The following is a 55,401-nucleotide window of genomic DNA, read 5'->3' as shown; positions in this document are numbered from 1 at the left end:
CCACACTGTGGACCAGCGTGTCTGTTAATCGCTTGCTGTGATACAAGATGATAATCATGTCTGAGTCTAGTTAGAGTAGATAGTGGCTCTGAGGATCACAGAGGTGATCAAGGGTAGAGGACATGTAACCATGACCTGCTGCATGGGCTGAGAGTCTGAGAGCTCAGCTCCTGGAGCAGGAACAGGGTGTTAAAATTAACTTCAGGATGGGACAGACTGTGTGAGCACCTGGTGGGAAGGATTCCTTTAGGTTCATTCACTGATGTGTTTTTAATGTAGCACATGTTTTATTTTGGCTTTATTAAGAACAGCAGATGAAGATAAAATCATTTTTATTTGAGAAATGTCCTAAAACCATTTTGTCCCCCGTCTGGATCTGTTCTTTGTGGGGTTTCTATCAAAAACAGTTTCATGGTTCTCACAGAGCGTTTCAGACGTGTTTCAGAGACACGTTCAGCTGATTCAGGTCTCTCAGGTCTGAGACGTTTCCTGTGTCTGATCCAGCAGCATCACTTCATTCATGTCTTCATGTCTTCAGGTCCTCCTGAGGTCACTTATTGTCAGGTGGCCATCAAACCTCAGAGGAAGGCTGGCAGGAGGACAGGTAACACAACAACCACACACATACACAGTAATGGATGTTTTCATCTACAGGCTCAGAGTTGTATTAATATCCTTCCTCTCGCTCTGACCCTGTAAACCAGTATATTACTGCTCTGATGTGGCCTCTGTAGAAAAGAGTGTCAGGCCCTTGAAGTGCACACAGGTGGGTAGGAAAACCTTTCATATCTGTGATGTAGATACATATATGAACGTTGGTACCCTGAACTTTTGAATCCACCTTCACAAAGTGCATTTTGGGTCAAATTTAAGGCTGATATTAGCATGTGATTAAAAAAAGCCTCCTTTAGATAAAAGAGATCCTTTTTGCCAAACTGCTTAAAGAAGTTGTTGAAATGTTTTACACTGAGCTGATGTCATGAGTCATGATGTCAGAGCTCTGTGTGTATGTGAGCTTCCTCTGGCATGTTGAACAGGTGAGTCAGCACTTAGATCTGTGGGAGCTCTGTAAAGTGTTCACAGTGACTGTGGGTCACTAACAGCTGCTCACTGAGTCACTGACATACACTTCAACATTGTGTGACATCCCACTGACTCACAGCTCTGCAGCAGTTTCTACTGCCGTCTGTAGAGGGCGCCAGAGGCATGGATGTGAAAATGTGTTAAAGGCAGATGACGTCTGTGAAGGTTCTCAGTCATCCAGGTCATCGTAGTCAAAAGAGCTTGCAAAGAAAAGCATCTGGACTTCTTTAAGGCAGATGACAGTGTGCTCTGTGTGAAGCTTAGAATAACCCCGCTCTGCTTTCTAATCTAATGTTTCCTGTAAAGTCTTCTCTGTATGGACCTTTGTCTGATTTTAAAGTGTTACATGAAGAAACTTGAAGCTTTTTATGACTTTATGAATAAAACTCACCTGAAAGCTTCCTGTCTTTACGAGTGCTGCATTCAGATGCTGATATTCAGCAGCTGGTGAGCCTCACAGCTCAGATATAACAGGACATAATCATTTAAAGTAAAAGCTGAACATACACACTCAGAGCCAAAGACCTTTAACAAAAGCCACGTGAACACAGTAAAAATGAACATGTCACAGGAAATCTATCACGAGGTGTGTTTGAGTGTTTATGAAACACAGTTTTATGCACTAACCAGCAACCAGCAGAAGGCGTCTGTGAGCCAGTCCTGTCTGCTCCTGTTTCATTGTATTGATTCTGTTCTTCTTTCAGTCTCCTGGACATAGGTCGTGTCCAAATTCATGGGCTGCATCCTCCTGAGGACCCGGCCTTCGCGGTCTACATCTGCCGGGTCCTCAGAAGGTCGGGTAGGCTGGAAGTAAACAGCTGGGGAAATTGGACGGTCTAGCCTTCTGATTAACGTCACCGCTCTCTCAGTGGAGTTTAATAAACTCGTCCGTCTGCTCCTTGCTATATAAAATATAAGAGGACACTGACGTAAGTTCTCAACCGTCTCACACGAACAAACAAAACACTGAAAAAGCCCAACAATAACATTTTTAGGTTGTCTAAGTGACTTATATACTACGTTTAACCCGAGTAGCGAAAGTCTGCGGGGATCTGAAAATGATGTGCTGGGAGTTGTGCCGTTCTTCAGTGACCCTCGAGCTCCCGGCTCGCTATCGAGCTGGTGGGTAACAGACGTCTCCGAAAATGTCGGAGCACTTTTGCAAATATGCGATGCCTTGATAAACTGAGCAGATATTTGATGTTTACACAGCTACTTTCTCGCCTGAAAATATGTTAAAAGTTTATTTTGTGACTCAGAAAGATTAGTATGAGTAATTTTAAAATTTAGTAGCGTCCGCCATTGCCGGAAACTGGAGTTTGGCTGGGCCGTGCTATGAATTCTGGGATATGGTAGGCCACAAAGGACACACCTGACCCATCCTTCAAATTCGGGGAAAAGGAGGACACATTTGTCGGCTGCATTCGGAGGAGTCCACGAATTTGGACAGCCTTCGGCTTTGCAACTATAAATAAGTTGTTAATCCTAAATTCTATTTTCTTATTTTCTGTTTGTAGGCCAAATCTAATTACTTGAAAGGTTAGAGAGGGGCAGTCAATATTTTTAGAGGTTAACCAGTACTGAAAATCATCCCAAAAGATCTGCAACTTTCACATGAATAAAAAAGGTGCTCTGTAGTCTCAATATCACTGTTGCAAAAAGTGCATGCATTCGTATCTATATTGAATTTCTTGTGCAGATAGTCCTTGGACGGGTATATGGCAGTTAAGATTTTAAAGTGATTTTCTTTTGCTTTTGGTGGAATTGGGAAAGAAAGATACTTAGTCAAAAACCTCGAATTATAATCTTTAAACAAATATTTTCTTTTTAATTGAGAAGGAAAAAAGTTGTTTGGTTAGAAGTGTCCTTAAAAATTTATTATTGCATGTCTTTCCTTCAAATTGGATATATCAATAATTAAGGACGGTTCACGAATTATAGAGGAAGAATAGGTTAAACTGGCTTTAGCCATCTGAATCATTGCAGGGGGAATGGCTTTCACAACTTGAGTGAATTTACTTTGAGTACATGATAAGCCATAATTATCTATGAATTTATTATACGATAATAAATTGCCGTCATTGTCTAAAAGGTGTAAAACGGTCCAAATTCCATGATCCATCCAATCCTTATAAAAGATGATTTTCTTTTTATCAATATACATCTGTTGTTCCAAATCGAATTTGTATGTGGAGAAAAATTGTGCTTGTAAATTTTCCAGTACTGGAGAACCTGTTTTTGAAAATTGGATAATTTAATTGATAATTTGGAAATTTCAAAGTCACACTTTAAGAGAGATTCAATGCCACCAAGCTTCTCGAAAATTACTTTGGGGAAATAAAACCAAATACTGTTTGAGTTATTTATGAAAGACTGCAACCATTTAAGTTTGATGGAACCATCCATTGCTTCAAAATCAATCGCATTCAAACCTCCTTCTTTAAATGACTTCACTACATCATTCTTCCTAATTTAATGTTGCTTGTTTCTCCAAATGTAATTAAAGTTAATTTGATTTATATTATTGATTAGTCTATTGGAAACATATAAGCACTGTGATGGATAAATCAGTCGAGAGATACCTTCGGTTTTAGTAAGCAAGACGCGTCCAAAGATGGAGAGGTCTCTTTGTAACCAGCTGATTAGGATCTTTTTAGATTTCTGGGTAATATGCTCAACATGTAGATTTTCTCAATATTTGTATTCTTTGAGATTATAATACCCAAATATTTAATGTCAGTTTTAATGGCTATGTTAAGAGAGATACTGGGTTTACAATCATGAATAGTTAATAATTCGCATTTTCTAATATTCAGGTACAAACTAGAGGCCTTTGAAAATAGTGAAATTTCATTTAGTGCGAGAGGAACCTGTGACATGTTCTTTAAAAATAGTGTAGTATCATCTGCTAATTGACTTATGATCAGTGGAGCTCCCATCAAATTCAGTGGTTGAATGTTTGGATTGTGTTTCATGAAAATAGCTAAAAGTTCTGTTACAATAATGAAAAGTAACGGAGAAGCTGGACACCCCTGACGGATTCCTCGACTGATGTTAAATCGTTTAGACGTTCCAAAAGGTAAAGAAATAGAACTATTGATATCAGAGTATAAGAAAGAAATTAAATCTATGAATTTTTTACCAAAACCAAAATACTGTAAAGCTTTTAAAATAAAAGGATGTTCGACCGTATCAAATGCTTTATAAAAGTCTAAAAAAAGAATCACACCATCATCTTCAATTAAGTGATTTTAATCCAGTAGATCTAAAACCAATCTAATATTATTGTGGATAGAACGATTTTTAAGGAACCCAGATTGTGTTTCAGTAATAATCTGATCTAAGCCGTCCTTTAATATGTTTGCAATAACATGAGCAAGAATTTTATAATCTGCATTCAATAGAGTAATTGGTCGTAGATTATCGATTAATCTTTTATCTTTACCATGTTTGGGAATAAGGGAGATAAGACCCTGTTTCATTGTTGTTGCTAATGTTTCATTACTAATGATTTCCCTGATAGTTTTGAAGAAAAATTATTTTATTTCTTTCCAGAAGAATTTATAAAAGATGGCAGTCAAGCCGTCCTGACCAGGAGCTTTGTCCATTTTCAGTTTAAGGCTTGACCTAAGTCACCCAGTAATATGTCAGAATCACAAATTTCTCTGAATATAAGGTTCAATTTGATCAAAAAAGGTAAATGAATCAGTAGTTAAATATTTAGATGAGTATAAATTTGAATAAAATGTATGTATTTCTTCTGCTATAGTCTTATGATTTGTGCATTCTTCCCCGTTTACAATTAATGTATTAATAGATTTCTTCTCTTGCCTCCGTTTCTCCAGATTGTAGAAATATGAAGTACTTTTTTCACCTTCTTCTATCCATTTTGCACGAGCGCTAATGTATGCTCCACGAGCCTTTTTCTTGTATAAATCATCTAACTGAGCCTGTAAAGACAAAAGGGATTTCTTATCAGCCTCTGACATAAACTGTCTATTACAATAGTTATTCATATTGTAAAGTAATTTACTTTCAAATTCCTTTTGTTGTCTACTTTTCATTTTACTAAACGTAATTGAAAATTCTCAATTGTTCCATCATTGCAAATTTTATGGAGGTCTTTAACCATCTTAACATGCCCATCATCAATTAACAAATCTGCATTGAATTTCCAGTAATCTTTTTTTAAATTGTGTTTTATTTTCAGGGTTAAGTTTGAGTGGTTAAACACTGCTGCTAATAAATACAACTACGCACCTCTGTGAGGCTCATTAATGAAGATATGATGGGAAAGACTCAGTCACACAGTCATTTGTTTTGTTTCTTTGTGTGCAGCTGTGATCAGCTGACGTCACGTCACAGTCACCTCTCAGTTCAACAACATCTAAACAGATGTTACATGAGCTCTGTGGCTGAAATCCAAAGCCTGCACTCTGTAACACCAGCTTTCAAAAGAGAACTTAAGGATCCGCATAAATCGACGTTGGCGTCTGCTAACCTTGGTGCACTCAAACACTGACCACGCTCTGCACCGAGCTCCTCTGTAACCTTCACCACAGCCCTGCAAATGAACCAGTTTAACCTGAACTCATCTGATACGTTTATGCAACCGTTGGAAAACACAGAATTATCAGCAGCACATCCACTGATCCAAGATCTGATTTTTTGAAACTCTAAAATGAATCATAAAGATGTAAGTTACATATCTGTTGGAAAATGTTCCTGCTTTAAAAAAAAGTGCTCTGAGAAAGTTGAAACTTTCTCAGGTGAAAAAGGTCGACCTCTAAGAGTTACACATCTGTCCTGATAAAATTTCATCACTGTCTTTCCACAGGATACTCTTGGAGTGCCACTCATGACTCAGAGTAATTCAGTCTGGCTCCAGAGTGGAGTTTTCAGTTTGCCTGGATGCACTTCATCTCCTTCAGCCTACTGTCCTGTGTCCCAGTACCAGAAATGGATCAGCGACACCAGCAGGCTTTGTTACCTTCCCCTCCCCACACAGTTCATTACAAACCACTGCTCCTCCCACTGCTCCTCCCACTGCTCCCCTCACTGTCCCTTCCACCACTCCTACTGCCCCTCCCACTTCCCTGACATATGTGGATGTGTTCTGCAGTGGTGAAAACCCGATCCACTTCACTCACTTCACTTGAGTTTCTCTTAAATATTCTCTTTGACGGCTTCAGTTAGTTCAAAATGCAGCTGCGCGTCTTTTAACAGGTACGAGAATCCATGAACACATAACTCCAATTTTAGCCAAATTACACTGGCTCCCTGTTAAATATCGCATAGATTATAAAATTCTTTTGTTCACTTTTAATATTCTGAATAATGTAGCACCCACATGTCTTTCTGAACTACTCCACTTATACAATCCCAACAGAGCACTTAGATTGTCCAATCACAGGCTCCTAGCACAACCTAGGTCTCGAATGAAGTCGAGAGGTGACTGGGCCTTTGCATCCGTGGCACCTAGACTCTGGAATAACCTCCCTGTTCATATTCGTACTGCCAAGTCTATCCAGTCTTTTAAATCACGTCTTAAAACTTATCTGTTTACTTTGGCTTTTGATTCTGTCTAGTTGGCTGGTCTAGCTTGTTGTGTTGTTACCTATTGTTTGTTGTCCTCTTTTATTGTTTGTTTTAATTGTCTCATGCTTTTACTGACTGTAAAGCACTATGGTCAACACTGTTGTTTTAATATGTGCTATATAAATAAATTTTGAATTGAATTGAATAACTGTACGGCACACGAGACCACCGGCTTTGCGCCATTCGACCTGATGTTTGGAAGGGTCCCAAGGTTGACCTCATGTTTCCGGATGTCCTTCATGAGGACACCATTTGTGACTATGATACCTATGTCAAGTCACTGATGGACGACCTGCGCTCTGCCCTGCTCCAAGCCCAGGAACACAGCACAATGGAGCAAAGACAGCAGTCTGGCCAGTACAACAGAAAGGTGAAGGGTCTGCCTCTTTCACTGGGAGACCAGGTGTCGTTGGCAAACAAGGGAGTCAGAGGGAAAAGGACGCTCTCTGACAAATGGCAACCTGTTGTGTACACGGTAGTCGACTTGGATCCTGCTCTTCACATCTGCCGTATCAGATACAAAGAAGGACATGAGTGTGTGGTGCATCACAACCTGCTCCTTCAAGTTAACTTTTTGCCCTTGGACACAACATTGAATGACGATACTGCACATCCTGCTGTGAGCGTTGTCAGTGGCCCCCTTGAGTCTGACCTGGATGGCTCCGTGACATCTCTTGGGGACACAGGAGCTGTACCTCCTGTCACCCTTGCTATGGATTCTGTCTCCAGCATTGGCAAGTGTGATGACCGCACACTATCATGGATCCATCAGCAATCTGCCGCTGACCCAGTCAAAGATGGCGTTTATGAGACCCCTCACATGATGGGTGCTCCTGATCTTAGTGGGCTGCCAGGTAATGAAGCCTCTCCAGACTCCCCTGCTGACTCCCATAGTTTTCATGCTCTTGAACCCAAAGATGTGGACGTGGATCAGGGACTTACCAGACGTTTTGGTAGAAAATGTTCGTCAGTTGATTGAATCAACGGCGGTTATTGATATTGATGTGTGAATTTGTCTATTGCTGTATGTTGTCCATTGCTATTGTTTTTGGAAAAGAATAATAGAGGCACAGAGTGTTTTTTTCCTTTTCCTTTGCGGTCTGATTGCCAATAGATATAATGGCCTCCAAAAAGTTGATTCTGCTCATCTGGACGTAGTGTAGTATGTGTGTGTGCCACAAATGTATTTTAGGTGCCATTAATGCTAGCATGAATATATAATTCTGGCTAGCTTGGAAGTTGTGATGGGTTGAGCTAACCCTCTTCCCCACTGTTTGTATTTGGTTGTAGAAGCTGGAGTGAGCAAGTTATTTAGTTTGAGGTTTTTCTTTCTTTTACCTTTGTTTGTCAGGTATGTCAAATTTTGTGTTGGTGTTTTTTGTCAAATATGTTACATTTAAGTTTGTACTTTATGTTTAATGTAAAAATAAATGTAGCCCTTTTCTATAATTCCCCTGTGGGAGAGGAGCTGGAGCAAGCAAGTTATTTACCTGGAGGTTTTTCTTTCTTTTACCTGTCTCTGTCAGACACAATGCAGAAACACATCGGTCACACTAACTCATGTTAATGCTGTTCAGGAAAATGTATATAAAAACATTAAAGAGTACGAAGTAAAGCATGGAGCCACAGGATGACACTAATATAAGTAACGATAGCACACTTAGTTTTTCATGGTTGTTACAGTTCCTTTGTTTTTAAGCCAAATCTATTTATTTGCAAGACAAAATGTAGCTTAGTTTGTGGAAAGCTGCATGAAGCTGGCAGCGTGAAATTTGTCTCAAAACTGCACGTGGACATGTGGAGCAAGATGCTTTAGATTTTGATTCGTGAAACTGAACTGAGTACAAATGATGAGTATAGCAGCAGTGCACTACTGACATCAGTGTGCGCAGCTGCAGGAGGGAGTTTCTTGCTGTTTTCCCAATTAACTTAGTGACGTAATGATGCTTGGACTGTGGAGGAATGCACGTGTTTCTGATGTTACCTCATCCCAGATACACGATGACAAAAATCAGGGAGGGGCTTGTGGGACAGAGGGTCCACAATTACACAGCCACAAACATTTTGACCAGCACTCCGTTTCACTCAGCTTTTGTTACGTTCCCCCCGCTTTTCCACAGCAGTAAACAGTAACAGTCAGAGAGGGTGGAGTCAGTGTAAGCAGCAATAAAATAAATAAATAAAGATGAATAAAGTTTTTGTAAAAATGACTACTGGGTCCGGTGCATCTCTGGAGACCTGAGGAATAAAAAGGAACCGGGGTAAAACTGATTTCTCAACAAAGTACAGATACTAGTATTGAAAAATACTTTAATAAAAAGTAAAAGTTCTGAAATGTACTGAAAGTAAAAAGTAGCTCATTGTAGGACAATTGTAACCTATTGTAATTGCATGCAAACTGAACCTTAACATTAATAATATAATATAATAAGATGAGAATCCTTTCGAAAGGAGCCAGTTGAGGTGGTTCGGTATTCTGACAAGGATCGGCGCCTCCTGGGTGAGGTGTTCCGGGCATGTCGCACCAGGAGGAGGCCCAGGGGCAGACCCAGGACACGCTGGAGAGATTATATCTCTCAGCTGGCCTGGGAATGCCTTGGTGTTCCCCCAGATAAGCTGGAGGAGGTGGCTGGGGAGAGGGAGGTCTGGGTTTCTCTGCTTAGGCTGCTGCCTCCGCGACCCGGCCTCGGATAAAGCGGATGAAGATGGATGGATGAATGATAGATGAGAATCCAAATGTTGTTCTAATGTAAATCCTAGTTGTTCCCTTGAATCTGTTCTATATGACACAAGCAGTGACAGAGAATTTAAACAGAACTCTTTCCTGTTGCTTCCATGGTAAAGGGTTTGGAAGCTGGGGGAAACCATCAGAGCTTTTGCAGTGGCTCAGCATAGAGAACAGAATCACAGCTCACAATGATTTCTAATGTGAGCTTCAGTACAGGCTGTGATCAGCTGACCTGCTGAGGTCACATGTTCGCCTTGAAAGAAAAAACATGGAGTCTTTTATTTATTTAGATATTTATCGATGAATGCAAACAAACCCTGACACTGAACCATCATCTAGCTTTCACAGTGTAGAACAAACCTGATCACATGACCTGTGAAGCTGACACAGACCCAAACAGTGAAAAGCTCCATGGCAACAACAACAAACAGCCTCACATATGTTAACAGAGGCTGTTAGAAGCACAGAGTCTTTACAGTCTTTCTCCTGTTTGTACACAGATCTCTGCACATCTTCATCACAGTTACTCACAGACGTGCAGACTGTGTGGATATCAAAGTTTCCACCATGTTTGTAGTCTGTACTGGGACTCATGGAGCATCTCTCTATGAGCACTCAGTGCTTTAAACAGTGAGTCCCAGTTTAAGTCATGGAAACTTCAAACCTTCAGACTGAAGACACCATAATAAATAAATAGATTGTGATGAAGATGAATAACTGGAACAGTTTGCTGTGGTTTCTTCTGTTCCTGTCAGAAATAAGAGTGGCAGCAATAAGAGTGGCAGCACTTTGCTCTCCTTCCACATGTTTAAGGACGAAGTGAAGAAGAGTGAGGGTCTAAAACCTACATAATGCACAATACATATATTCATATAGGTTATAGTATGTTATATATAAATGTAGCTGAAGCAGTTTGTTTTAATTTGTAGCTTCACGCTGCACTTCATATGTTTGTCCACTAGATGGCACCACAGAGGCCTGTGTTGAAAAGCTTTGAGAAAGCGTTTTCAATCCAAGCTTCAGAAAGCTTGATGTGGTTATCAAGGAACCAACCAGGAAATATCTGCCGTGTGTAAAAACACCAACACAAGAATCCAGAATGAAGACAAGAAACTCAAAGCTCACACACAAAACAGGTGGTGCTAATTTTGTGACATGTTTCTGTAAAAACACCACAGAAGTGAATCATCAAAGTTTCCATGTGAGCTGATGATGCTGCTGCAGAGTTTCTGTTAACCTCCTGTGACCCCGCCTCCTCATACAGAGACATCTTATTGGCTTTATTCATTCTGCTCAGCACAGACGTGCTGCACCCTGGATACCAACAAGAGCTCCAGTTGGATCCAGTTGGATCCAGTTTGTGCAGTAAATCTAATGACGGGCGGCCACGAGGAAGATGGCGGCGGCCACTGAGCAGGTCCGGTGGTCGATGACCCCGGCGGCGAGGTCCAGTCAGCGGCCTGGAAGGGGGTCGCTGACGCCAAATCCGACGAGGACGAGGGGACTGCGGAGGAGCAGCTGCAGGGCCAGCAGGTGCGGCCACCTCTGGCTGGAGACAGGCAGGGCCAGCAGGTGCGGGGACCTCTGGCTGGAGACAGGCAGGGCCAGCGGGTGTGGAAACCCCTGGCTGAGTAGCGGCCGGGCCAGCGGGTACGGAAACCCCTGGCTGAGTAGCGGCCGGGCCAGCGGGTGCGGAAACCCCTGGCTGAGAAGCGGCCGGGTCAGCGGATGCGGAAACCCCTGGCTGAGAAGCGGCCGAGCTCACAGCTACCTCTGGATGCTGTGGCTGCAGGTCAGGAAACTGAACAGGATGGAGAATGAATGACTGGACCAGAGACTGAATAGATTGGGCAACAGGCGACTGAACTACAGGATACTGAATGACAGACTGAACTGACTGGACTACAGAAGACTGGACAACAGACTGGACAGGCTGGAGGACAGGAGACTGAGCTACAGGGGCCTGGAGGACAGGAGGAGACTGAACTACAGGGAACTGGAGGACAGGAGGAGACTGAACTACAGGGAACTGGAGGAAAGGAGGAGACTGAACTACAGGGAACTGGAGGACAGGAGGAGACTGGAGGACAGGAGGAGACTGAACCACAGGGGACTGGAGGACAGGAGGAGACTGACCTACAGGGGACTGGATTGACTGGGCTGGAAGCTGAAAAGCAGGCGTGTAAACTGACTGGACTGGGGAAGCTAAGGGATGAACCGAGGTTGGCAAGGCTAACGACTGAGCTGAGGTTGGTGTGACTAATGGCTGAGATACAGCCTGGGATAGTAAAGCTGGTGCCTGAGCAGCGGACAGGTCAGCTAGCACCCCCACCCGAGAAACAGGAGCGGGTGTGGAGGTGGACTGGGTCACAGCTGCCCTCGTCCTGGGAGCTGGCACAGGAGAGGTTGCTGGCTGGGCCCTAGCCATCTGAGGTGGTGCTGTAGGGACAGGCTGAGCCGTAGCTGTCTTCACCTGAGAAGGTGAAACAGTCGAAGAAGAAGGCCGAATCCAGGCCGCCGTGCTGGCAGGAAATGGCTGAGTGATGGGTGTAGGCTGACTGACAGGGGTGGAAATAGTGACTGGGTGTGTGATACTGACAGGTTTATCAGGGATTATTCTGGTCCTTCTGCCACCACTATTTACAGTCTTTAACTGAACAGTCTTTGGGGGAGCAGAGCAGAAAAATACTTCCCAGTCCACATCATCGTCTAGAAGGGAAACTCCCCATGAATCAGAAATGAGTCTATTATTTATTTTAGGTGAAAAATTAAATGGAGAGGGTGGAAAACAGTCACTGGAACTCACCACTGGGAGTTGCTGAAAATGGTCCATGTTATGGCGGCGTGTGCGATGCTTTCTCCGGGAAGAGACAGTGGGCGGGGTACACAGCCGAGCCTCTGGCACGGGAGCCTCCGTTGAGCTGAGGTGGGAGGCGGAGCCGCTGTGCCATGGCGAGGTTGAAGGTCTGGTGAATGAGGCAGGTGGCGTGTGAGCGAGGAGCGGACCCGTGGGAGAGGGAGCCGCCGAAGTGCGGCGCGAAACGCCCACTCTTCCCGGCAGATGCTCTGGTGCAGGGAAGTTAGAAGGTGGGTGAACGCGGCGTCTCCAAGGCCCGTCCAGAGCCAAGCGAGTACCCTCGAAGACGTGCTCTCGCTCCGCGAAGAGCCGCTGTCTCTCCTTAAGCTTTTCCGCCCACAAGTAGAGCGCTGCCTCCTGCCGCTCAAAAAGGTCCGAGTCCACTGGGTCAAAAGCGTGTCTTCTTGGCACGGGTCGTGTCATTCTGTCAGGCATGTCGTGTGTGGATGCGAGGAAGAGATGACCCAAACGCTGGACTCACGGTGCAGGATAATGGTGTTAATGGTGTTTTATTATAGGTAGGCCGGATGAACAGAACATGAACTGAAATGACTGACTGGGTGACTGAACTAACTGGCTGACTGGACTGGACCGGCTGACTGACTGACTGAATTGAACATACATGCGGAGAGACGACATCAACATCAATGACACAACAAAGAACTGGAGGAAACTGAGGACTTAAATACACAGACTGATGCGGATGATAATGAGAGACCAGTGAGTACACAGCTGAACATAATCTGGCTAACGACATGAGAGACGAGCTGATACAGGAAAAACAGGAAGTGAGAACAACATTGATGTGGCAAAAATAAACTGAACATGAACAAACTGAAATCACTGGGTCAATGACCCAGCAACACTGACAGCTGCATTGCTGGCTGATCCCAAAAGGTTGACTCTGCTCATCTGGACGTTTTCAGTGGGAGAAACGTTTGGTCACTGATCCAGGTGACTTCTTCAGTCTCAGCTGACTGCAGGTTTCCAACCTTATAAACAGCACATTTGCACAATGATTGAAACTAGCAGCAGTGGTACCTAATATATATTATAGTAATAAATACATAGACATATATAATACATACTAATGATGAAGGAACTGAGCTCACAGTCCATTTTTCATTTAGTGAACTACTACTCAATTTTTGGGGGTCTCAGAAATGCTCACTCTGTTTGTACATCACTTATTGTCAGCAATAGACTCATTCTGCTTTGTGGACATAAACATGTGACATTATTTCCTCTGTGTTTTATGAAACTAGAGCTGCATGATAAACAATGAAACAGCTTCTAAAAGTTTGACGTCAAAGCAAATCTAATGTCTGTCACCAAATTTCAGCATATTCTTCATTAGGACCCTTTGTGATATTTTTCATGTTTCATACAAACTAAAGTGATACACAACATATGCAGTGCTATACACAGATATTTACATGTTTCTAAGAGTTTGATAATGAAGCTGTTACCAACATCCTGCACCATGTTCTTGTTCTTGTTCAATTTGGGAAAAACACAAGACTAGTTACAAATAATCAGAGTCTGTTGTTTATTAAATAAGCCGCATGCATTATGATCCCTCAGTACAATCATATTCTGCTTGAACTGCATTCAAAACAATTGAGCCAATATTTTCAGCTTATATGGCTGAAACATTTTGAAATGATGAGCTTCCAACAATGAGTAAGAGATGTGGAGAGTTTGGAAACATCCCATTAAGAAAGATAAATCAAACATTCGTAGTCATTTTAATGAGTGCAGACTTGTTGAAAATGCAGAGGAGATAGTTGTGAACTGAGCTTCAGAGAAAAACAACATATTGATATTCACTCTGAAGCTTTGAGTGTAAAAAGACAGAAAAACAACATGTGGATCCTGGAATAATGGGAGCTTCCATCTTTAAAGGACTGAAGAGAAAAAAGTTTACAAGGAATCATTTAGAACAGCTTCAAACATCAATTGATTGAATCCATGAATCTGAAAACGTGTTTCTGAGTGAAAGAGAGACATGTACAGACTGAACTATATGTTCAACAGTCAAGAGTGTTTCTCTAACAGGAGGACACTCGTTAAACTCAACTCAGCACAGGGACACTGAGGAACCAAGATACCTGAATCTAAACCCAGGATAAAGAGTTTCAGTGAATGTGGTGCTGAAGGTGTGAATATGAATCAGAGTGTCAGAGGAGACTCTGTAGAAGGACAGAGTGCCAGCAGGAACGTCCACATACACCGCTACTCTGTTAGAGACAGAGGAGGAGGAGGAGGAGATGGATGTTCCTCTGTTATTGTGCCAGACAGAATGAGGACCATCATCGTAGCAGATCAGGCTCCAGGACTGATCATTGTATCCAAACCAACAATCTTTACTGTCTCCTTTCCTTCTGATTCTTCTGTAACTAACTGACATATAAACCCCTCCTTTCCACTCGACCTCCCAGTAACAGCGACCAGTCAGACCATTTTCACACAGCAGCTGAGGCCAGTAATCAAATCTGTCTGGATGATCAGGAAATGACTGAACCTCCTCCACATGTGCCACCATCCTGTTGTTCTCAGACAGTTGGAGTTTTGTGTGTACTGTGTTTGTGTCGACTGTGAGTTGACAGGAATCTGATGGAGAGAACAAACACAATCCAGCTGCAGGTATTAATCATCTGTTCATTGATTGACTCCTGACATCAGAGATGTGAATGAGTGATGTGACAGTTTGAAGATGGTTGAATGTGTGCTTCTTTATTTTCATGAATCACATTAAAAACCCACTTACATTTCCTCAGACCTGGTCTCAACCATCGGACTCCAGCAGGCTCCACCCTGAAAGGAGGAGGGGGGGAGAGGTCAGACCGGCACAGTCTCTTTCAGCATACACAACTGGACATTACATGGCTCTCATTTACATACTGTTAGACACTGATAAAGTAACAGTGCAACATTTTCATGAATACACTTATGAGGAAAGCATTGAGAGAACAGTTTACCCTGCCCGGGATAGGGTTACCGGGGCCCCGCCCTGGAGCCAGGCTGGGGAGGGTGCCCGGGGGTGAGCGTCTGGTGGTCGGGCCTTATTCCATGGGCCCCGACCAGGCACAGCCAGAAAAGGGGACATGGGCCCATCCTGCTGCAGGCCCACCACCCGCATGAGGTGCCGTAGGGGTCGGGTGCATTGTGTGCCGGGAGAAGGCCAGGAGCAGATGCCCTGGCGGACCGATCCCCGGCTACCAAGACTGGCAATAGGGACATGGAATGTCACCTCTCTCGTGGGGAATGAGCCTGAGTTAATGCGTGAGGTTGAGAGGTACCGGCTAGATATAGTCGGGCTCACCTCTACGCATGGCTTGGGCTCTGGAACCAGTCTCCCGGAGAGGGGGTGGACTCTGTCTCAGTCTGGCGGGCTGGGGTGGGTATGCTACTATCCCCTCGGCTTGCTGCCTGTACATTGGGGTTCTTCGCGGTGGATGAAAGTGTTTGTTCTCTGCGCCTTAGGTTCAGGGAACGAGTCCTGACTGTCATCTGCACTTATGCGCCGAGTTGCAGTTCAGAGTACCCAGCCTTCTTGGGTGGGGTGCTAGAAGGTGCTCCACCTGGAGACTCTGTTGTCCTACTGGGAGACTTTAATGCTCTTATGAGTAACAACAGCGATACCTGGAGGGGCGTGATTGGGAGGAACGGCTTCCCTGATCTGAACCCAAGTGGTGTTTGGTTATTGGACTTCTGTGCAAATCACAGTTTGGCCATAGCAAACTCCTTGTTCGAACATAAAAGTGTCCATAAGCGCACATGGCACCAGGACCCTCCAGGCCACAGGTCGATGATCAATTTTGTAATCGCATCACCTGCGACCATATGTTCTGGACAATCAGGTAAAGAGAGGGGCTGATCTGGGGATGACGCTGGACAGACCCAGTGCGCCTAAACATGTAGTGAGGGTGTGCTGGGAACACCTCGCAGAGGCCCCAGTCCATGAAATCTTCAACACACACCTCTGGCAGAGCTTCAACAGCATCCAGAGGGAGACTGGGGACATTGAGTCCTAATGGACCATGTTCAGCATCTCCATTGCCAAAGCTGCAGCATTGAGTTGGGGCCGCAAGGTGGTTGGTGCCTGTCGTGGTGGTATTCCCCAAAACCAAATGGTGGACACCAGAGGTGAAGGGAGCCACAAGGCTGAAGAAGGTATCTTGTCAGGCTTGGCTAGCCTGTGGGACTTCGGAGGCAGCTGACAGGTACCGACAGTCAAAGTGGAATGTGGCTGAGGCAGTGGCTGAAGCAAAAACTCGGGTGTGGGAGGAGTTTGGAAAGGCCATGGAAAAAGACTTTTGGACTGCCTCAAAGAGATTCTGGTAAACCGTCAGGCGTCTCAGGAGTGGAAAGCGGTGCTCTACGAGTATTGTGGATAATGTTGGTGGAGTGCTGCTGACTTTGACTGAGAAAATAGTCGGGCGGTGGAAGGAATACTTGGACGACCTCCCTAATCCCACTGACATGTCTTCCAAGGAGGGAGCAGAGTCTGGGGATGAGGGGGATGACCTGCCAATTTACAAGGGCGAGGTCACTGAGGCAGTTAAACAACTCCTTGGTGGCAGAGCCCCTGGTGTGGATGAGGTCCTCCCCGAGTTCGTGAAGGCTCGGGATGTTGTAGGGCTGTCCTGGTTGACAAGCCTCTACAATGTTGCGTGGAGATCAGGGGCAGTATCCCTGGACTGGCAGACCAGGTTGGTGGTCCCCATTTTTAAAAAGGGGGACTGGAGGGTGTGTTCCAACTACAGGGGGATCACACTCCTCAGCCTCCCTGTGAAATTCTATACCAGGGTGCTGCAAAGGAGAGTTTGGCTGCTAGTCGAACCTCGGAAACAGGAGGAACAATGTGGTTTTCATCCTGGTTGCGGAACACTGGACCAGCTCTTTATCCTCTCAAGGATACTTGAGGGCGCACGGGAGTTTGCCCAACCAGTCTATATGTGTTTTGTGGACTTGGAGAAGGCATTCGACCGTGTCCCTTGGGGTGTCCTGTGGGAGGTGCTATGGGAGTATGGGGTGTCTGGCACATTGCTACGGGCTATTTGATCCCTATACAACCATTAAGAGCTCGGTTCACATTGCCGGCAATAATTCGGACTTGTTCCCTGTGGGTGATGGGCTCCACCAGAGCTGTTCTGTGTCACCAATTCTGTTCTTAATTTTTATGAACAGGATTTATAGGCGCAGCCAAGTGGCGGAGGTCTTTCACGTAGGTGGTCTCAGAATCTCATCTCTGCTTTTTGTGGATGATGTGGTTCTGTTGGCTTCATCGGTTGCTGGCCTCCAGCTCACTCTGGAACGGTTCACAGACGTGTGTGAAGCAGTGGGACTGAGGATCAGCACCTCCAAATCCGAGGCCATGGTTCTCAGCCGGAAAAGGATGGAGTGCCCACTCTGGGTCCGGGACGAGTTCCTACCCCAAATGGAGGAGTTTAAGTATCTCGGGGTCTTGTTTGTGAGTAATGGGAGAAGGGAGCCGGAGATCGACAGACGGATTGGTGCTGCAGCTGCTGCACCAGTCCTTCGTGGTGAAGAGAGAGATGAGCGCAAAAGCGAAGCTCTCAATTTACCTGTCTGATCTACGTCCCTACCCTCACCTATGGTCACAAGCTGTGGGTAGTGACCAAAAGAACAAGATCACAGATACAAGCAGTGGAAATGAGCTTCCCCCGAACAGTGGCTGGTCTCTCCCTTAGAGATAGGAGAGGGTAGGGAAGTTCAGCCATCTGGGAGGGGCTCAGAGTAGAGCTGCTTCTCCTCCACATTGAAAGGAGCCAGCTGAGGTGGTTTGGGCATCTGACAAGGATGCATCCTGGGTGCTTCCTGGGTGAGGTGTTCCGGGCATGTTCTGGAACACCTCACTCAGTGACTTTGATGACTGGTGCCAGCAGAACTACCTCCAGATCAACACAAGAAAAAACAAGGAGCTGGTGGTAGACTTCCACAAGCAAAAACATCATCTACTACAACCACTAAACATCCAAGGTATGGACATTGAGGCTGTGGTACCTTGGTGTACATCTGAGCAGTAAACTTGACTGGACTCGCAATTTAAACACCCTCTACAGAAGAGGGCAGATCAGGCTGTACCTGCTGTGGAGACTGAGGTCTTTTGGAGTGAAGCGCTCACTACTGAAGACATATGACTCTGTGGTGGCCTCAGCCATCTTTTACGGTGTGGTCTGCTAGGGCGGCACCATCTCTACTGGTGACAGGAAGAGACTGAACAGGCTGATCCAGAGGGCCAGCTTTTTTCTAGGATGCCCTCTAGACCCAGTGGAGGTGGTGAGTAAGAATGGAGAAAGGAGAATGGTTGCTAAGATGTCATCCCTGTTGGACAACATAGCCCAACCCATACATGGGACCCTGACAGCACAGAGCAGTGCTACCCAAGATGTGGGACAGAGATGGCAGCTACCTTTACAGGGTAAGACTCAGCTGAACATTTCTATCTATTTCACACCTTGGCTCATGTGATGAGGCACATAATTAATAACGGTTCAACGACCATTTTTAGAGATAACCAAATTTTAAATTAAATTAAATACCTAAGTCTCTCCAAAATTTGATTTTAGAACTGAAGAAGCTTCTCATATGAAATGTCTGCAAGAAAAATTTATAAGTCCAGTTGCTCTTTTCAAGCTCCTTAGATTGTCTGTAATGAGCAAGAAAAAAATCTTCCCTTCATTTGTGACATCTGCATGAAACAATCAGGAACTGAATGTTGGACACAGCTGATGTTTTCAGCTCTTCCTCCTCTATCAGACATTCTCTCCATACCTGAGAGTGTCTAGTCTCCAATGTGGATCCTTCAGTCCAGCCAACAAACTCTGGACTGAGTCTCCTGGATGATTGTAGCTCAGGTCCAGCTCTCTCAGATGGGAGGGGTTGGAGCTCAAAGCTGAAGCCAGAGAAGTACAGCCTTCCTCTGTGATCAGACAGCCTGATAGACTATATAAACACACACACACACACAAAAAACAATACATTTGTTAACACTTCACTAAAGGCTTATTTTCAATAATTTTTATGGATAAAATATCCATTCAAATTCAAATTTTATTTGTCACAAACAAATGAATGATAGTCAAATGCCAAGTCCAAGATACATGTAGACTTGTTGGTTAAATTCCATGCACCCTCAAACACCTGAAGAAGACTTTGTAAGATTTCTTGTTTAATTTGTTTAAGAAGAAATAGACAATTTCATCAAATTCGGATATGTAATATTGTAATATTTTTTTCGATAGGCCAAGGAAAACCAGTTATAATGTGAGTGTGCAGGTGTGCCTCCAGGAGTGGTGGATCCCGAAGATGGTACACCAGGACTGAATGCTGCTCTGGAGGCGGAGTATAAGGCGGCGCGGTTGAGGACGGCAATCATCCATCCTCGGTTTTACTCCAACCAGCTGGGGTGCGACATGCTCTGTGTTGCTTTGCAAGTCCAGGAGGAAGAAGGAGTGGATCGCCTTTTCAGTTGGGTACAGTTTTCTCATGTTTAGTTAGTCAGTGAGGTGAGTGATTGTTGTTTGGTTATGTTTTTTGGGGGCTAGGTAAGCAATCGCTCCTCTGAGTTAGCTTCCCTTATTGTTGTTTGCCATTCGAGAAGCCAAGCAGGAATCCCTTGGTTTCAGCCCAGCTGATCTTGTTTTTGGACACACGGTATGTGGGCCATTGCGATTACTTAAGGAGAAATGGTTGTCCGAATCACATCGGGTGGAGGATAATGCGTTGGATTATGTGTGTGCTTTTAAGGAACATCTCTCTTGTGCAGTTGGCCCGCGACCACTTGAGGCGAGCCCAGGGCAGTATGAAAGCACATTTTGACAAGAAATCTGTGGTTCGGAATTTTGCCCCGGGGGAGAAGGTGCTGGTTTTGCTTCCAGTGACTGACTACCGTAGGCATCATCAGCAACATCTGTCCTGTGTCATGACATCACGGTGGAAAGGCCGATAAAAACAGCACGCTTATCGTGTAAACTACACAAAGCGGAGCTTGATGCAGTAGGAAGTTGAATATCTCATTGAGCATGGTCTTGCCATTTTCAGTCATGACGTGTGGAGCTCGCCTTGTATTCTGGTAGCGAAAGCGGACAATATGGCCCGCTTCTGCACAGATTTCCAGAAAGTGAATGCGGTTACCAAACCAGACTCGTTTCCGGTCCCGCGGATGGAAGATTGCCTCGATCGTGTTGGTTCTGCTCAGTATGTTACAAAGCTGGACCTATTAAAGGGGTACTGGCAGGTTCCATTAACACCTACCGCTTCGGAGATCTCTGCATTCGTAATGCCCGATCACTTCCTCCAATACACAGTGATGCCTTTCAGGTTACATAATGTGCCCGCAACATTTCAACGCCTTGTGTGGCAGGTGCTGTGTGGAGCATCTAAGTGCAAGGCATACTTGGTTGACGAAGTTGTCTATTTTACCTCGTGGCCTGAACATCTCGCAACACTTTCTGAGGTGTTTGGGCTGTTCAACGATGCCTCCCTCACGCTCAACCTTTCTAAATGTGAGTTCGGGAAGGCTACTATTACCTATGTGGGCAAGCAAGTGGGACAAGGGCAGGTATGGCCTGTGACTGAAAAAGTTCAGGTTGTTGTGGACTTTCCAGTGTCACAAACTCGGCGCACGTTGCGTCGGTTTCTGGGATGGCAGGGTTCTATCGGGGGTTCTGTAAAAACTTTTGTTTTGATTCAGAGGAGCACGTTTTTTTCCCTTGTTGTTCTGGCATTGGCTACGGCCCACAGTAGCCTGTGTTACTGTTCTTAAAAAACACATGGTAACCAGATCACCGATCGTCTCTGTCTTCTGTCGGAGGGATGTTACAATATGTTATATAGTTTCGTCTGGCTTGATCGCAAATGGTGTTCTATGACTTTTGATGGTTATAGCCCTTTATACTTTTCAATATATGAAATTTCTGCACAAATGTTGGTCCTATTGAAATGAATATGAAACTACAGTCCATCTAGTGGTATGAATGGCAAACTACAGTGATGGTGCGTTTGGCTTCCTCTAGTGAAAGAAAGGTAAACTATACTCAATAGCAGTAAATTTTTGCTCTAGTTAATATTAGCGGTTGAAATTTTAAATGATTTCTTAAACACGTTGGTGATTTAACGCTAAAAAAATAAAAAAAAACCATTTTTTTAAATGTTTTTTGTGAGATTTTAGGTTGTGTTAAGGCAGTAAGTCAAAATGGAAAAAACAAACAAACAAAGAAACTGCCAATTTAAACGTGAGGTTGTGTTGAATAGAATGCCAACAAAGCAGACATTTTCTTTTAATATAAAAGAATAGAAAGGTCACATTACAGTTAGTGAAAAACACTGTCTGAATTCTAACCTGAGAGTTTCCAGTGTACAATATGGACTCTCCAGTCCTGCAGACAGAAGTTTCGCTCCTAAATCTCGCAGATCATTGTTACTCAGGTCCAGCTCCATCAGACTAGAGGACGGGGAGGTCAGAATTGAGGACAGAGCCTTACAGCTTCTGTCTGAGAGGTTGCAGCCACTTAGTCTGAAACAATTATTATTGAAAATAGTTTTATTGTTTCATGCAGACAAGACAAATACACTTTATATCATTTTGTTACAAAAATCTTTAAAATGAGTACATATTTACTTACAGAGCTTTGTTGGAGACGTTGACCACTGGCAGCAGCCTCAGAAAAGCCTCCTCTGAAGCAGAGTATTTCTTCAGGTCAAACACATCCAGATCTTTTTCTGATGACAGTAAGACGAAGACCAGAGCTGACCACTGAGCAGGAGACAGTTTGTCTGCGGAGAGACTTCCTGAACTCATGGACTGTTGGATCTCCTCCACTAGAGAACGATCATTCAGTTCATTCAGACAGTGAAACAGACTGATACTTTGCTCTACAGACAGACTGTCATTGATCTTCTTCTTAATGTACTGGACAGTTTCCTGGTTGTTCTGTGAACTATTTCCTGTCTTTGTCAGTAAACCTTGTAGGAGAGTCTGATTGGTCTGCAGTGAAAGACCAAGGAGGAATCGGACGAGCAAGTCCAGGTGTCCACTTGGACTCTGTAAGGCCTTGTCCACAGAACTCTGGTAGAAGTGTGTCTCTGCAGATTCTCTTGTTTCACGTGTCTGGGAGGTTGTTTGCTGTTCTTCCAGCAGATTGACTCCAGAGTTGATGAAGGTCAGATGGACATGAAGAGCAGCCAGAAACTCTTGAACACTCAGATGGATGAAGGAGAACAGTCTTTTCTGGTACAGTCGTCTCTCCTCTTTAAAGATCTGTGTGAACACCCCTGAGTACACTGAGGCTGCTCTGATATCAATGACATACTGTGTCAGGTCTGATTCATAGAAGATCAGGTTTCCTTTCTGCAGCTGATCAAAAGCCAGTTTTCCCAGAGACTCAATCATCTTCCTGCTCTCCGGACTCCAGTGTGGATCTGTCTCAGCTCCTCCATCATATTTGATCTTCTTCACCTTGGCCTGTACCACGAGGAAGTGGATGTACATCTCAGTCAGGGTCTTGGGCAGCTGTCCTTCCTCTCTGGTTTTCAGCACATCCTCCAGAACTGTAGCAGTGATCCAGCAGAAGACTGGGATGTGGCACATGATGTGGAGGCTTCGTGATGTCTTAATGTGGGAGATGATCCTGCTTGCCTCCTTCTTATCTCTGAATCTCTTCCTGAAGTACTCCTCTTTCTGTGGGTCAGCAAACCCTCTGATTTCTGTCACCATACCAACACACTCAGGAGGGATCTGATTGGCTGCTGCAGGTCTTGTGGTTATCCAGACGCGAGCAGAGGGAAGCAGCTTGCCCCTGATGAGGTTTATCAGCAGCACATCCACTGAGGTGGACTTTCTAGGGTCAGTTATAATTGTAGTTTTGTGGAAGTCCAGAGGAAGTCGACACTCATCCAGACCATCAAAGATGAACACAACCTGGACGTCTTCAAAGCTGCAGATTTCTGCTTCTTTGGTTTCAGTAAAGAAGTGATGAACAAGTTCCACCAAGCTGAACTTATCCTCTTTCAGCACATTCAGCTCTCTGAAAGTGAATGGAAATATGAACTGGATGTCCTGGTTGGCTTTGTCTTCAGCCCAGTCCAGGGTGTATTTCTGTGTTAAGACTGTTTTCCCAATGCCAGCCACTCCCTTTGTCAGCACTGTTCTGATTGGTTCATCTCTTCCAGGTGAGGCTTTAAAGATGTCTTCTTGTCTGATTGTTGTTTCTGGTCTGTCTGGTTTCCTGAAGGCCATTTCAATCTGTCTGACCTCATGTTCATCATTGACATCTGCAGTCCCTCCCTCTGTGATGTAGAGCTCTGTGTAGATGTGATTCAATAGGGTTGGGCTTCCTGCTTTAGCGATCCCCTCAAACACACACTGGAACTTCTTCTTTAGTGTAGATTTAAGTTTACACTCACTCCAATAGACGTCTCTATTTGAAGTTCCTAAAAGAAATAATAATTTAATTCAATTCAATTTTATTTATATAGCGCCAAATCACAACAACATTCGCATCAAGGCGCTTGAGATTGTACAGCAGAATAGTCCAAATATAAGTCCAGAATTTTTATATTTATGTTTGACTAGCACTTTAGGGTTAGACATTAGTAAACAACCTCTTTAGCCAGCAGCTTAAATCTTTATGGAAATCCTCTTACTTTTGTGCAGAAGGTCAGCTAGCTCATCCTGCTTCATTCTCCTTAAAAAGTCCAGTGTGATCTTCACAAATGCCTCTCTGCTGCTCCTCCTCTGCTCCTCATCCTCACCCTCTTGCTCCTCAACAGTTCTCTGACCCTCCAAGTATTTCGGAAAATCTGTACTGACAACTTTTTGAATCTTCTTCAGTTCATTCTTCACAAAAGTGATGATGTTTTCCTGCAGTAGCTGGAATAGAGTATTGTGTGAATTAATATGTTACATTACAACCTCAACTGGTGGTGCAGTGGAAGAAGAGAGGAACAATGAACAGAGGGAAACCAGGAACAACAGACAGAAATAGCCAGGTTATATGAAGGTGTTGTCATAATCATATTTCTGTTGCAGTCCACAGCAAATCCTGATTCTGGAAACAGAGTGAATATTGCTACATCATGGTAATTGTTAATTGTTGTTAAATTTGAATGTTTAAAAAAACAACCAAAAAAATAAATCAAATTCTGAGATCAGATAACTCAACTTTGCATTGCTTAAAGTGGAATAAATGCTATAATAATATGATAAATAACTTTTTCTAAAGTTTTCCAATCATTTATCCAGCTTACATAGTTTATTAGACACTACCATGACAGCCAAAAATTAAAGGACATGTCTGTAGCAATATGTGTCAAGGTGGTCATGGGTATAGATAAAATTACAAACACATTTTTTTTTGACCAGCCCAGCTGTCAAAGCTCATTGTTTATTTGAAACAATGTTTAGTTGTGCTTCTAACTTGTCTTATCTTGCAATTAATACTACAAAAAACTAATACTTGCAATATGTTTGAAGTATAAATAGCCGTTCTTTTTGAGAAATGACTGAACAGAATAGATGTAAAAGTAGTTGTACATGTACAGACCATAAATATGGAGTCCAGCTGTGTTTGATGCTGCTGGGTAGACTGACTACTGGGAGTCTCTGAGCTCTGCTGGTCCACTCTGTGGAGGAATCATGAAGAATTAGTTCAATACAGGAGAAAGATCAATATTTTAACTGCTGAGTTTTAGTTCTCAGAAAACACCATCTTAATGCTGCTGGCAAAAATAAATAAATAAATAAAAAATGAAAAAAAAAACAGCTTACACCTATAAATACCTGGAGCTCTTACAAGAATAAAGACTGGTAAATCTTTTGTAATATTTCCAATGGTCTAATTATCTTAACAGTAATGACACAGATGACATGTGTCATTAGCGTTTTCTAACCTGCCAAGATTAAGGCACAGAGTTAGCCATCCATACTTGACCCCTTGGAAACTACATAAATTTCTGTGTAGTTTCTCAGCCATCATGGAGCTTGCAAGACAGTGATTGGACTTGTAATAGCAGTCTAGCGAGGAAGGAGTGTCATACAGGTCCAGCTGCCATGTGGTGTGGAACTTGAAGCCAGTCAGTTAAATCAATCAACAGACCCATACTTAAGTGTCAATATCAGGCAAGCGTTTTAGGCTAAGGGAAGCATCTATAATCTAAACAGACTTGGTCCTAGCACTGAACCCTGTGGAACCCTGTGGAACACCGTAGTTGACCTTAGTGTATGAAGAGGACTCTCCATTTAGATGAACAATTTGGAGTCTATTAGATAAATGTGATACAAACTACAGCATGCTTTAATCACGCTAATAGAATATTATGGTCAACAGTATCGAACGCTGCACTGAGGTCTAGCAGGACAAGCACAGAGATGAGTCCACTGTCAGAGGCCATAAGAAGATCATTTGTAACCTTCACTAAAGCTGTTTTTGTGCTGTGATGAGCTCTGAAACCTGACTGAAACTCTTCAAATAAGCCATTCCTCTGCAGATGATCTGTTAGCTGTTTGACAACTACTCTTTCAAGGATGTTTGATATGAAAGGAAGGTTGGAGATTGGCCTATAATTAGCTAAGACAGCTGGGTCTAGAGATGGCTTTTTAAGTAAAGTTTTAACTACAGCCAGCTTGAAGGCCTGTGGTACATAGCCGATTATTAGAGATAGGTTGATCATATTTAAGATTGAAGAATTAAGAGATGAGAGATTACTCTTATTTTTCACAAGTGCACAAATCGTACTCCAGAATAGATTATTTTTTGCTTGATTCTAAATTGATGTCTAAAGTTGTATGCTCAACTTATCATAACATCTTGATCTCAGATCACTCTCCAACCTCTTTAGTCCTGGACTTCTGTGATACGAAACAACAGGGTAAATGGCGTTTTCACCCGTCACTCCTGTCTGAGACATCCTTTTGCCAATTTATGACAACTAAAATATCAGATTTCTTGGAAACTAATGATAAACGTTTCTGATTAGATTTTATGGGAAACATTTAAAGTGGTAATGTGAGGAGAAATTATTTCTTTTGAATCTTCACTAAAAAAATGAATGCCGGAAACGCCAGTTCGAAAAAGAAGCTGAATTAACACAGTTAGAACAGTACCACAGGCCTCGTCTTGTCCCTCATTGTGTCAAGACATCACTAAAAGGAAGTTTGAGTATAACACAATTTTATCTAGTCAAGTAACACATCAGCTATTTAGGATCAGACAGAAGCATTTTGAGTTTGGAGATAAGCCCCATAAGCTTCTTTCTCGGCAGCTGAGAGCCCTACAGGCCAGTAGGGCTATACACAAAATTTAATCAAGATCAGGCGAAATTTTAATTAACTCTAAAGCTTTTAATGAGCAATTTAGAGAATATTATGAAGAGCTCTATATGTCGAAATCTTGGGGCAATATTTCTGATTGGTTAGAGAAGCTGGATCTCTCGAAAATGAATGATGCTGCACGAGAGGCTTTAAACTCAGATATTACTATTGAAGAAGTTTCGAAAGCTATTAAGTCATTCTCCAATGGAAAGTCCCCAGGCCCAGATGGGTTTGGTATTGAATTGTATAGAAAAATACACTGAAAAGGTGGCCCCACTTTTATTGAGAATGTTTAAGCATTCTTTCCATACTCAACGATTTCCCTGTACACTATATGAAGCTAATATTTCTTTGTTATTGAAAGAAGGAAAGAATGAAACAGAATGTTCCTCTTATCGACCTATTGCTTTGTTGAATTTGCATATGAAAATTTTCACAAAAATTTTGGCAAACAGATTAAATGGACATGTTGGATCAATTATCCATGCGGATCAAACTGGGTTTGTCCCTCAGAGGTTTTCCTTCTTTAATGTTCGAAGATTGATGAACATAATGTATCATAGGCACTGGGGAGCTTCCAAGTTCCAGTACTGAGCTTAGATGCTGAAAAGGCGTTTGACCAGGTCGAGTGGGCCTATATGCTTCGAGTACTGGAGAAGTTTGGTTTAGGCGAACAGTTTATATCATGGGTTGGTATGATATATAGGCATCCCTCTTCTTCCATTCCTACTAACCAAGACAGATCAGCGCCTTTTTTTTTACACCGCGGGACACGACAAGGCTGCCCTTTGAGCCCTTTGCTCTTCGCAATTTCTATTGAACCTCTTGCAGTAGCCATTAGGAATGAGCCCTCTATTAAACCTGTCCCATTGGGGAATATCAAGCACTACATTTCTTTATATGCGGATGATGTTGTTTTGTTCTTATCAAATCCTGAGCGATCTGTTCCTGTACTTTTAGATGTGGTGAGGTCGTTTGGGGAAATCTCAGGTTATACAATTAATTGACAGAAGAGTGAGTTTGTGGCTTTAACTGCAAACTTGGATGTTGCCTTTAAAAATTACAGACAGATTGAAATACTTGGGTGTTATTTTGCCTAAGGATCCTAAATAGATGTTTAAGTTGAATTATCTTGAACAAGTTGAAAAACTGAAAAAGGACATTGAGAAATGGAGGGCTCTCCCTGTTTCCATGGTAGGTCGCATTAACGTAATTAAAATGGTTTCCCTTCCTAAATTTCTATATTTATTTTTAAATTTACCTATTTTTTTGAATAAGCAATTTTTCAAAGTGATCGATTCAGTAGTATTACCATTTTGGGGCTTTAAAACTCACAGGATATCAAAAGTTCATCTATGCAAGTCTAATCAATGCATATTGATGGATTTTCACTACCTCTTCGTCTGGAAGAAGACCATGAATGCAACATAAGCAACATGGCGGCGGTGTATGTCTGCATGTAAACAGCAGCTGGTGCTCTACAGTCACTCTGAGGGAGAAGCTTTGCACTACAGACATCAAGCTTCTGGCTTTTTCCCTGCGCCCCTACTACCTCTCCCGAGAATTCCCACAGCTTTCCATCTTCTTGGTTTACATCCACCCCAGAGCTGATGCAGCTTAAGCTATGTGAGTGAGTACTTCACCAAAACTGTACAAACTGGAACAATTATCACCGGACTCTCCCAAGTTCATCCAGGATGATTTCAACCACTGTTCCCCTGACAAGTCGTTTAAAGGATACCAACAGTATGTTACATGCAGCATATGTCAGGGGAAGAGTGGATAATTGCTATTGCTCTGTACCAGACACATTCTGACCACCACCAGTAGGCAACGGGTGAAGCGTCTTGCACAAAGACACAACGACCGACACTGTAGGAGAAAAATTAAAAATTAAAAAAATACTTGTTGTAAAAAGTACAGTACATATACTGTACATTACTAACAAAATCATCACGTTTCAACCAGTGGGTTGAGAGCGAAATGTAGGGTGGTGGCAATGGCCTCGTCTGTTGACCAGTTTGGGCGATAGGCGAACTGCAATGAGTCCAATATGGTGGTAGCAGGGTCTTAATATGCCTCATAATGCACCACTCTATGCACTTCACCAGGATGGGTGCGTGTGCGACAGAAAAAACCTCCTAGAACATCCATTCTGGACATTCTGATTGCTGTGTTTTTTGAAACAGTCCAACACACACCGCTTCACATATGAACATAGAAATGTGTGTGAAAAAAAGCTGAGCTGACATTAAACATGATAGAGATTTATTCACAAACACTGAGTCACAACAACATTTACACACACATTACCTCTCTGCCGGACGACACACGCCTGATTTAAAATTAATGATTTAATTTCAGTGGGGTTTTTTTTTTTATCACAAAGCAAATATTTCTTTCTGTTGTGACATTTTATTTCCAGGAATTCATGCAGTAATAAAATTTGTAATGTGAATGTTCCTCAGCCGGATCGCAAAAAACAACATTAACCACTTTGGAGAAGACCAAATGTTAGATTTTTAAAAAAAAATATGTTTTACTTCTGGTTTGCTTTAGGTGATTTTCAGTTGTTTAGAACCCAAAGGCTTGTTTTTAAGAGACAGTTTAAATGGGATTTAGGGAATGACATGTTTGCACTGCAGTTTATATCCAACAACATCAAGCAGTTAAATCAAAGAGTTCAGTTCAAAGAGTTCACAGCTCACCTCACTGCAGCAGACAGAGGCTGGACTTTAAAATCAATAATGTCAGCTTTAGACCGGTCACTCTTTAAGGACACACAGCTGGGTCCAGGTTCATGTTTGCGTTTAGTTCCTCGTTTCTTCCTGTGAATAATGATGGAGCAGTGATGTGAGTGCTGAGCTGTGACATGGAGAAGAGTCATGGACAGTTAGAGATGGTCATCTCACCTCTGAGCTTTGGTCTGGCTCTCATGTTCCCCACACAGAGTGCTTTTAGAGGGAGGGACTCCCTCCTCTCTGTCCTCACACTGATCCATGCTGCTCAATTCAGCTCACACACACTTTCTACCTGCAGAGGAAACACAAATCATTCATGTGCACATCAACTGAAATCCTCCTTTCCATCATGTGTGCTGTCCAAATGTGTGTGTGTGTGCGGGCTCACCTCCTCCTTTTATGTGAAAGAACTTTCTCGTGGGAAATTTAGACCTACCAGCTTTAGTGGCTACATATACTGATGTCTGAAAGTGTTTTAAATTATCCTTTAAGTCTAGTTTGGTTCTATAAACAGAATCTATGATGACACCATCTCCTCCACCTGCTGCTGTGGAGATTCAGAGAAATAAAACTACCATAAGAAAAGAGAAGATAGAAAAAAAGAAACTGATCTTATCTTTTGTTATTGGATTTCTTTGTTTGGGAAATATTCCACTCATTCCACTTAACCTGGGTAGTGAATTCAATCAGGACTTTTTTTTAATCAAATCCTAAAGATACTAACATGAAAACATGTTGAGCAGCTCTCTGACATGAAGAACACGCGTTCTTCAAAACGGACACCAACTACAGGCTCCACGTCACACCTGGACACTAAACACGGACACACAGGTGAGCTGCTTCCTGGAAGGAGGCGGGTTTAAACCTGAAGCTCAGCTCAGGAGGATTGGAGCAACCAACAGTTGATGTCTCCACTTTCTTCTTCTTCTTTTTTTTTTTTGAAGAACAACAAGTTGAAACTATATCTAACATACATGTAAACAAAATATTCATTTATGAAGTTCGCTCTCCGTCTCCTGCTGTCCCTGCGAATAAAAAGACCCGGAGCTCTCCGGTCGAGCTCAGGCAACATTCAGTGTGTTTTAATGGCGGACACATTCGACCTCGTTGAAAAACATTACACTGACTTCTATGACTTTAATGGAGAGACGTGTGTGAAAAAATCAAACATGAGCTGAACAAACAGTAAAGTTCCTAAAGACAAACTGTTTAAGGAGGAAACAAAGCAAACTTACAGTTTGTTCACACACCAACAACAAGCTCCACTCCACGAAGTTAAGGAAAGTGAAAGTAAACTTTGAGCAGGAGGGAAACACCCAGAGAGGCATTTGAGGACACTCACGAGCATCGAAACACGTGTGCTGCGTTCAGGTGCACCTCGGAAACTCCCATATTGTTGGCAGGTCGTGATTTATTTCTGCGGGTTTTCCTGTTTGAAACACAAACATCCATAATCACTTTGTTGTTCTTCTTCCTGCAGCGTTTGAATATTGCAGCACTAAATGGATGTTTCTTCAAAGCTCATTTCAACCTGTTGAAGACATGAATGAAAGTGGATCACATGATGTTTAAGGTGTGTCATGTGACATGTTCAGTATCGTCACACGTGTCTAGATTGTCCCTGATATCATAACTGCTCAAACACTGATGATTATATTCAGAGATGGGCAGTGGCTGTAATCCTATTACTTTTTTCAAGTAACGAGTAAAGTAAGGGATTACTATTGCAAAAACGGTAATTAGATTACCGTTACTTTCCCGTAGGAACGCTGCGTTACTGCGTTACTAAAACCGTGATTTTTTTGCGAGAGTGTCTCATGACAGTGACGTAAGCGAGTGCGACGTTCGTGACAACAGCTGTGTGCAGATCAACAATGGATCATATATCGAGTGCGGGAGAGAGTATGAGCGTGCAGCGTTTAAAGCGTGGAAGTACTGACCTTATTTTGAGTTTGATTCCATAAAAAGTGACAAAAACATTAGCGTCCGTTGTGCGTGGGAAGAAAACTTCTTTTTAAAGCGAAAAAAACCCCTAAACTTCCATGCAAGCGCCGAGTACCACGGAAATTCACAGAGAAACTCGCGGATTCTTCCACTGACCGCCGCGGCACACCTGCACCAGGGTAAACCTCCACCTACCCCACTCCTGCTTTACAGGTGAAAATAGAGCAACAGGACCGCTAGTCTTTGATTTTATTTATTTTCTGCTGTGTTTTACTTGCATCTATTTGAAAGAGTGAGTGTAAACACAAAAAAAATATTTAATTTATGTGCTGGAATGTGCAGAAAATAGGTTTAAATGTTAAACAAATTTCTTCCAGTCAGAGAATGTTGCATATAATTAAATTGTTGCTTGATGCATAAAGTTAAAAGATTAAAACTAGTAAAACAAGTTTTTAAAACGGACTTTTCCATTTGGTTACATTTTGTATGATGGATTATGCAGAAAAAATAGAATTGGGCTGAAAGATCTATTGCTTTATCACCTATTCAGGTTGTAAATCATGTTTTTAAAAAGTAACTAAGTAACTAAATAATTAATTACTTTTGAAAATAAGTAATCAGTAAAGTAACGGGATTACTTTTTTGGAGAAGTAATCAGTAATTAGTTACGGATTACTTTTTTCAAGTAACTTGACCAACACTGATTATATTTGAAGAATTATTACTAATGGCAGCAAAGTTTGAATGGAGCTCTCTGTCTGTGCTGATTTGTCGTCCTCCGGAGGGCTCAGGCCAGAATCATTCATCCTTCTCCAGCATGAGGCCTCCCTCAGGAGCTCTGACCTTTGACCTCCTGACCCTATAAGACGACACGTCCAAGCAAAACACAAAAGGCACAGGCTAACTCTGGCTGTGTCCCAATTCAGGGTCTGCACGCTTGAAGTACGCACACTACGCGTACCACGTACGGTGCGTACTATATAAGAAGTGCGGAAGTGAGAGGCTTGTGAAATGGGACGGTCTAGCCTCCGTCGAGCTGTTCAGGTTGCCTAGCAACCATGATACTAACCGCGAGAAACGTTTCATACAGCTTTGTGTGACATAAATGAAGGAGAAAAAAATGTTCTGGATATAATGGATATATGCCTGACTTTAATTATCCATAAAATCATCACATTCTCTGTAAGATTAAGGTCGACTATATATATATTTAAAAGTAGAGGCTTTAAAACCAAGTTACCGCTGAAAGTACAAACATCACTAATATCACATAACGTTGCCGACATGTGGCCAACAGTAATGTTTTAATGTTCTTTGTTATTAAACATTCGCACATAAATAAGTGACATAATATTCAGTACTTACTTTTGACAGTTCACTCTTCGGACACTCTCTTCTGCCGTATTTTCCACACCCACCGCCGTGCTATGAATTGTGGGATATATGGGACCACGAAGCGTGCACCGGACCACGCTTGATATTTGGGGAAATCGACGGCGCATTTGGAGTATGCATTTGAAGTACACTTCGAATTGGGACAGCCGTCGTCGCGTGGCGGTGACGTAATCACACTTAAAATGCGTACTTCAAGCGTGCATACCCTGAATTGGGACACAGCCTGTGTGTGACAGATGTGTGTGTGCTCCAGGGTCAAAGGTCAGCGGCTGAGCGTGTTCGGAGAGGTGGGCTCAGTATGCCCTCTGCTGGCCGTGGCAGGAACGACCTTCTTTTGCTTCACGCTGACGGATGAGTCGCGCTCGCTGCCCGTGCTCGTACAGGTACCAGCTCTCTGAGGATGATGATGGTGAGGAGGGACGGCCTGATGAAGCTCAGTGTGTGTGTGTGTGTGTGCAGGACAGCAGCCGGCTCAGCTGGATTCAGCGTGTGTGTGTCGGGCAGAGCGTGTGTGTGACAGCTCTACGTGTGTGTGCGCTACGAGGCTGGAGAGGAAACAACATCCTGTGTGTGACGAAGCACTCCGAGCTGCACGCCGACTACACGCACACACAGGAACACACACAGGAACACACACACTCTGAGTCCCTGCTGCTGATGTCACAGCCTGCTGAGGACAACTGTGAGGAGGCGGAGCATGAGGAGGTGGAGCTGGACCAATCAGCTGTGAGGATAAAGCAATCCAAAGTCATCAGCTACCAGGTGAGAGCGCTCTGAGCTCTGATTGGCTACCACATGTTTGTACCTGTGTGCTGATTACTAAGCCTCCTCTGCTGTGATAGGGCATGGTGACTGAAGTTGTGAGTTAGGGGGCGGGGCTCTACGTGCTGGATGGGAAGGTGGGTCTGTGCGTGGCCTATCAGCCGGCGGCGAAGAGGAAGCTGAGGGCGGGAGACAGAGTGGAGGTGAGTCACATGACGTGACATCATCATGCCCGTTTGTGTTTGTGGCAGCCACGACTAATAAAGTTTGATGGTTCCTCCTCCTGCAGTTGCATCACGCCCACTTCCTGTACCGGCCCTGCCCGGACTTCCCTCCCAGCATGCTTTGCACCTGCCTCGGCTCCAGCCTGAGGGTGACGGCCTTCAGCAGGGTGGGAGGGTCGCCACCCGACAACCGCTGCCCGGGAGATGGGGCGTTACCACGGTTACTGCTGCAGAGAAACACAGATGTGTCAGATTACCTGTGGACGTGTCACCTAAGCTCGCAGCTGGCACACAGGTGAGGCTCCACCCACCACCACCTGTGCACAGTCAGAGACAGCAGAGCCTAACCTTTGTCCTCCTGTCCTCCGCTGGCTCTGGCTTGTTTCCTGCTCCTGGTCCCGGTCTTGGTCCTCACTCTCGTCCTGCTCCTGGTCCCGGACTTGGTCCTTACTCTCGTCACGGTCTGGGTCCTCAGTCTGGTCCAAGGTGTGTGGAGGCAGCAGTGTGTGTGCTTGCTGTCCTGGAGGCTGATGGAGACTCAGAGCAGACCTGGAGGACGAGGACGCAGAGACATCTACTCTGAGATGCTGGACGAGCCTCACACCTGTCCTGTGACTCAGGTAGGTCCCACTCTCACCTGTCTTCCTTACAGGTGAGTGTGGAGCATGCTCAGTGTGCTCTGTGTCCCTGCAGTACAGCGTGTCCTCGGCGGTCCGTCGGTACCTCGGTGTGTCGGAGCTCCTGGAGTCCCTGCAGACTGACTGCTGGTCTTCAGCCCCTCTGAGCTCTCTGCTGCCCGGTTTGTGTGTCAGGCAACGCCCCCTGCTGCTGGTCGGCGTGCTGGAGCTGCCGTCACAGACGTCTGAGTTCAAACACTCGATGCAGCTCAGAGACGCCACGGGAGCTGCAGCCTGAGTGCTGACGGAGAGCAGCGAGGAGGAGGAGGGAGCGCAGAGGGCGGTCTTTAACAGCGCCTGGATCGGTACAATGCACTCACACAGACACACACACAGTGACACACAGCTTTATTCTTTAATGTGTGTGTGTGCTGCAGGTTGTCTGGTGGGTGTGGTGCAGTTCACCATGGTGACAGAGGCTGTGTCTCAATTCAGGGTCTGCATGCTTGAAGTACGCGCACTACGCGTACTACAAGTACCGGAAGTGCGGAAGTGAGAGGCTTGTGAAATGGGACGGTCTAGCCTTCATCGCGCTGTTCAGGTTGCCTAGCAACCATGATACTAACCGCGAGAAACGTGTCATACAGCTTTGTGTGACAGAAATGAAGGAGAAAAAATGTTTTGTTGGTCATTCATTTTTGTCATGACATCACTTTGATTAGTTGAGACCACAGGACTGTAAAACATGATAGTTGGGCTTCATTTCTGTACTGAACAGTCATTTCAAGATTAGTTAGTAAATAATAATTAGCTAATGTTATTCATGAGACTAAAGTCATCTCATTGTGGTAATGTAAATATAATATGGACAATATTATATGTATTGTCACATTATTTTTATATACATATATATATATATATATATATATATATATATATATATATTACAGCAGTGAGCTTGATCTCTGGGTCAAAGATTAAAGTTGCAGTTATTTATATTTCCTATCACCTTAAATCTTCACTCAAAGACAAGTATCTTTGACAGCGTATATATAGATGTATTATGCAGTCTGTCCTCACTCTGGACACTTGCAGTTGTCACACATGGAAATCAAATGTGTGATAAGCTGCAGGATTCAAACACAAGTGTAACTTATAAATACATGTTCATACTTTTATTCCACAATCAGAGAGAAAGAAACAGAGAGAGAGTGCAGGACAGACAGACAGGTGACAGTCTCAGGTGTACACACTGCTACAAAACAGCACAAGAGAAGGAGGATTTAGTGTTTGTGTTATTACGAGTGCTAAACAAGAAGAGTTCCCAGATGGTCCAGTGGACACATGTGTGACTCCTGTGATTAAAGCATCTTTCTTTCAGCTTAACGAGTGAACCGTCAGCGCGTTCAAACACACGTTAAAGTCCGTTTGGCTCGACACCACCGAACAGAGGCAGCAATATAACATAGCTAACATTAACAGTGCAGTGAATCCTGCTTGTGCCGTCATATTCAGGACTGCAAACCGAGCAGCATCACTGACTTTCAGCTTGTTGTGTTTGTGGATATATGACTGACTTTAATTATCCATAAAATCATCACATTCTCTGTAATATTATGGTCAGCTATATATATATTTAGAAGTAAAGGCTTTAAAACCAAGTTAACGCTGAAATTACAAACATCGCTAATGTCACATAACTTTGCCGACATGTGGCCAACAGTAATGCTTTAATGTTCTTAAACATTCGCACATAAATAAGTGACATAATATTCAGTACTTACTTTTGACAGTTCACTCTTCGGCCACTCTCTTCTGCCGTATTTTCCACACCCACCGCCGCGCTATGGATTGTGGGATATATGGGACCACGAAGTGTGCACCGGACCACGCTTGACATTTGGGGAAATCGACGTTGCATTTGGAGTATGCATTTGAAGTACACTTCGAATTGGGACAGCCGTCGTCGCGTGGCGGTGACGTAATCGCACTTGAATTGCGTACTTCAAGTGTGCATACCCTGAATTGGGACACAGCCAGAGAGTTCCTGACCAGACTGGCTCCTCCCTTTCAGCTCACCTGTCTGCACCTCCACCCTGACTGAGCTCCACCTGCTTCGTTCTGATCTTATCTGTTCTACGTGTTCGCACAAATAAAACTTTATTGTTCCTCCTCCTGTCACACGGTATCTCACCTTCACTGACCCTAACGCTGGTGATCAGGGTCAGAGGTCACATGAAGCTCTCTGGGTTTAACCTCACATGAAAGGGGCGTTGCTGTCATCATCATAAAGCGGCGTATAACAGGTCATGTGACCCTTCTACAGGAAGTGATACCTGTGAGTGGCGCCCACATCAGAGACGTATTCAGATGGTGATTCATAAAACCTGAACCAGTAAAATCTGACAGTAGAAGGATGATGAGTGAAACTGGTTAATCTGGTGTTTGTGGCACAGAGCGGGACAATAAAGGTTTGACCTCCGCTGTGTGACGCGTGTACCCGAACAGGTGTGCTGTGTCACACGTGTACCTGAACAGGTGCTCTGTGTCACACGTGTACCAAAACAGGTGTGCTGTGTGACGCGTGTACCAAAACAGGTGTGCTTTGTGACGCGTGTACCAAAACAGGTGTGCTGTGTGACGCGTGTACCCGAACAGGTGTGCTGTGTGACGCGTGTACCAAAACAGGTGTGCTGTGTGACGCGTGTACCCGAACAGGTGTGCTGTGTGACGCGTGTACCAAAACAGGTGTGCTGTGTGACGCGTGTACCAAAACAGGTGTGCTGTGTGACGCGTGTACCCGAACAGGTGTGCTGTGTGACGCGTGTACCCGAACAGGTGTGCTGTGTGACGCGTGTACCCGAACAGGTGTGCTGTGTCACACGTGTACCTGAACAGGTGCTCTGTGTCACACGTGTACCAAAACAGGTGTGCTGTGTGACGCGTGTACCTGAACAGGTGTGCTGTGTGACGCGTGTACCTGAACAGGTGTGCTGTGTGACGCGTGTACCAAAACAGGTGTGCTGTGTGACGTGTGTACCCGAACAGGTGTGCTGTGTGACGCGTGTACCTGAACAGGTGTGCTGTGTGACGCGTGTACCCGAACAGGTGTGCTGTGTTTGAGTCAGTGAAGTAAAACTAAACCCTGTGAACGTGTTTCAGTTTCTTTACAGACGTCAGACGGTGAAAGCTTCAGCCTGACCAGGAATGAATCAGTCTGCTTTAAATCACACTTACTTTAAAATTCATTTCTCCTCACCTTCATGTGTTTTGTATTATTTGATCTTATACTGAAAGAGTTCATCCATCGACACATTTTAATCCTGCAACATTTCACCGTGTTAGTTTGTCATAAATTGGACTATTTTAGGGTAAATGATTTCAGTTCATCTTTCCAATAAAGCTGGCAGCTCTGAAACAACTGTTCTCTCTGAGGGTGTTTTGCCTGTAAATAAAAGTGAAATCATTAAATGTAAGTTGTGTGAACAGAGCCGTCCAGTGGAGCTCCTCAGGGCTCTGTGCTTTCACCACTTTGTTTTCTATGCTAATGAGTGTCAGAGCACGTCAGCATTAGTCCTTTAACATGGTCACAGCCACTGATGAATGTGTTCAAATGTGGGGTTTTTAATCCAGGTTTACATCACACTTAAACAGTCTCCATGAAACGGGCCTCTGCACTCATTCATCCTTCATCCTGGAGATCACTCATCTAAACCAACTAACATACAGAATGTGATGTTTTCAAAGCTAACACGTGCAAACAATTGTTATGGATGCGATTAAATTTAGTAGCGATGATTTGTGAAATCCTAATGCGTGTTCTAACATGTTTTAATGATGGTATGAGCTGAAAATAAATAACATAAAGTTAATAGTTTATCTGCAACAGAACTTTTTCACCGGTTCAGTTTTTGGTGTCGGGTTCATTTCCATATACGGTGGTTGTTGTCATGGAAACAGTGTTTAAAGTGAAACATGAGAACGGAGGGATGAAACTTTGACTTTGGCTATATCTGTAAGACAATCAGGCCTTGGATGGACGTCGGGCACAGGAGTTCTTAACAGCAGCTCATTGTTCATTCTGATGTTTTTTTAATTGTATTTTATATTTAATATAATATATTGGCCTTTTTCAGCTTTATTTGAAGGGCCACGGGTCAGACTCCACCTGGGCCTGCCGCTCTCAGCCTCACTCTGAGGAAGCCTACAGTCTCTCACAGTGGAAACTATACCGGGGGACCCGATCCTTGGGGTGGACCAATTTTTGTTAGAGTGTGTTTTGGGGTTTAAAAGCCACAGAGACGCAGTGCTTAGAAAAAATGCATTTCAGTTGTGCTGATGCTCCTGACACGTGTAAGATTGGGGAAACCTGCATTCAGGTGAAACTGAAAAACACTATGTCCAGATAAACAGAATCAACTTTTGGAGAAAAATAAAATAAAAGATTCTTCATCAAACTCTAACAACTAAAAACATGACACTTACCTTAATTGTATGGGCTATATCAAATATATTGAAGACCAACAATAGCACTTCTCACTGCTGCTAATTTTAACAAAACAAAAAAAGTAGGCCAAGTTATGAAGAAAAAGGCAATTCACCAAATCATGAAAAATCTAACTGAAAAATAGAAATACAGAATAAAATAAAAAAAATATTCATCCAGATCTTTACAACCAACAACATAAAATCTATCTTAATTAAATGGCCTAATTCTCCAATAAATTAGCAATAATAAAGTAAGAAAAAAATAAGACATTCAGTTTATGAACGCTCAAATTAACAGAGTGACATTAAACGCACCTCATTGCTTGCCGTAGCGTTCTTCGCAGCTGCGCTTCACCTCAAAGAAAGGTTAATACATTGGATTTAACTTAACCAAAGTCCCGCAATTAAAGGAAAATAAAAAAAAAATGTTTCTAACAAATACAATGAAGAACATTAAAATAATTCACTGTCAGTTACAGTCGCTATGAGTTTGATGAGATCAGCTGCTTCATTTGGTTCTGCCTAAAGTTAAAGTTAGGTTAAAGTTCTCTCAGTGATCGAGTGTTTATATGATAAGATACATGTTTAATGCAGAAAGTTGGAACTATGTGTTGGTAAGAAGGTTTTTAACAAAGGTTTAGTTTAAGCCTGAAGTTCAAAGGTGAAAGAAATTTCACGTTTGATGAAGGAAGATCAAGGTTTATCAAGGCTAACAAGGAAATAGGTCAAAGGTCAAAATAAGGTAAGGTGATAAAATATAACAGATATATATAATCGTTAAATAAGGTGAAAATATCAGATAAAAAGGTTTTTTTGGTTATAAGGAATGAATAGGTCAAAGGTCAAAACAAGAGTTCTGTTCAATTAAAATAAATAGGTCAAAGGTCAGGTCAAACAGGATCAGCAAAAATTAAACCAGGATAAAGAAATAATACATCAAACAAGAAAATAAATTGAAAGTCTGAGTTAATGAGAAATTAAACATTTAAATCAGGTTAAGAGTTAATTTTTAACCCTTTGTTAGTTAAACTAAATAAAATAAGCAGAATAAACGATTGGAGGAAAAAAGCAAAGATGTTGTGATCAAAGCTCTTTTAAAATAGTTTGTACGGCATAAAGAAAAACACATGTTTCAGTAAATTGTTACTGATCCAAAACCGCAGCAGCCACTTGTAGTTGTAGCTGGTAGAGACTTCAAATCATTGTTACTGAAGAAGGAGGAATTCCACCTTAAACAGTAAAGTGTTCTTTAACATTACGACATTGATATTTATTATTGTGCTATCTACTGTACAATATAAAGCGCCTTGAGGCGACTTTGTTGTGATTTGGTGCTATATAAATAAAACTGAATTGAATTGAATAGTTTGTTTGTTTGTGTGTTTGAGAGTTCAGACTGAAAGGTGTGTGTGTGTGTGTGTGTGTGTGTCTGCAGCTGTTCTTTGTGTTGTTGCTGGATCGTTGCCTCAGGGGGAAAGTTGTGTGTGTGTTGAACATGCAGACTAACAGAGACTGCAGCTGTCAGCAGCCACACACACTTTATATTCTTCAAATCAAATCACAGTGAAACATGTTCACTGACAGCTCAGCTTCAGCATCTTATTCATGCTGTGACTGCAGCCGTTCAACTCTGTTTCTCTTTAACCCAAATCATCACAACATGGAAATACAATCATCAAAATGATGTGACTGGAAGGATGCAGCAGTCTGTGCTCCACCTTTCTCCTCCACACCTGCAGGTGGAGAACATGGATGCATGAATCTCTACAGAGTTCTTTGAATATTATCCGTCTTATCAGTTTTCAGTGAACAAAAATCCTCACAGAGCCAAAATAAGCAGTTTGTATCCAACATAACTCAGCTGGACTCTGATGCTCCGTATAACAGCCACACATGAGTCTGGATTCACTCAAAGCATTGAACAAACTTTATTGTAAATGAAGCTTTTGGACATTTATTCTCTGATATTTGCTCTTCAGCTCGAGTCTCCATCAGTGGGAACATTTCCTGATTCAACTTTTCTTCTGTTCAAATCAAACTCCATGAGAATCAAAGTGTGAATCAGAGTCCTGATGATCAGATTCTATAGAAACATGGAGACTGTAGAGGATTTACACTCAATATGTTCATTTGGTCCCTTCAAGAAAAATCAATCATTCATCAAATAAAATCAGTCGTTGATCGACTCAGTTTGATTGACAGGACAGATGATCAGAGGTGCAGAGTTTTTACCTCCATCATTGATACAGGGACTGAAGTATGGGTGGAGTTTGTGAGTGAAGGAGCAGCCAGTAAAGGAGTAGATCAGAGCTGCAGCACCTACATCATAAAAGGAGACCAGACCCTCCTCATAATCCACAAACACCCCCACCTTCTCAGGACCAGGATGAAGACGGAGACGGACTGGAGGGGAAGCATTAGCTTCATTCTTATTTCCATTTCTCAGCCTCACAGTCCAGAAACCATCCTGAGGTCTCGCTGTGACTTTTCCCTTCCTGTTGATCGACTCTGTGGCCACTCCTAAATCCCAGTCAGTCTTTCCTTTAACCTGAACCTCAAAGTAAAATCTGCCTGAAGGGAAACTCTGCTCTCCTAAAACAATAGCATAGTAAGAAAATCTCTCTGGGTTGTCTGGAAGATTCTTCTCCACATCACTATGATACACTTGTTTTCCATCATCAGACAGGATGAGTTTAGGATGAGCTGTATCAGGATCCAGAGTCACATCCACCTCATGCTGCTGCACCCTCTGCAGCTCAGCCTCAAACAGCTTCTTCTTCATGAGTTTCCTGATTGTGTCCTCCAGCTGAGCCACAGCTCTCACCACAGTCCCCTCATATGATGGTGGATGAACTCTGACCTCTGTCCAGTCCTTGGTGGGTGGAGCAGCTTTCAGGGAGGAGAAGCTTTGGAGGAGGTGGAGGTGGTCTTCAGAGCGTGAGAGCTGCTCCACCTCAGAGCTTCTCTCCATCAGCTCAGAGATTTCCTGTTCCAGATCTTTGATGAGACCTTCAGCCTGTTTCTCTGTAGTTTCCTGTTTGTCTTCGATCTCCTTCATGAGCTCCTTCAGGCGTCTCTCAACAGACTCCATCAGAGCAGTGAAGACCTGAACACCTTCTGCTTTCTGTCTGTCTGCAGCATCTTTACTCATCTTCACCGACTCTGTGATCTCCTGAATCTTCAGTCGTCTCTTCTGGATCATCTGCTGAATCTCAGCCTCTGTCTTCTCCAGCTCTGCCTTCTTTCCTTCATATTCTTCTCTCAGAGGAACAAACTCGTGGTTCTTGTGGTCTAAAACAGAGCAGAGCATGCAGACACATGTCTGGTCGGTCTTACAGAACAGCTCCAGAAGTTTATCGTGCTTCATGCACATCCTGCCTTCCAGGTTCTCCACAGCATCAATCAGCTGATGTCTTTTCAGACCTTTCACTGTCAGATGAGGCTCCAGGTGAGTCTGACAGTAGGAGGTCTGACACACCAGGCAGGACTTCAGGGCCTTCAGTCTGGTTCCAGTGCAGACGTCACAGGGAACTTCTCCTGGTTTGGCAGCTTGTTGCTCTGAGCTGCTGCTGCTGGCTTTCTGCTGAGCTTCACGTCTGAACTGAGCAACCATCTCAGAGATGAAGGTGTTGACCCTCAGCTGAGGTCTAGTGGAGAAAGTCTCTTTACACATGGGACACTGACAGATGACATTCATGTCCCAGTGCTGACTGATGCAGGTTTTGCAGAAGTTGTGTCCACATGGTGTAGAGACTGGATCAGTGAACACATCCAGACAGATGGAGCACAGAAACTGATCTTCAGATCGCAGATTGCTGGCAGCAGACATGTCTGCACTCTGAGGGAGAAAGAAAAGAAACATTTGATTCAAAATTCACTTTAAATTTCATTTGTAAAAAGAGAGAAACAAGCGTCAGTAGTCTGAGGAGCTTGGAAAGAAAAGCATCTGGACTTCTTTAAGTTTCTTGAAGATGTTTCATCAGAGAAGCTTCTTCAGTTCTCAGAGTAACTGCTGGAGACCCAGCAACACACTCAGACACAAACTGGTTCATCCCAAACACAAACTTAACATCGTAGTGTCTGCTGTACAGTGCAGCGTCCAGATGAACAGAATAACTTTGGGGATGAAGATAAAAACAGTCGTTAAAAAGATGTGAAATTTTTTCTCTGACTGTTTTACAGAAGGTCCAAGATTCATCCAGATCATTTGTATACTTGAATAAATCAGTTTGTTGGATATATTCCATCAATCCGGTTGTTCAGTCTGACGTCACTAGCCGTGTCTGGGCCTAAACTCTGCTGCAGGTCCATATATCAAATGATCACTGTGGCATTACTGAGAGTTAAAACACTGTCTAAAGTCTTTCATCTTTAATAAAATGATCAGCGTTCTGCTCTGCCAGGTGTAACAATTGAGTTTAACATCCAGGCATCCATGAAAACAGAATTTATGACATTTAACGAAGTTAGAAGTTAGCAGGAAGTTAGCTCGCTAGCTTCCATCTAAATACAATATAGCATGTCCTGACTGCGGGGGTTTAGAAACAAATTCAAACGTACAGCTCTGCTATCACTTCCAACATAAATGAAGACAGAAAACTAAACAGCAGTGATGTTTGTAGGGTTACTGAAGTTTGACTAGCTGGTATATAATGATGTGCTACGTGACCGCTAGCGACACAGCTATGTTAGCATAATATAAACAAGCTAACTTTTTTTCCACTCGATAAAAGTTAACGTGAGTGTTCTCGGTGGTCAGGAACAAATGTAATCGCATGGCAGGATGTAAAAGGACCAAACTTCAGCCAGGAGAACAACTGAGATAATCCATCCACAATACGAGGTTAGTTATTCATATACTGCTGCATAGGCTGTGCTGTAGTTACATCTTAAGGTTTTAAAAACTGAGCTTAAATAAATGATTAGCGGTAATAAAAGCCGATGGAGGTCAACGGTGATCACTGACTGTTTTTAGGAGCTTTTTGAGATTAAATAGAAGAAAATACAAAGCATTAAACATGTTAACAACACAAAAGCCATATTAAACGCAGACTACTTTAGGCCCGGAAGTAGGATTCGTCGCGTCATCACTGAACAACCGGATTACCTTGTTGGTGACTAAATCCTTCTTATTGTAAGTCCAGATCAACGAGCCATTAATATTAAACAGTGACTGTTCCAATAGAAGTGACAGTGAGGAGGACAATGAATCATAAACTTCAGAAATGTGTTATCAACTGTTGATCCAGTATATTAATGGCATTTATGAGAACATGTTTATTCAGTGGTGTCTGTATATTTGGTCCATTTGTGCATCATTAAAAACTGTCCTGTTTTCTCTCACAGATACTGGAACATCACAGCTCCTCACAAACTCAGGATATGGAAGAAGATGAACTTTTCCAGTCACTCGCTGGGATACATCATTCAATTATTCTGGATCCTCAGAAAACATTGATTTATTTTTGTATTTCATATATTTGTTTGTCCAGATCAAAGATTTATGTTAGTAGAGAAGAAGCCACCATGATAAAGCCTGTGTGTGAAAATGAGATCAGTGAATTTTGTTGATCAAAATCACATTTAAGGAGGAATTCTGTCCTCCAGTTTGTTTAAATAAGCTTTGGGATTAAACACCATCATCTATGTTTGTGTCTGATGTTTGATCCAGTTCAGCTTGAATATCACAGCTGATGTGTGAACTCTGACATATTTAAAGCCTCGATTATCAGGATGATTCAAACACATCTGTTTAAATCATGAGATTTATGTTTCCGCACAAAGTTATAAAGTGCAGCATCGACTGTTTTCTGAATGATTCAGGAACATCTGTGACTCTTACAGGATACACTAAGTCAGATCTCTCTTTGTAAAATGTCTAAATGACTCTATGAAGTACTGACCAAAATCTGCTGGTTTATATCAATAAAGAATAAACAGGTGTTTTCACGTCTGTAATCTTTATGATCAATCAGATCCAGAATCAATCTAATAGGAACAGGAAGTGATGAATAACCAGGAAGTGTGGAGTCAGTCTGAAGTCCAGAGCACAGACTGAGAACACAGTCCTGAGCAGAGCCACAGTGAGACTGAAGCAGCAGCTCGATGTTCCTACAGTGGATCTGTGGTTACATGAGCAGATTTCTATGGATCCAGTGTGACTGTGATGAGTCAGCATGAAGTGAACAGAGTGAAGATTTGTGTAGAAACAGGAAGTGTGATCAGCTGCACTCACCACTGTTGCTGAGAGAAACCTGATGGACTCCAGTGAATCTTCTTTTAGAGACAAACAGGACTCGACTGCAGCTCTGCTGCTGCTCTTTCACACTGTCACTTCTGCAAAATGACGATGACCTTCTCGTCTTTGCTCCGCCTCTTCCTGCCTCTCCCTTTATCAGCCGGTCTGTACTCAGTGACTGTGTGCAGCGGGTGGGAGGAGTGAGGAGTGGTGTGTGGGTTCACACAGTAATGACGGCCTCAGGTGATCAGGAGAAACTCACCTGGATTTCCTTTTTCCACAGCAGACTGAGAGCTTCAGGTGGACCCTGAAGGAGGTCTCAGACACAGGTGGTAAAAGTACACACAGTCTGTACTGAAGTAGAAGTACTACTATTAAAAATACTCCAAGTACTAATTCAACTTCTTTACTCAAGTAAAAGTAAAAAAGTACTGGCTGTGAAATGAGAATAAAAAGAGCTGATTGAAGAACATTTCTAACACATGTTTATACAAAGCTAACTGAACCATGTGCTGCATCAACGTAATAATAAAATAATAATATTCACTTTATTTCTGTCTAAATTTGAATTCTAATAAATATTCCCAGCTTGAATCAGACAAGTTGAACATGAGCAGAGAAAAAGAAGGAAAATCCAAATATTCCTGTGTTCAGTTTTCTCCATTGTACAGACTGACTGTGCCTCTAAACAGGAACATGAGCAGGAAGAGGCTGAAGTGGATTCAGCAGGTGGAGGATGCCCAACATCAGCTGGAAAGATTTACTGTGACGTTTGTTTGCTGTTTTCGCCTCGTGCATGAGAACATCACCAAATAAACTCGAGACAGTTTTTTAATATTTTATTGTTCAAGAGCAAAAAGACTGACGGACTGTGTTTAAGCTCACAAATGTCACACATGAAATATTCAGTGTTTATTTGCTGGTTTGTTGGCAGCGGCTCCTTAAAGTCTGTCACACATCTGTTTGACCGTCTCCAGTTAATCTGAGACACCAGCAGCTGATCTCTAGAGTAAACATACTCTAGAGTTACTGTTCTGCTGTCAGTAACAGCAGAACAAGAAGTCTCTAGACCCACATATTTGAAAGAAAAGCTAACCAAACAGATGAACACACTCAGTAAAAGACAAAGAAAAAAGTGTAAAAAAATAAAAATAAATTAGAGTAAAGAGTAAAAGCAGGAGCAACTGAAACAGGCTGTATGCTAGCTGACGCATGAGCACTAGAACTGTTAAACTTGATTGTTATGATTTTAGCAGCGAGTTACATGAAATACTGCATCAAAAAGAACAACACAGCGATCACAGACATGTTTATGCCAACAAACAAACATTAACCCATAAAAGCCTTTAAAACAACCTGCTGTGATGTTGTAATTAGAGATGGCACGATACCACTTTTTTATGTCCGATACCGATATCATAAATTTGGATATCTGCCGATACCGATATGAATCCGATATAGTGTGTTTTAATCAATAAAACTTTCTTTAATATCTTGCTGCATTTTGTATAAGTTCATACTCAAGTTTAAATAAACAACAACACTAAAACTATTCTGTTATACCTGTACATAAAAAATACACTGCGCCCAAAATATTTCATAGTTCAGCAACACTGATCAATCTAATAAACTTAAACCTACACCATCCTTCCTATTCTGGTATTTTAAAGAGTACTTAGCAGAAATATTAAGCAACCTAACTAATAGGGTTGCAAACTCCCAGCAAAAAAAAATAGGGAACCACCCCCCACCCTCCACCTCATGATGCTTAATCGACGTAATCAACTTTAATTTGATGCAGGGTGAAAAAAAATGCACAGAAACAAATTATTTTTCAAGAATAATTAAATAGATTCAACATCTTTCTTCTACAGAATTGCAGACTGCACAGATGGTATCTTCCCAATGGAAAAAGTACTATAGCTTACTAGGGTATATTAGACTTAACAGTTACTATTATACAGTAATGGACTTCTATACATTTTACATCAGATTAAAACTTTGGGTGTAAGATTCAGATAATTATTTATTAAAAGCTAGACATTTTAAATGAGAATAAGAAAGAAAAGTATGTCTTTGTGCCCCCTTTTCCCTGTTAATGCCCTATCGGCCCCCCTTGCTAAACTTTGCTAGATCCGCCCCTGCACAGTTACCAGCCGTCAGCTACGTAGAAAAGGATCCTGGTGTAGAAAGTAATATTAAATAAATTCTAACAGCTTATCAAGGTTAAACATGCTGCTGTTGTTCAGCCGCTGGTTTCCTCTTTCTGGTGCAAAGTGGGCCAAAAACAAAGAAGAGAGACGGACTCGTGACAAAAAAGCCGATCAGCTGATCATTGATCAGTTTCACGATTGTAGCAGCAGCAGGAGAGAGAGAGGCAGTCGCTCCATATATCGGTTGTTAAGCTTAACGTGGGAATGCTTTACAAACATTCAGAGATGAACTTACACACTTGCTTCACTTCTCTCTGGGATAACTTCCTCAGAGATGAAATGCTGGTTTGGTAGCGAGGCTCCAAATACACACAGCCGCTCTATCACGTGATGCATACTGCTGCAACGTGCTACAGTTATGAGCCGAGTTACGCCGTGTCGCAAGTTTTGTGAGATGCTTTTTTGATATTTAATGGATCGGATTACATGTTTTATTTCTCGCCGATATCCGATCCAGTAATTTACGTCAGTATCGGACCGATACCGATACGTAATATCGGATCGGTCCATCTCTAGTTTGGAGTAGAGATTCCTGAATTTACCAGGTGCACCTAAAGGCAGCACAATTTAAACCATTGTTTAAAAATTTAAATAATGAAGTAGGCTTGCATATCACATACACACGTGCGCGCTCACACACACATACACATCTGGATACTGAGTGTGTCACTGATAAAGCTGTGACACAGCAGCTCACTCAGTCCAGTCCAGGTAACAGACTCATCTGTGCAGCTCTGCCCTCACAGAGCTCAGCAGCTTTATTTTAGTTAGCAGGAAAAATGAATATTATGGACTACAGCAGTCTGTCAGGGCCGTTCAAGGACACAAAGTCATTGACAAGTTTAAACTCTTAGACTCATGAATATCCACAACGTTCGATGCACATTTATCGGCCTGATCAGATAGTATAGCAGAGAGAGACTGCTGCTACGTGACTGATGTACTGGCTGATATTTCAACATGTATGATGGATGATTAATGAAATAACTGCACATCACAAATATCACAGAAACCTGTTTGTCTGATGTATCTGAGAGAAACACAGACATCAGGAGTATGTCAGATTTTTAAATCATTCATTAATTGTATAAGTTTGCAAAATTATGGTTCTTACTTTTGTGTTCGGAAAAGTCATTGTACAGTTTTAATTCACGTAAAATTACTGGTTAAAAGTTACTTCTGTACTTTCGATAAAGACTTTGTGGTAGGACTTGACTTAAGCGGCCAAAGAAGGAGACTGATGCTGTCCAGTGTAGCAATATATGTAATATATGGTCTTGGTCTTGTCTTGGTCTCGCTGTTTTGGTCTTGCGTTCTCAAATCGACATACTGTTCGGGTGATTTGGAGTCAACCATCAGCGGAGCGGGGGGGTGGCTTACTGGGCTTAAGCCCGGGTCATTTTTTCAGAAGCATGGGGTTTTTTGGAGTGTAATTTGTTAGTTAGATGCCTGGCTGACAACTGTATAAAATAAAAACAACACATGAAGCACAGAGCGCACCGTCATAAATTCAACCTAATTTTTGTATGATCCGAGCTCAGGCACTAGGCGACTGAGCACAGCTCCCTACATACTATATATACATACTAATATATATATAAATATATATATACATACTAATATATATATATATATATATATATATATATATATATATATATAAAGTCATCTTTTTTGAACAAAACCCAAAACAGAGCCTAATAATCATTCAGTCATTTCTACCCTCACTTAATATCCTTTCACTGCTCAGCTCTCACACAGTGGCTCAGCTATGCTCCTCCATACTGTGGCCAATCACATGCGAGGATATAGGATAATATCATTATGTGAAAAACAGAGAGGGTGAGAGACGTGACAGTCAAGTGGAGCGTGCGTCTGTCCTCTCAGTAAGTGAGTGAGACAGTAGACAGCGGTGAGGAGGGCTGTGCGAAAGCAAAAACACATAAATATGCCTGACACCCGTAAACGAAGCAGCATCTGGCTGCAGTTTGAAGACTTTTTTTGTCTCGGTCTTGGTTTTGGTCTCGGTCTCGTCTCAACTTGGTCTTGGATTAGGCGGTCATGACTACAAGTCTACATAGACGTGCTCGTGGGACAGCCCTCCTTCCTCCAGCTGTGGAAACCAGATGTGGAAGCAGACTCTGTGAGGTCTGCAGTCCAACACCAGTGTGAGCAGAGAGGACTCGGCTGCTGGGCGGAGCTTATCTTCCTGTTCTGTTAAAATCCAGCATTAAACTCTTCTTATGTTCAGCTCTTCAGTCTGATCATGTCTAACAAACATCACTGTTCACCTCCTCCTCCCTCTGTGACTCATTCATGTCCACTTTACTCCTTAGTAAGTCTCCACAGCTCCAAACCAGCTCTGCACTCAGAGTTAGTCCACGTTCTCACCTCCATCTTATCCCTCTTAACGAAAAGCAAGGAAACAAGACGAACAGCTTTTACTTGCTAGCAAGGGAGGACCGCTCGGTGTCTCAGGAAAGCACTGAATCCAACCACAGACGACCTTTTACTGAAAACAGTTACAGTACACAAAAGCACCACCCATTGTAAAACCCCCTATGGTCAAAAAACACAAGGCACTATGTGTGTATGTGTGTGTGTATGTGTAGCCGGTCTGGCCTTAAACTCTGAGTGCCGTTAGCTCTCTGCGTTGTGTTGTGTAAATAACCAGAGGATTCAGCTCTCACTTTGCCAGCTGGGCGGATTTATTCTCCCTGAATTGTCTGTTTAAAATAAAAATAAAACAGTACAGCGACTTCACTTTACTGGACTTCTGCATGTACACCTCTCCTCAGCGGGACCTCTAGGCGACTGAGGTGCAACATCACAACAAATCCAATTAACAAATAATCATATATAACAAATGAAAATGCACTGCATCGTGACCATATAGTGACAATTACCTCAACAACAAAATTATAGTTTAAGGAGACTTTTTACATATTGAATCACAAGTAAAAAATATAACCAGTACACATGACACAAAAATAAAAGAGGGAGCTCACATACCTGTTTAAAATAAAAATAAAACAGTACAGCGACTTCACTTTACTGGACTTCTGCATGTACACCTTTAAGGGAGAGAGAAGGATAGCGGACCACATGAGAAGTCACCTGCATGCTCATATGCTCTCATCTGAGGATGGCTAACTAGCATGTTACAATAAAGTGCTGTACTCGACAGAGAAACAATAATTCACACTAAAACATCTAACAGAACTGTGAGACAAAATGTACAAAGGGAACAAGCAGTGTTTGAATTACTTTTAGTTACTTTAACTGTGTTTATTCACTCTGTAACTGAGAACACTAGCGTACGCTCACCTCTCCTCAGCGGGACCTCTAGGCCACTGAGGAAAATAGCGCGCAGCTACAGGAAGTGACTTAGCGGGAAGTCAAAGGTCACACAAACAAAATAAAAGCTCCCAAAATATAAATACAGAAAATAAACATATATAAATAAACACATATACATAAACAATACTGACAAAGCAAAATAACACTGCAGGATGGATCTTTGGTGAAATATAAATTATTTTTTAAAACACCCGTTACATATGCATGTGCGAGAATGTGTGTGTTTGTGTTTGAGGGTGCGTTTGTGTGACCTGCTGCCCACAAAAGGATGATAAAAGCAGGAAGCTCACTGAAGGCTCTGCCTCCCATTCTACTTTTAAATACTGTAGGAACAACAAGTAGGCCTGCAGAGCGAGAGCGAAGTGCCCTAATAGGGTGTTACGTCCCTCTGCAGCCTCTAATCTGCTCAGTGTGTCCAGCTGGTGCTAATTGGCCACACCTAGCCAGGTGTGGATAAAGGCATACCTGAGGCAAGCTTCCCGGGGAGCTCACTTGCTTTTGCCTTGGTGGCACCAGCCATTTTAGCGAACCTACTGTGCCATTTTAAGTTAAAAACCTCTTTTCACCTACACCCTGCTATTCGTCTCCATTTTTATGTTGCGGCTTTTGAGCCGGGTCGTAACATAAGTGGGGGCTCGTCCCGGAATTTTTGGACATTTTAATGGAGTCTGAATATCAGTTTGTTTGACTTTTAAGTGGGTGAGCGAAGGTGTTCACTGTGATTGAGTAACATCCCTTTAGTAAGTGTGTTTCAGCTGGGTGGCTGTGCTGCCCTTCCATCGAAGCACTTGTTTGTTGTTTTGCTTTGTTGTTTTAGTTTTTTGTGTTTGGTGGTTATCCTGGGTGGGGGTACGCTTCAGGGTTTGGTGGGAGACTGTACCCCTGGTCTGCTGCCTACCCTTGAGTTTGCGTTTAAAGTTGCCTCGAGCCCGGTACATCACTGAAGACTAGACAGGTCAAGTTTTGTTTTTAGCGTTTTAGGATGGGAGTTGCTCACAGTTAATTAGTGGCACCAAACTTGACAGGAGGTTAAGACATTCGTTAATTATGGTCTTGTAGCTGAGGCAGGTAGGTTGTTTTTAAGTTGGCATAATGTGTACTGTGTGTGCATCTAATATGTCAGTGTTGATGGATGCTGATGAGATCCTCATGAGGTGAGTGTTTTGTGCCGTGACCTTTAGTGTTGTGGGGAATATGGCTACTTTTGTTAGATCACTTGTGAGTGTTGCTGGCCAAGTGATGGCAATAACACTGAGGGGTGCTGAGTCCCTCTTGATGTGATCATTGTGTGGCCATAGCTCTCCATTTGTGGTTAGTCACTAGTGTGTTTGCTTTACTGAACTTTTTGGATTAAAGTAACTTGTTGTGGTATAGGGCCACTTGTATGTGACTGTTTGTGTGGTGGAGACAACAGATCACTTAGTTGTGATTATTTTTTTCCTTTTGGTTTTGTGTTGTCGGTCAGGTAATTATTTTGGGTTTGTGACTGTTGTGCTCCTTTGTGTTGGTCACATGTTACTTTTTGTGTGTTCAGTGTGGCAACTTCAAACCCTCATGCAGGGGCATCCATGCTTAAAGATGCCAACTATAATGTGAACACTGTGCTTCTGTTAGCTTTTACTTTTATTTCAGGTTTGTGGGTCAAGGACCTGAAGGCTTCAGAGGGGCTTTTAATGAATTTAGGGGTCCTAGAGGAACCCTTTTAAGGGAGGAGGTGTTACGTCCCTCTGCAGCCTCTAATCTGCTCAGTGTGTCCAGCTGGTGCTAATTGGCCACACCTAGCCAGGTGTGGATAAAGGCATACCTGAGGCAAGCTTCCCGGGGAGCTCACTTGCTTTTGCCTTGGTGGCACCAGCCATTTTAGCGAACCTACTGTGCCATTTTAAGTTAAAAACCTCTTTTCACCTACACCCTGCTATTCGTCTCCATTTTTATGTTGCGGCTTTTGAGCCGGGTCGTAACAAGGGTGATATGGTACTACAAGGTCATTAAGATAAGATGGGGCCTGAAAACTGAAACCTCTTGGCGTGTCCCAATTCAGGGTCTGCATCCTTGGAGGAGGCGGCCTTCGTGGTCTACGTGGGCGTGTCCTCGAAGGCCAAGAAGGCCGGAAGTGGGAGGCTTGTGAAATTCAGAATCAGACAAGTTTATTTATCCCTGAGGGGCATTTGAGAGACTGGCCTTGCCTGTGTGTATGGTCGGTACATACAAAACACAAACATCACATCAAACATCAATAAAGAATCTTGTCTCCACACCCCGGACTTTCTCAATGTGTTCTTGTCCTAACTCATGCTGTGTGGCTTCAAAAGCTCCTCGGCTTTTCTTAATTTTTTCTCCACCCATTTAATCCAGGGTTTATTGGGAACTGAAAACACCACACAAGCTCAGACATGTCACATTAAACAGCACAGAGTGAGTAAAAGTAAAGCATTAGACTGCCCAGTGTGAAAAACATCAAATAAATATTTTTCCTAACAATATTTCTGAGGATTCTTCAAATCTTTTCTGGTTCTCCAACTTTCCTGCAGTTTGATTGATGCAGTCAATGACTGTGGAGCTAATCGGAGCCTCATGAGAACTCAGAGTCCTCTTGGAAATCTGTTAATCATTTATTCAGTGCAGTGATGTCCTGATCTTCACGACTCTGTTCTGTGTTTTAATCACATTAGATAAGAATGATAAACAGATTATTCCTGTCATCACATTTCTACAGAGGCGTGTGCTGCTGAGTGAACGTGTTCATACCAACAAGTCCAAACTTGATGCACTTGGTAAGGAGAAAAAGCTGAGCTGTTACCTGGAATCAATCAGAGTTGCACATCTGAAAAATTAATAAAAAGTGCATTAAAAAAATAATACTAATTTCAGTATTTTTACACAGAAGAAACTGTATAACAAGGATTTATGAGCTGCAGCTACAGGAGACTAACTTTCCTCTGCAGATAACAGCAGTGTGCACGTGAGTGTTTGTGTGTGTACGCAGCAGTTGTCTGGGCAACGCCCAACAGAAACTAACGGTTGGTAAAACCTGAGTGATGTGTGAACTGTACACTTCAGCTTGCAGGATGTGTGTCTCTTTGTCTTTGAACATTAAAGCTGGCTTTAGTCTTTACTCATTATGACTGCATTAAGAATAAGAGTAAGAAAACAAAACCTGACAAAGCTGGTTTTAAAGCAGCTGACTCACAGTCAAGTAGAAATTAAAAGTCTGAAAAAACATGTCCACAGAAGTCTCCCGAGGCAAGTTTTGATAGTTTTAAAGAAACTAACAAACAATGAAGCTAAGGATACTTCCTCTATATTTTATTTTATTTTATTTCAGTTAGCTGAAATTAGTTTTTAGTTTTATTCATTTAATGACTTTGTTATTGAAGGCAAATAAATGTTATAGAAGCTGGAACTTTACAGTTAACCTCAGAGGAATTCAAGTTAAAAGTTAAAGAAATGTTTTGAACGAAGTAGACTTATGAATTTATTATTATTATTTGTGCTGTATTTTCTCAACCTGTTTATTATAAACAGATGTTTGACTTCAAAGCTGAGATGTAAGATGCCCTTTTATTGAAATACTTTAAAGTGTAGTTAAGTTGCCTTTCTACATTTTAACTAAAAAATAATATTTTACACTGATGTTTATGAACTGTATCTTTTATTTTTGTATTGCATAAATAAATTACTAAATAAATTATGTAAATGTTAACAGTCAGTCAGCTGCTTGGAGACCAACCAGCAAGAACCTGAAACCGTCAAAATCATCTTTTTGACAGTGTTTGTTGATGAGTCCTCAGTTTCAGTGTTCCCATTTAAACACAAGCACCTGAGGAGGAACTTTGATTTCAGCTGTTTATTCACACTGAGTTTGATGTGACAAACAGAAGAGTTTAAACAAATCTGAGAATTTTCTAACTGTTCTTAGTCCCTCTGTAGTGTAGGACTGCAGCATGAAGAAAAGAGCAGCATGAAGCTACACTCCATATTCTGGTGCAGAGATGTAGCTAGCATCATAGGTCCTGCTACAGGAGACATGGCCTGAACATCCAGTTCCCTTGTGGATCTGGGTTTTGGCCTTTCTAACAGCTGTGCTCACACTTTCCACTATGTTTGCTGCTTGAATGGAAAACTGAAGTGTAGCATTCTTGTGACACTTGAACAAACTAAAGTCACATGATCTAGAGGGAGCTGAGCCGACAGCCACACCGCTGTCATGGAAGGTAAGTGCTCCTTCATGCATCTCACTGTGGATGTAAATAAAAAATAGCAGCACCATAAGATCCTTCTTCCTCATCCTCTGCACTTCCTCATTCACTAACTGTCCTAGATGCATTGTCCACTTTCATTTACTTCATCTATTGGCTCATCTAAGTCCTCATTCCATCTTCAACTCTGTCCTTATTCACTTTAACCACTGCACATCGTTGCCAGCTCAGTTTCTCAGCCTAGCCAATCAATAGCAGTCTTTATCCTTTCTTAGTGTCGAGCCTCACATCCACCTCATTATGAGCCCGTTCCTTTGTCTTTGCCACCTTTGTCTCTGCTGTACACCTCAGTACTTCCGTCTTCTTCTTCCACCTGTCTGACTAGCCCAGTTTATCATTGCTAACCTCTTGCTTTCAATACATTCCTCATGTGTTTCCACATTCCTCCACCAAGTCTCCTTGTCCTCTTTCTGCCCAGAGGTCACACCAAACACCTTTGCAGTTTCCATCAGCACTTCCGCTGAACATTCCCATCATTTCCAATCATTTGGAAATCAACAAATAATATTGGAAAAGACACCAAACAGATCAAAATGACTGTCCTGGAGATCAAAGT

The 55,401-nt window shown here is 42.7% G+C and overlaps 3 protein-coding genes and 2 long non-coding RNA genes across 6 annotated transcripts; 2 read left to right on the top strand and 3 right to left on the bottom strand.

Moving 5' to 3' along the window:
- Window positions 1–14,293: 14,293 nt before the first annotated feature.
- Window positions 14,294–19,080, bottom strand: LOC112846160 (uncharacterized). 2 transcript variants are annotated; one of them, XR_003219005.1, is made up of 3 exons: window positions 19,068–19,080; window positions 15,037–15,083; window positions 14,294–14,879 (listed from the first exon to the last, which is right to left on the bottom strand). It is a non-coding gene; the product is annotated as an uncharacterized LOC112846160 (long non-coding RNA). The 2 variants fall into 2 exon arrangements; XR_003219006.1 differs by lacking the exon at window positions 19,068–19,080 and adding an exon at window positions 18,836–19,040.
- A 2,835-nt stretch (window positions 19,081–21,915) lies between these two features.
- On the bottom strand, window positions 21,916–29,574 carry LOC109199611 (protein NLRC3). Its single transcript, XM_025905420.1, has 5 exons — window positions 29,517–29,574; window positions 29,313–29,432; window positions 24,839–24,917; window positions 23,940–24,165; window positions 21,916–23,726 (listed from the first exon to the last, which is right to left on the bottom strand). Exons 3-5 carry the CDS (start codon window positions 24,839–24,841, stop codon window positions 21,916–21,918), a joined length of 2,040 nt encoding a protein of 679 aa, XP_025761205.1. The 5' UTR covers window positions 24,842–24,917; window positions 29,313–29,432; window positions 29,517–29,574.
- Window positions 29,575–32,971: 3,397 nt separating this feature from the next.
- Window positions 32,972–34,770, top strand: LOC112846156 (CST complex subunit CTC1). The gene is made up of 7 exons (XM_025905466.1): window positions 32,972–33,067; window positions 33,144–33,446; window positions 33,527–33,649; window positions 33,736–33,965; window positions 34,146–34,290; window positions 34,364–34,652; window positions 34,725–34,770. Exons 4-6 carry the CDS (start codon window positions 33,787–33,789, stop codon window positions 34,583–34,585), a joined length of 546 nt encoding a protein of 181 aa, XP_025761251.1. The 5' UTR covers window positions 32,972–33,067; window positions 33,144–33,446; window positions 33,527–33,649; window positions 33,736–33,786; the 3' UTR covers window positions 34,586–34,652; window positions 34,725–34,770.
- LOC112846174 (uncharacterized) lies at window positions 33,003–40,893 on the top strand. The gene is made up of 2 exons (XR_003219026.1): window positions 33,003–33,137; window positions 40,179–40,893. It is a non-coding gene; the product is annotated as an uncharacterized LOC112846174 (long non-coding RNA).
- On the bottom strand, window positions 40,680–45,142 carry LOC109199622 (E3 ubiquitin-protein ligase TRIM39-like). The gene is made up of 2 exons (XM_019354954.1): window positions 45,011–45,142; window positions 40,680–42,613 (listed from the first exon to the last, which is right to left on the bottom strand). Exon 2 carries the CDS (start codon window positions 42,602–42,604, stop codon window positions 40,946–40,948), a length of 1,659 nt encoding a protein of 552 aa, XP_019210499.1. The 5' UTR covers window positions 42,605–42,613; window positions 45,011–45,142; the 3' UTR covers window positions 40,680–40,945.
- Between the last annotated feature and the right edge of the window lie 10,259 nt (window positions 45,143–55,401).

The sequence above is a fragment of the Oreochromis niloticus genome, linkage group LG3 (assembly GCF_001858045.2).
Source record: "Oreochromis niloticus isolate F11D_XX linkage group LG3, O_niloticus_UMD_NMBU, whole genome shotgun sequence".
Classification (NCBI taxonomy): Eukaryota; Metazoa; Chordata; class Actinopteri; order Cichliformes; family Cichlidae; genus Oreochromis; species Oreochromis niloticus.
This window is presented reverse-complemented; position numbering and strand designations above follow the sequence as displayed.

What these genes read in the sequence shown, in the direction of transcription:
- LOC109199622 (XM_019354954.1), bottom strand. Translation starts at nt 42,604, where the DNA reads ATGTCTGCTGCCAGCAATCTGCGATCTGAAGATCAGTTTCTGTGCTCC.
- LOC112846156 (XM_025905466.1), top strand. Translation starts at nt 33,787, where the DNA reads ATGCTTTGCACCTGCCTCGGCTCCAGCCTGAGGGTGACGGCCTTCAGC. An exon ending in AGCTCGCAGCTGGCACACAG is followed by an intron (nt 33,966 to 34,145) that starts GTGAGGCTCCAC and finishes CTGGGTCCTCAG; the next exon opens with TCTGGTCCAAGGTGTGTGGA. An exon ending in ACACCTGTCCTGTGACTCAG is followed by an intron (nt 34,291 to 34,363) that starts GTAGGTCCCACT and finishes GTGTCCCTGCAG; the next exon opens with TACAGCGTGTCCTCGGCGGT.
- LOC109199611 (XM_025905420.1), bottom strand. An exon ending in AGCTGACCTTCTGCACAAAA is followed by an intron (nt 23,727 to 23,939) that starts GTAAGAGGATTT and finishes TATTTCTTTTAG; the next exon opens with GAACTTCAAATAGAGACGTC.